This window comes from Sphaeramia orbicularis, chromosome 21 (genome assembly GCF_902148855.1).
Source record: "Sphaeramia orbicularis chromosome 21, fSphaOr1.1, whole genome shotgun sequence".
NCBI classification, from domain to species: Eukaryota; Metazoa; Chordata; class Actinopteri; order Kurtiformes; family Apogonidae; genus Sphaeramia; species Sphaeramia orbicularis.
In genome coordinates this window covers 53,122,797-53,194,885 of record NC_043977.1, presented here as the reverse complement: position 1 = coordinate 53,194,885, position 72,089 = coordinate 53,122,797, and the positions used below count along the sequence as shown (strand labels likewise).

General features: G+C 37.2%; 1 protein-coding gene across 1 annotated transcript; it reads left to right on the top strand.

Annotated features, from left to right (window-relative positions):
* Nucleotides 1-16,538: 16,538 nt before the first annotated feature.
* Nucleotides 16,539-65,793, top strand: LOC115412674 (caveolae-associated protein 2-like). Its single transcript, XM_030125289.1, has 2 exons — nt 16,539-17,173; nt 64,685-65,793. Exons 1-2 carry the CDS (start codon nt 16,625-16,627, stop codon nt 65,624-65,626), a joined length of 1,491 nt encoding a protein of 496 aa, XP_029981149.1. The 5' UTR covers nt 16,539-16,624; the 3' UTR covers nt 65,627-65,793.
* The last annotated feature ends 6,296 nt before the right edge of the window (nt 65,794-72,089 follow it).

Below are 72,089 nucleotides of genomic sequence, written 5' to 3'. Positions count from 1 at the left end.
GGGGGAGCAACTGGAAGAAAGACAGGATGGAAGACATGGCTCCCTCCCAGCTCAGTCCCAGGGGCCAAAGTGGGAAAAGTCAGAGTTCAAGTGCTAGGAACAGAAGGTCAGGCTTTAATGTTAACAGAAGGATGTCTCTGAGGACGAGCCGTCAGAGGCCGAGGCTGAGAAACAGAGGCTTTAACATGACAACACGAGGATGGAAATGTGTTTGTGTTTAACATGTACACTCTACCTGAGGTCTTTGAAGCCCAGGGCCACAGTAACCTGAAGGAGAGGTGTTAGTTTTAGATGCAACTGTGGGACAAAAGTCTGGGCTTCACAGCTGCTGAGAGAACGGAGCTGTTTACAGGGAAGTAGCAAACACTCACAGCGGACGATGAACTAATGCTGCGTTCTACGACATGGAACCGGCTCGACTCAACTCGGGTACCAGGTACTTTTCCCAAAGACTGTTTCCATTACAGGATACTACCCACTTTATAGTGTCTGGTCGTCATAGTGATGCAGTGCGTTACTTCCGTGTCGTCTGCTCAGAGAGTTGCTGATAAACTCACTCATTGCGTGTTGTCTCATCAAGCTAACGCTGAATTTTTACATCGGCCACCTAATCTCCTTGACCGACCAAGATGTAGTTTTGTGGGCTGTCATCAGGTGGACTACGTGGTACCGGCTCAACTCGACTCGACCTTTTTGCGTTTCCATTATGAAAAAGGACCTGGAATCTGGTACCCGGTACTAGTTTTTTGGTATCACCTCCACTGAAGTCCCAAGACTGGGGACCAGATACTAAAACGTGACATGTAAACACTGCAGACCACTGATTGGTCAGAGAGTTTTCTCTGTGACCCGCTGTTTTACAAAAAACAGATGTGGAGGTTGACAGTAAATATAGTGGTAGGTTAATCCACATGACGACAGCCCGAAAACTACACCATGGTTGGTCAAGGAGGTTCAGTCTTTGGTGGCCGATGTAAAAATTCAGCGTGAGCTTGACGAGACAACACACAACGAGGGAGTTTATCAGGGACTCTCTGAGCAAACGACACGGAAGTAACGCGCCGCATTACTATGACGTCCAGGTACTGTAAAGTCGGTAGTACCCTGTACTGGAAACAGTCTACAGCACAGGTGTCAAACATGCGGCCCGGGGCCAAATCCGGCCCACGCGATGAATTTGTGAAATGCAAAAATTACACTGAAGATATTAACAATCACTGGTGTCAAAATCCTTTTAATTAGGTTCCACATACAGACACATACAGTCTAATTAGATTTCAAGTGGGTCAGACCAGTAAAATATTTGTAATGGTCTGAGTACGAAAACTGAACCCAAATGCAAGACCCAGAGACAGACGTAAAAGTTTACAGTGTTTATTAAACACAATATTTACTGACAAATCACTGGTAGTGTCACTCAGCAGAATCTTGAAGACACCGAGTCCTGGATTCTTTACAGGATCCGGGAACTGGACCGGAGACAGAACAGCACTGCCTGGACCGGTAATACACGCTGGGAACCCGACTAGGGGAGAGCAGAGGGCAGTCAGTAAACGAACCAGGTCATGCACGGGCAGGCAAACTGAAAGGCAACAGGACATAGGGAACAGGCAAGCTCACGTACCAGTAAAACAGGCGAGTAGGTCGAACACACGTTGAATCGTTGGAGGCAGAGGCACAGACAAGGGTCAGGCAAAAGGCAGGAGTCAGAGAAGGCAATCCAGGTCAAAAACAGGCAAACAGGATCCAAAAACACTGGTAGGTATCACACAGAGGTAAATATGAACTGGCATAGGACAAGGGGAAACACAGGGCTTAAATACACAAGAGGAAGGGAAGACAATGAGACACAGGTGTAACAAATCAGGGCGGGGAAAGGTAATCACATAGGTGGGACAAATTAGAAACAGGAAGCAAAGACACCAGAGGATTTAACAAAATAAAACAGGAAATGATAGACAAGACAGACAAAACAGACAAGACCAGACTAACGTTTGGGAGCAGATGTGACAATATTATCATTATAACCTATAAATTATGACAACCCTGAATTCTTTCTTTGTTTTTAGGTGTAAAAAAAGTAAAATTACGTGAAAATGTTTACATTGCCAAACTATACTTTTATAAAAAACGTGAATAACCTGAACAAAAATGAACAAACGGAAATGTCTTAAGAAAAGTAAATGCAATTTTACCAATATTCTGCCTGTTACTAAATGTTTTGTGCGATTATAACGCACATGTGTAAATGATAAACTGATAAACTGAGGCAGAATATTGTTAAAATTGCACTTGTTTTTCTTACGACAATTCAAGTTGTTCATGTTATTCAGATTTTTAAGGAAACTTTGTAGATGTAAACCTGATCATAATATAATTTTACTTTTTTCAGTTATTATTTTACTGGTCCGGCCCACTGGAGATCAAACTGGGGTGAATGCGGAACTGAACTTAAATGAGTTTGACACCCCTGGTCTACAGGAATAGGACCTGGTACCCGAGTTGAGTCGAGTCAAGCTGGTTCCATGTAGTGGAAAAGTGGCATAGCCTTGGGCCCAAACAGGAACCACTCAACTGTTCACTAAACCACCCAAAACATGTCTGAACTTTACCTGAATGCAGATTCTACTGGATCATGTAGAGCTCATTTATTTAATTATTCATGCATTTTATGTGATTCTTATCATCATCTTCTTTATGTGAGACAGGTGGGCAGCACCCTAGCGCCCTCTATTGATGAGACGCCACTGCAATTGACGTCAGATCTCTGTCTTCCAGAACTTTTCTCTTGGCGGCAAATCATGGTAGGATGTAGTCGCAGAATATCACTACAACAAAACAACATTCTAGTGTTAATGTAACTGTAAGGACTCACCTTTCTCAGTGGAAGTTGAGTTTGTGTCTGTTGAATGGCAGGATGGTAGATCTTCCAGCTCCTCAACAAATGTCCAAGTAATTCTCCATCAGCTACTTTTCTTATTATTATCTTTCTGCTTATGATAAGATGCCTGTAGATGTTTTGGACAGTGTAAGGAATGACTGATAAGCCTCTTTTTAAAAAAATCATCCATTTGTTCTGACCTTCATCTAATCTTTGTTAACTAAGCTCAGTTTTATGTGCAGGTCACAGGACAGAGGGGAGGACGATGCAGGTACTAATGTGATGACCTTGTACAGAGTGGGTTTACACTCATCTACAGTATGATCTATATGTGATGAGAGGTTGATCAACACTTTGGAATAGTTTCAATGTTAACCCTTTCATGCATAGGTCACTCCAGTGGACAGTTCTTCTCCAGCGTTTCTCTTGTATATTAACCCTTTCATGCATGAATTATGAGAACCTAAGTCAATATTTTTTTCTTGAGTGATTTTATACCTCTTTAAGCATGTGAGAAAAAAATGCAATCGAGATTTTTTTAATGAACCTATTTTTCATAGAGTTACAAAAATGTCCACTCATACATTTCATTTCTGAAGCAAAGAAACATGTATTTAAAACACATAATCAGAAAGTGATAAACTGTGTGAAAACTATGCAATAAAAACATTTTAATGCTGCTAATCTGATGTTTTCTCACATTTTAACATGCTCTAATACTAGTTATTACTCACTTCATAGAGATAATATACAAAAAAACAACTTTTTGTTGAAGAAAACAGTTAATTACTGTCTAATAACAATTAGTAATTGATTTACACTAAAACACGTTGCAGATCAGGATTATCAACAACAGAAAAGTTACAGTAATGGTATGGATTGCAGTGTATGGTATGGTGCATAAGTGTCCACTGTGTTAGATGATATGGAACTAAAACAACAAAACCCGTGAATATACAACAGAACAGCTGGAGAAGAACTGTCCACTGTAGTGACAGCTATGCATGAAAGGGTTAATGGGTTTTGATGTTTTAGTTCCATATCAGCCATCACAGTGGACACTTATGCACCATCCCATACACTGACATTCAGACCATTACTGTAACTTTGCTGTTCTTGATAAACCTGATCTGCAGTGACATGTTTAAGTGTAAATTAATTATTTGTTAGACAAGAAGGTTTTTTTTTTGCATATTATCTCAATGAAGTGAGGAATTACTAGCGTTAGAATATGTTAAAATGTGAGAAGACATCAGATTGGCAGCATTAAAAATGTTTTTATTTCATTGTTTTCATATCACTTTCTGATATTGGGTTTGAAACACATTTCTTTACTTCAAAAATTAAATGCATGGATATTTTTGGAACTCCATAGAAAAAAAAAAATCGATCGCATTGTTTTTTTCATGCCTAAGGAGGAATAAAAACACTGAAGAAAAAAATCTTGACTAAGGTTCTCAGAATTCATGCATGAAAGGGTTAAAAACAGTCTGAATAGTGTACTTTTAGAGACAGGGTTACTTTTACATAAAAACAAGCATGCACATGGATTCCAGAGTTGTCATGTGTTATTCTTTTAGGTGGTATTTGATTCCAGTTGAGTTTCAGCAAGTTTTACCAGTGCATCAAGTGTTTTTGTTTTGTTTAGATCAGGGGTCTCAAACATAAGATAAGATAAGATAAGATAAGATAAGATAAGATAAGATAAGATAAGATAAGATAAGATACTTTATTGTCATTATACAGAATGTACAATGAAATTCAGGTGCACTATCAGGATACAGACTCATAAAATAGCAATAGTAATAAATAGTATTAATAACTATAAAATATAAATATATAATAAAAACAAAATATGAAAACAAAATATGCATCACTCACATATCAACGTCCATACATTCATTCCCTCACACATCCACCTCCTTCTTTATCACACAGCAATACGTCACACACACATCCCATCAGTGCCAGTGTATACAGTGCAATGTACAAAATAGTGCAATTAAAAAATGTCTGTACTTTAGTGGTTGAGTTCATTGTTCAGTGTAGTTATGGCTGTGAGGTAAAAACTGTTCTGGAATCGTGTGGTGCGTGTTTTTATAGATCTGTATCTCTTTCCAGATGGCAAGAGTAAACATGCGGCCCGGGGGCCAAATGCAGCTCGCCAAAGGTTCCAATCCGGCCTGTGGGATGAATTTGCAAAGTGCAAAAATTCCACAGATTCATTTTAGTTCAGGTTCCACATACAGACCAATATGATCTGAAGTAAAACATCCTACATAAAAATAATGACTCCATATTTTCTTCTCAGTTTGATGTGAAGAAAATATTACATTATGCCTATAAATAATGACAACTTCAAATTTTTGTCTTCTTTGTTTTAGTACAAAAAAATAACATTAAATTCTGAAAATATTTACATTTACAAACTATCCTGTACCAATAAAATGTGAATAACCTGAACAAATATGAACCTGAAATGTCTCAAGAAAATTAAGTGTAATTTAAAACCCCTTGAGCCCTATTGCCCCGCCCGTGGGCCGAAAAAATTATATTAATATTCATCTACTATATCTTGGTATGGAGCAGAAGAATATTGAAAATACGTGACCCTGACTAAATTTTTCAGTGTCAAATGTCGAAATGTCCTTTCAATGAGATATTAGCACCAAGTTTACACAAAGACAGTCTAATGTAAATTATAGGGCAGTAACTTTCAACAGAATCTTGCACTATATTTGACTGAGGAGGATTAAAAGTGTGCACCACGTCATGTTTTTTTAACGCCCCAATTCCATCTGTTGTTCTTTCTTCAGGCTTGGGGACCCGCTAAAGCAGTGGTTCTAGCCTTTTTTGACTCGTGACCCCATTTTAACGTCACAAATTTCTTGTGACCGCAGACACTCAAAACAGAGACATTTTTTTGGCTAAAATTAATTTGTTTTTGATCATGTAATAGTTTGCTATACTATGTTGCAAATAAACATTCATTTTATTAAACATTTAGTCTATATAATGTATATTATTATGGACGGAGGCAGAAAAGCCAGGTGTAGATTACTGCACGAAGGGAGAATTTGATTTTCCTTGGTCAGGATATGTACAGTCAGTCCAGCTTGGATTTACAAGGCTGACAATTAATACTGAACAAACAACTGAAACTATGAATTATGAAAGAGCTGCAGCATCTGAAACTGACCACAATGAACATTTGACAGATAAACAGAACCACAGTGCTGCAGTTTCAGACTCACAGTTTCTCTTGTCTTTTATGTATCGTGATTGTCTCTCTCAACTCACCATATATTTTTTATTAGTAAGTTTTTAAAATTTTTTATCAAAAACTAGAAACTTCAGGTGACCCCATTTGAATTTCAGGTGACCCCACGTGGGGTCCTGACCCCAAGTTTGAAAAACACTGCACTTAAGGGACCCAAAAGAGACACTCTGGAGGAGTTACTTAGGTTATGTATTTATTTATTTATTGGTTTCTTTTTTAGTTCAGTTTGGTTTGGTGTTTAACCATACAGTCCACTTAGTCACAGTAAAACAGGAACATTTACAACCAGAACATTTGTCATTTACAGTCTATGTTAACAATCTGAATGGACCAAAAAGAGACAACAGAGAAAACTGTCAGTGTCAATGGGACTGATTCATATTCAGTGACTTGTTTTAGACAAACATCAGAGTCTCCAGAAGTCTCCAATAACACCTGAAAAAGGGGATGGGTTTGTCACCAGTGGCTTTTTTCATACAGAGTTTCTACAGGGGTCTGAAAAACCACTAAATATACCAACAAAGGGTCTAAGTGTGAAACACTGACTTTATGGGTTTATAGGACACAGGAAATCATTTAGTGTCATTTAGAGAAAAATGTGTGTGTTTTAGCATTTAAGTCACTTCTCAAAAGTTGCTAAAAGTAAAAAAAAAAACAAAAAAAACCCCAAAAAAAACTAATTTTAAAAGCTAGATGCTTTTAAAAACGAACGTTACTAGGGTCGTCTGAGAAGTTGCTAAATCTAGCAACAAAAGTGCTAAGTTGGCATCATTGTTAAAAACATACCAATTTTAAGAGTTAAAATCCCAAATGTAAAATAATGACTGTAACCATACACAGCCAGTGCAGTTCAATCAATACTAACATGTTTGTTGTTGTTTCTATTCTAATGCTTCTGTTCCCCAACTCAACAATTAAACCATAATGCAGCGTAGAAGGCCAGTTTTCCGTGTGTTATAGAGCCTTATTAGCATAGTTCTTCCCTGGAACCAAGGTTATAATAGTTTTGGATTTTTCATTATAGTTTAGTTTTATTTAGTTTTGACTTTTTTTTTTTCTCTTTTTCACTTAGTTTTAATTTGTTTTTAGAGCAGGTTTGCTAGTTTTTATTAGTTTTCATTTTTTTCTAAATGCTTAGTTGTAGTTTAGTTTTAGTATTAATTTTAGTTTTGGCATTTATTTTATCTTCTTCGCTGTCATATTCAAACTAATCCCAGACAGGACTCTGCTGCTTTCTTCCAACTTTAGTCTCCATGTTTCCAGGTAGAGTGGGGACCAGAAGACGACTCTAAATGACAAGTGACGAGAAGTGACAGACTGTGAAGTACCGTACAGTGCTGTTAGCTAAAATTGCTAGAGCGAAATAAATCGCTTTCATATCAATCCAACATTGACAAAGACGAAAACAAAGGGAATTTTATACATAATTTTTAGACGTTTTAGTTAGTTTTGTAAGCACATAATACAGCACAGGTGTCAAACATACGGCCTGGGGTCCAAAACCGGCCCACCAAAGGGTCCAATCCGGCCCATAGGATAAATTTGTGAAATGTAAAAATCACACTCAAGATATTAACGTCAATCCTTGCCATATGAAGCCCTAATTTAGTCACAAGTGGGTCAGATCACTAAAATACTATCATAAAGACCTGCAAATAATGACAATTCCAATTTTTTCCCTCTGTTTTAGTGTAAAAAAGTGAAATTACATGAAAATGTGTAAATTTCCAAACTAGCCTTTCACAAAAAATATGAAAAACTAGAAATGTCCAAAGAGAAGTAAGTGCAATTTTACTAATATTCTACCAGTTTCTAAAATGTTTTGTGTATTTTCAGATCCATTGTGATCTGTAAGTTGTAATGCACATTTACAAATGATAAGCAGAGGCAGAATAGAGTTAAAATTGCACTTATTTTTCTTGATAAATTTCATTTTTTTCATGGTTGTTCATGTTGTTCACATTTTTAAAAGGACAGTTTATAGATGTAAATGTTCCCATAATGTAATTTTTACTTTTTTCACTATAAAACATCTCGAAATGTTTGGAGTTGGCATTATTTATATATTATTATGTTATTAATTTACTGGTCCGGCCCACTTCAGATCATATTAGGAGGATATGGCCCCTTAAGTAAAATGAGTTTGACACCCCTGCAATACAGTTTCAGTTAGTTATCGTTTTTTTTTTCTTTTTCTTTTAATTACAGTTTTTATTTATTTCAGTTAACGAAAATGTTTTTTTTCAATTCTAGTTTTTGTCATTTCGTCAGTTTTCATTAACGATAATAACCTTGCCTGGAACACAAATGATGGTCAGTGTTTTCCCATACGTGGTGGGCTGCTGTGTGTGTTCTGTACATGTTAGCACATAGGCGGCTCTGCATGCCCTGTCCCCTGGCCCTTTCCTTTCCCCGTCTTGTTTTTGAGCTCTGCGTCGTGGCATGGGGCACAGTGACATGGAAATGTGGAAATCCCTGTTTCAACAATGAGCTCATCTGTGCCCTGGCATGGTGCCACTGCCTCACTCTCAATCTTTCTCTGTGTAGCCACTGTAAATCTTTCATTGCAGTTGGACAAGCCCTCTTTTTATTCTGTTTTAAAATTTAAAAAAAATCTTAAAATGTGGTATTTAGTGGGAGTATGTCTGTGTGCTGCATGTGTGACCTTTCCATGGATGGAAAGTATTTCTGGATTTCTGTGAATTTTTTCCTAAATTAAGAGGTGTATGTTTATCTGTATAATTAATTCTCTTCTAGAAAGCGCTCCAGATAATAGCTATGACAAGAATGTATGTTATCAGTGTTATCAGCCTCGAGGAACCACACAAGCCCACGCCTGACTTCGACTGGATTCGACCTGATACGCTTAAGGCTTGGTCAGATAAAATTTCACGAAAGATTGATATAAAGTATTCACACACCTGAACTGAGATTAGGTTGCCTACAAATGCATGTACAAGCAAAATAGACACACCTTAGAAATTAAGTAAGTATGTGGGCAGTCCACAGTCCTATTCGGGTACTAAGCACATGTATACAAGCATCTGGTTTTAAAATGTGCTGTGGTTTCAGGAAGTTGACTCTAGTGATTCTAGGCTCTTGTTGTGCATTTGAAGTTGCATTCACAATCCACAGCTGGTTGATTTTTGGACCGAATTTTTTTACCATCATCTCTAATGTAATTGGTATTAAAATTAATCCAAACCCCTTAAGTGCCCCATTTGGGATTTTTGTCAGGACACCTTCCCTCTCCACTTCCCAAAGTAATTCTCTTGCATTTATGACCATTCTTGTGAGAAGTTTAATTGTCCTGAAATGGAAATCACCACAGCCCCTTTCCTTCATTCACTGGCTCAGAGACGTCCTGTACTTACTCAAGATGGAAAAAAAAAATTGAATGACACTTTATGCCTCTGCTGATAAATTTTCACAAATCTGGAATCTTTTGTTTCAACTAGTCAGAAAAACAAATTTCCCTTTTGACCTTTATGGTAATTGTTCCGCCTGGTCCTCTTTGTTTATTCTACTAGCGCATTGTACCCGTGGTGCCATTGTACAATAGCGCCCTCCCATGGTGCAACAGCAGTATTGCACACATACGCCCTCCCGTGCAGCAACATCGGGACATCGATCGGACACACACCCGTCGGACACAGAAACGTCCATTATAGTAGGATTCGGTAATGTACCTTGTGTAACACATAACGCATCGATATTCTAAATGTGAACCTTTTTAACCCCTTTTTTGTTTGTTTGTTTTATTTAGTTTTTGTTGGCTTTTTCTGTTTTTTTTTTAGCTTACTGGCCGACAGGCCTTAAGCTACTGTCGTCATGCGGCGTCCGTCGTCTGTCGTCGTCTGTCGTCGTCTGTCGTCGTCTGTCGTCGTCTGTCGTCCGTTACAAAACTTTCAATCATCTTCTTCTCCGAAACTACAATTCCGATTGACTTCAAACTTGGTATACAGCTTCTTTATGATGATGTCAACAAAAGTTAGTGAAATTATTTGGATCCAGATCTGATTCCGGATTTGGTGTGACTTTGAAAAATTTCCCCATTATAAGAGATAGGAAGTGGATGGATGCAATAACTCAGTAAATATAAATGATATCCAGTGAAAATTTCTATAGTCCAGCCCTGATGGGGAGATGACCAAAACATAATGCCCACATGCTGATCAGGATCTTCTTCTGGATCTGGGAACTTACGAAAAATTTAACATGGGCTCTTATGGGGAAAACATTTCAATCGTCTTTTTCTCCCAAACTCCAGTTCTGATTGACTTCAAACTAGGGAAACAGAAAATGAGTTACACAACGACGGGAGACATAGAGGAATTAGTAAAGCATCTTAAGTTTCCCTTTCACTGTACGCCGATACCCCAGTGTTGGTCGAAGGATAAAAAACATGTTGAATAAATGCCTCATATATGTTAAAAAGTCTAAGGAAGAAAAACCCAAATGAACTGATAATTAAAGTTCAACTGTGTTCTGATGAGTCACTCTTTATTTAATAATCATATTTATTTTGGTGCAAACTATACCAATGCCATTATGATCATATTTGTACAGATTTGATCTTGCTTCCAAACTTTTGGGCTGTAGTGTATTGTGTAAGAAAATATTGGTTCTACAATATATCACGATATTTCATTTCACAATACTGGATCGATATTAAAAAGTACTGTATCGATATTTTTAGGTATTTATTCAAATGCAGATATTGTGGAGGTTCATTTTTGTTTTTTTGTTTTTCTTTTTTGTTTATATTTTATGTCTTATTATTTAACACTCTTTTATTAAATAATGTTAGTTCCTTTGTTGGGATTGCACAAAAATAATGTTATGATGTTAGTTATGAACTAATAGAATATGAACATTTGAACAGGATCTGAAACTGTAATGTCTGTAAAATAGGGCTGTGCAATTAATCGAAATTCAATTACGATTTCGGTTATTACACGCAACGATTACAAAAATTATGTAATCGAGAAAAAACGATTATTAATTTTGAGTTGTTTAATTCACGCGCATGCAAGCTACCATGAGCTGCTCAGCCCCGCCCCCCTCTAAGCTACTGCTGCCTGCTAGCCGGCAGGTCCACCCCAAGAGGAAAGTTGTACCTAGCGGTGTGGAAAAATGGCAGGAGAATCGCAGCAGAAGTGCTTGGTAAACAAAAAAGGCAAGTCAAATTCAATTGTATGGAATCACTTTGGGTTTGATGAAGAGCAAAAACCCATTACGTGCAAAAAGTGTTTCGTAGTTGTGTCCGCACCGACCGGTAACACAGCAAACCTTTTTAACCATCTAAAGTTTAACCACCGCGACCTTTATCATAATCTTATGAAAAACTAAAACACATAAAAAAAAAACTCCGTCTACAACTTCGTCCGCAATGCAATCTTCAGTCTCCGAATCTCTTTACGCTGCAACTCCCGTATTAACCTAACTGAAACCTCACGGCACGCCACTGAATTTACTATGTTTCATACTACACTGAACATATTTGAATTTATAATTTGCACTTTACGTGAGTTTTGTTTTTTTTATTCCTCCAGTTCTATGGCAAGTCTAGAGCAGTTTAATTCCAGTGCACTATTTGTTTACAAAAGGAAACATACTTGAATTTACAGTATACTTAATTGCATTCAAAGATTTTTTTGTTTTGTACAAAAGTGAACATACTTTGTTTTAATGGTTAAAAGCTTTATTTATATTTAAAGAGTATATCTTACATTGTTTTGCAAGAAAAAAATAAACAACTTTAAGGTTAACAAATAATCGTTTTTAATAATCGTGATTTCAGTTATTGCTAAAATAATCATGATTATTTTTTTTTTCTATAATCGAGCAGCCCTACTGTAAAACATAATTAAAGTTTTAACACAGGAAAAGTTTGTGATATAGTATTAGAGTCTGTTGTGATCAAATAAAAATGTGTTTAGTATTTGTGCAGATTTCTGGTGTAATTCAATTCTTCAAGGAAATAATCGTTTAAAAAAAAAAGAAACAAACAAATAATTGCCTTTTTTACAGTTTCATGATATATCGTAATATATCGTATCGTGATCCTAGTATTGTGATTTGTATCGTATTGTCAGATTCTTGTCAATACACAACCCTGCAAATAAGGTCACAAATGAAAACCCTGCCTTCGCCCCTGTGTAGCTGGGATAGGCTCCAAGCGACCCCCATGACCCTAGTGAGGATAAAGCGGGTTTAGAAAATGAATGAATGAATGAATAAATGAAAAACGCTGAACTGAAAACATGTCACATGCTGCGTTTTTATATTTCATATACTCTCATACTCTCCATGCTCTTAGCTGTCACCGGTGTTTGGATGAGTTAATGTACTGTATTTGGGTGTTTTTTCTCAGTAACGGTAGATCACAGGTGTCAAACATGCGGCCCGGGGGCCAAATCCGGCCCGCCAAAGGGTCCATATGTGGTCTGACCGCCAGGCTGTACAACGCTTCCCCACCAGATGTTTGATATTGTCCTGTTGGATGTTCTGCCTCTCCTGCTGTAAGGCCAGCACCAAGTCCTGGATATTTGTTGGATAATCACCTTATCCATTTTTCAGCCAATCATGCAGCAGCATACCGAGGAGGTCAAAAATGGTCACAATTCAGTGGTTATCCACATGCCTTGAGCTGTTACAATTAACTCAGCCAGAAATCATCAAATAAGTATTTATAAAAAACACAGCAACAAATAAATAAGTGTAAAGTTTTCATTGATGCCCAGTATATTTCATCAACAGGGTACCTGAAATACACAAATGTAATGTGATTAAAAAATGTAACCACTGAGTACATACATACATTTGTGTTATTGTATTATGTGTTTATGTAAATTATATTATATTTGTTATAAAATAAAGCCAGAAACATAATTATTTAACAGTAAGTATCAGGTATTACAGTTTAGATATGTTAAGACTAGGAAGCTTATTATTGTTATTACCTCCGCCAAGGAGGTTATGTTTTTGCCAGGGTTTGTTTGTCTTGTTTGTCTGTCCATTAGTGTGCAACATAACTCAAAAAGTTATGGACAGATTTGGATGAAATTTTCAGGGTTTGTTGGAAATGGGATAAGGAAGAAATGATTAAATTTTGGTGGTGATCAGGGGTGGGGGGGCCCACGGGGGGCGCCACTGATCAGCCTTGGCGGAGGTCTGCGCTCTCCGAGTGCTTCTAGTTAATTATGTAAGGAGAAGGGGTGGAGTTTACAACTTATACTTCTTCTCACTCCTTTTCGAATATGTATTATATGTCTTATGTTTAAATGTTTTGTTTATTTATTTTTCTTCCTTTTTGACGTTCATATTTGAAATAAATACATCAAACAATCAATCTGATTATCAGATCTCATCAATTGCTGTTGTAATAATTTTTTTAAATTGTAAAGAGACTTTGTGGACAGTCTGTCCTTCTGTCTGTCTATCTATCTATCTATCTATCTATCTATCTATCTATCTATCTATCTATCTATCTATCTATCTATCTATCTATCTATCTATCTATCTATCTATCTATCTATCTATCCATCTATCTATCTATCTATCTATCTATCTATCTACTTTATAGACTTTATTTACTTTATATTAGGGGGGGTGTTAATATCAAATATCACATTAGCCCTGATTTTCTGATGTAACAACATGTTCTAAGCACTCCTGCGTAATTTTTTTGAAATTTTCGTCCAACCCCCCACCCTGAAAGTTACTTTTTTAAACTCTGAAAATCCATGTTTTTCACAACTTTCCCAGCTTCTCCACTCTTTTGTCCAGTGCAATGTATAAATATGTTCATGATGGTCCATTTAAAGATCTTGTCAGTGCCATATTGTATTGTAAGAGTACTTTGTACTATGAACAGTCTAATGTCAAGGTCATGTTGGAGGTTAAAGGTCACCAAAATGCCTAGTTTTTTCAAAAATTCATAAATTCTAACATTTTATCAAATATGTCCTAAGTTCTCTTCCCTCTGGTTTCCTGGTGGGATCCCCCAAGGCCTTTGGCCCTTTAAAGACACATTACAGACTAAATATTACAACATGTACATTCCATTTGAATTTGCCGCCATTAGTGTGGTGGGAAACACTAGCACTCATTTTGGCGGGAATCACTAACCATTCATTCATTCATTTTCTGAACCTGCTTTATCCTCACTAGGTCGCTTGGAGCCTATCCCAGCTGCTTATGGGCGAAGGCGGGGTTCACCCTGGACATTTCGCACACACGTAGGGACAAACAACCACTTTCACATTCACACCTATGGGTGATTTAGATAACCCATTAACCTATCAGCGCATGTGTTTGGATGGTGGGAGGAGCCAGAGTACCCAGGGAGAACCCACACAGAACAAGGGGAGAACATGCAAACTCCACACAGAAAGGACCCACCCCCATGGACTGGCATTGGAATCAAACCCAGGACCTTCTGTCTGTGAGGTACCAGGTCTATCCACTGCACCACTGTGTTGCCCCGGAACATACACATGTAAATGTCAAAGTCATGTGAAACTACCGTTTGTTCTTTTTGACATGTCTATATGGAGAATACATTGTGTAAAGAGTTCTGTAAAATGTGTCTTACTGAATGGAAGTTGTTTGTGGTCAATAGATGTGTTCTGAGGACAGAACCTGAGACCAATATTTGGAAGAACCCACATTAACAGCTTCATTCCATGAAATATGCATTTTGGACCATTTAGGTGACCTTTGACCTATATTTTGACCTTGACACTACACCTTTTGCAGTGTAAAGCACTCTGAAGACATGACATGCCTCACAAAAAAAACATTTAGGGGCCCAGCATGAGCATATTGACACATTGTACTTTATCAAAAGTGAAGAAGGTTTGAAAAATGCCAAAACCCCCATGTTTTCAGAGTTGAAAAAGTAATTTTCGGGGTGGGGGGTGGGAGTTTGGGCTTGATTTGAATTTTTTTTTTTTTTCACATTTTTGTATTCCTAAGACATGGGAGCATTAGAAAACCTGGGCTAAAGTTCAATCTGAAAATTTTCCTGAAATAACCCCCCCCCCCCCCCTTATGGAGAGAAATTTGTTTCTTTATTCATCAGTCAAAAAGAATAATTGCTAACCTGACTGCCTCTTAGTTGTGTTTGTGGGTATCCTATGGGCTCCTATGTCACTCTGTCGTTATTTCTCTTTCTGCTCCGTGGCACCTGGTACCAGCTGTGGTCCAGGTGTCCTGTCGAACCACCCTACACCCGCTGTCTCTCAGCTCCTCCCTGTAACTCACTCACTCATTCTGCCCTCTGCTCAGGCTGTGAATGTACAGGCTGTAGCCGACACTATTTAGTGTAATCCATTACTTATGGGACACATTTAAATTTCACGGAGCAGCAGACTATCATCTGACCTCCCAGTACCAGAACACAACAGAGAAGTGGGTTTAAGGTGGAAGCTGGAGCCGGCGCTGGAGCCAGGACAAACCCACAAATAGAAACTCTTCTCTCATCCATCGGCAAAGGCCCCGCCCATTAAGTGCAGCTAAATTTGCAAGCAAAACTTTTGAAGTTGCAAACAAAGAGGAGTGATTTTCAAATCAAAACTTATGAAGTCTCAAGCAAAAGTTTTTAACTCACAAGCAAAGAGGACTGATTTATAAACAAAATGATCTTTGTTTTGATTGCCACTGACTGTCTTTTGCTCTCAAATCTCATTTTTGGTTGCAAATCTGTTCTTTTTAATTGCAAATCCATCCTTTTTGATTGATGAATAAAGAAACAAATTTCTCTCCACCCCCCCAATTATTTACTTTTATACTTGCCTGGAGCAATTGTTAACACACAGTTTCCTCTGGGAATAATAAAGTATTCAGAATCTGAATGTTTTCATGCACTCATTCAACACACACACACACACACACACACACACACACCCTCACACACACACGCACACACACACACACACACACACACACACCCTCACACACACACACACACACACACACACACACACACACACACAGCAGTAAAGGCAGTAAACACATCCTTTCCAAACGCACCCAGGCATGTACACAGTGGAATGGGGCTGGCAGTCACGTGCAAACACAGCGCGAGCTTTACAAGGAAGCGCACGCACACAAAACAGCAGCTTTACTTCTATTCTGTGAGGGGCTAGGCCGGCCTGGTTTCCATAGTAACCAAGCCCCGCCCTCCGGCTGGCTGGGGAGGTGTTTGGAAAGTTCACAGCGCGTGTGTGTGTGTGTGTGTGTGTGTGTGTGTGTGTGTGTGTGTGTGTGTGTGTGTGTGCGTGTGTGTGTGTGTGTGTGTCAGAGAGGGGCGGAGACAAACACACACTCCTGCTAAAACCGCCTGTGGAGCCGCACACACACACACACACACACACAGACTGTAAGCTCAGACCTGTACAGTCCAGGTGAGTCCTCCACCCAGTCCACCGAACCGGGACTTAGCCCACATCTGAACCATGGAAGAAGACGGGTCCCACTCCCACGCGGAGCCCCACAGCGGCGGCAGCACCTCCGGCAGCACACACACCATCCCGCAGCCCGAGAACGCCGACCTGCTGATCCCCAGCTTCAGCCCGGGCTCGGCTCCGTCCTCCCCCACGCCCACCGGGACCCTGTCCAGGCTGGGTCTGAAGAGCCCCACCGGCGCCGCCCCGGGGAGCCCCGTGGACCGGGGCCAGGTGAGCGCCATCACGGTGGTGGCTCTGCTGGACAAGCTGGTGAACATGCTGGAGGCGGTGCAGGACAACCAGCAGCGGATGGAGCAGCGGCAGGCCGACCTGGAGGGGGCCGTGCGGCTGGTGCAGGGGGACGTGAGCCGCCTGTCCAAGACCCACATCAGCACGTCCAACAGCGTCAGTAAACTGCTGGAGCGGTCCCGCAAAGTGAGCGGACACCTGAAGGAGGTGAAGGAGCGCATGGACAAACAGGCGGTCCAGGTGAAGAAGCTGGAGGCCAACCACAACCACCTGCTCAAGAGGAACCACTTCAAAGTGCTCATCTTCCAGGTCAGCAAACAGGGGGAATACAGGGGAGGCGTTTCCTAATGATTAATCGAACGGTTCGACTCTGATTCGATTAAGGGACTATTTGAATAGGCAGAAAAAAGGTAAAAAAAAAATGTAGAGCTGAAACGATTAATCGATTAGGTGCTTGAAGCAAATACAAAAATTCCCGATTCGATTAACCCTTTCATGCATAGTGGTCACTACAGTGGACAGTTATTCTACAGCTGTTCTCTTATCGTATTTTCAAGGATTTTATTGTTTCAGTTCCATATCAGCCGACACCGTGCATTCATGCATCATCCCAAACACTGCAATTCATTCCATTACTGTAACTCTGCTGTTGGTAAACCTGATCTGCACTAACATGTTTGAGTGTAAATCAGGTGCTTGTTATTGTTGTTAGACTGTCATTAACATTAACTTTTTTTTTTTTTTTTTTTTTTTTACATATAATCCCCATAAAGTGAGTTTGTTAAAATGTTACAAAACATCAGATTAACATTTTTAAAATTATTTCATAGTTTTCACACAGTGTATCAGTAAAAACATGTTTCTTTGCCTCAAAAATTAAACACATGGTGTCCAGCTGAGTGGACATTTTTGCAACTCCATGAAAAATAGGTTCATAAAAAAACTATTTCAATTGCATTATTTTTTTTCACACCTCAAGAGGAATAAAAATAGTCAACATTCACACAATTGAGGTTCTCACAATTCATGCATGAAAGGGTTAATAGACTCAAAATGATAGAAGGGAAATATTCTATTGCAGTTTTCCTGAATTGACTCTTCTTTGTGCGTCACAATAAGCGTCCGTTAGTGATGTGACGATCACGAACGAATCGAATCTTTTGAACGGCTCTTTGAAATGAATGATGGGAACTGAGTCTTTGTAAGGGGCCGTTCTTTTTTTTTTTTTTTTTATTAATAACAGTGATTAAACACTCTTGTGTTTTGTGCAATTTTTTCGAATGTTGACACACATTTATTGTTCTTGTTCTGAGGGAAAATGCACTACAGCTGTTAAGGTATTTAAGTTATTGCAATGATAAATCGCTTTTGTGTTTTGTGCATTTTTTCTGTATGTTTACCAACATACTGTTCTTGTTCTGAGAATTGCACTTACAGTTCAGGTATTTAAGTAGCTGCAGTGATTAATCACTGTTGTGTTTTGTGCAATTTTTTCCGTATGTTTACACACATTTATTGTTCCTGTTTTGAGGAGAATAAAATGTTATTTCAGAGGAAAATATTTTATTTTCTTCTTCATTTTTAGGCTACAGACTAGTCCACATAATGAATCGTGATGTTTTTTGTCAAATTCCGTCATTTGCCTAATGTCACCTCTCATGTCATGGATTTAGCCCACACATTTGAACTAACTATTCTTTTTTACGGTAAGATAATATTTACTGCCACGCCAATTAAACACCATTAAAATGTAATGTCAATCATCACATGTAGCCTATTTAGTCATTAAGACATTGGTGTTTCAAAATAATGCAAACAACATAAAAGAGCCAGTCTATTGAACGGCTCTTTTCAGTGAACGGCTCCTGATTGAACGACTCCCTTCAAAAGAGCCAAAAGTCCCATCACCAGTGTCCATGTGAAACACAACAGTGGAACCAATGTTTAACAGCAGAGAAATGAAGGAAACAAAGCTTTGATTCAGGAGAATTGTGGTTGAATGATTTTTTATTTTATTTTTTTATCACTTTGAGTCGATTAATTGTTTCATCTCTAAAAAAATGTGAAACAGACAAGTTTGAAAATGACAGAGAACGTGTCCCTTATTCCAGAACCAGCTGGAGTATAAAAGTAAAGGACATATAATAAATATTTGTATAGAAAAAAACTACAGTATAAAAGTATATATAAATAGATAATTATATATGTAAACAACATACCAGTTCAATGACATCTACAAACAATGTCACTGCAGTCTTTGGTACATTTGGATCTAACTTATACCAACTGAACATGGAACTAACATACAGCTGTGTGTGGTGTGCATCATAATAATTGTCCGTGTGAAACACAAAAGTGGAACCAATGTTTAGTGGCACACAGCAAAAATTACTGAGCATTTTTTCCAGAGTCAAAATTATTTTCCTCAAAAAGAATAAATTTAACTCTACATTGAGTAAATTTGGCTCTATATTGAGTTTTGAGAGCTCTACCCAACGAGTAACTTTAATTCTTTTTAGAGAGGGACCAGATATTATCTAAGCAGAGTATAATTTTCTTCAGTTTGAGTCAATTTTACTCAGGCAAATTTCCTGTGCAGCAAAATTAAGGAAATGAAGCTTTGTTTGAAGAAAATTGTAATTGAATAGTTTTTAAACAAGATCAATTTGAGTCAATTCATGGATTAATCCTTTCAGGTTTACTTTATTTATTCGAACCTGAAGGTGCATTTTCCTTTGTATGCAAAGTGTGGATGTGTGTGTGTCATATTTGCATTGACATTTGGCTGCAGTGGAGGGTGTGTTCGGATGTGCCTGGCTGGTTGGCACTGGTACGGACACGTGATCGACTGTTGGACAGCACTTTATTATATTTTCAACAGTGAAGAACTTGTTCAACAGGACTTCACAAACTCCAGAGCTCACTTTAAAACAATGCACAGAGCTGTTTCCTGTGTGGTCTTAAAGTTGAACCGATTACAAAGTACAAACAGGTTGCATTTTCAATTGTTGTTGTTGAGTGTGAAATGTCTGCAGATGAAACAGACATACTGATCTGGATTTGAAAGGTCTGGCCTCGTTCATAAAAGACTTGAATAACTGATCTGATTGTATATATTACACAGCCCCACTTCATAAGTTGATAATAAATATAGGGGTGTAAGAAAATATTGGTTCTGCACTATATTGCGATATTTCATTTCACAATACTGTATCGATATTAAAAAGTACTGTATCGATATTTTTAGGTATTTATTCAAATGCAGATATTGTACAGGTTCATTTTTGTTTTTGTTTTTGTTATGTTTTATTTATTATTATTTAACACTCTTTTATTAAATAATATTAGTTCCTTTGTCGGGATCGCACAAAAATAATGTTATGATGTTAGTTCTGAACTAATAGAATATGAACATTTGAACAGGATCTTAAATTGTATTGTCTGTAAAACATCATTAAAGTTTTAACGCAGAAACATTTAGTGATTTAGCATTAGATCCTGTTCTGATCAAATAAAAATAGGTTTAGTATTTGTGCATACTTCTGGTGTAATTCAATTCTTCAAGGAAATAATCATTAAAAAAAAAAAAAGAAACAAACAGAAAATTGCCTTTTTAACAGTATCATGATATATCGTGATATATCGAATCGTGATCCTAGTATTGTGATTTGTATTGTATTGTCAGATTCTTGGCAATACACACCCCTAGTTACTTATTGTGAACATAATATATATATTTAAATATAATAGGTCCCACATTACCAATTACAATTTTAAAGTAATAAATTCCTATTTTATTGAGGACATTTGATTACTTTTTCATTATTTTGCATTTAATATTTTGCTATCAAATGTTTTAAACTGGGCAGAGAAACTGAGAATTCCAAAACCATCAACGCAGTCAAGGAAAATGATGACTTCAAATTCTGAATTCCAACAAGAACTGAGACTGGAACGTCGAGCTGAACCATAAAATAATGATGATATTGTAATAAATCCATTATTTTTTTGACGATTCAGCCAAAATCTCATTATGATAAAAATGTTCGTGTCAGTTCATGTAAATCATTATATAACCATGTTTTCTTTCCATTTTAAAGATTGATTTTTGTTAACCAGAAACACAATGGTTATTTGTAGCTTTATATAATGTGTAAAAGATGCAACAAGATGTAACAACTAAGTAAGAATGTAAACAAAATAAAACCTGGAGATGAGAAAAAAATATGTCATAATAGAAGAGCATATCACTAAAATTATAATTGTATCACACAGGTCGTACTGAAATGTTTAGATTTTACCAGGTCCAGGTCTCCTTCCTAGTCCAACAGTACCAGGTCCAGGTCTCCTTCTTAGTCCAACAGTATCAGGTCCAGGTCTCCTTCCTAGTCCACCAGTACCAGGTCCAAGTCTCCTTCTTAGTCCAACAATACCAGGTCCAGGTCTCCTTCCTAGTCCAACAGTACCAGGTCCAGATGTCCTTCCTAGTCCAACAATACCAGTTCCGGGTCTCCTTCCTAGTCCAACAGTACCAGGTCCAGATCTCCTTCCTAGTCCAACAGACATTACAGTTTAAGATCCTGTTCAAATATTCGTATTCTATTAGTTCAGAACTAACATCAGAACAGTATTTTTGTGCAATCCAAACAAAGGACCTAACATTATTTAATAAAAGAGTGTTAAATAATAAGACATAAAATATAAACAATAAAGTAAAACAAAAAAACAAAAATGAACCTCCACAATATCTGCATTTGAATAAATACCTAAAAATATCCATACAGTACTTAGATACAGTATTGTGAAATGAAATATCCAGATATATTGCAGAACCGATATTTTCTTACAACCATATTAATAAATATTTTGTGTGTTTGCAAGTGAATGTTAGTTGTAGCGTGCATATGTAAATGATAAACTGCTGCAGAATATTATTAAAATTGCACTTGTTTTTCTTAAGACATTTCAAGTTGTTGATGTTATTCAGATTTTTAAGGAAACGTTGTAGATGTAAACATGATCATAATGTAATTTTACGTTTTTCCACTGTTATTATTTTACTGGTCCAGCCCACTTGAGATCATATTGGGCTGAATGTGGCCCCTGAACTAAAGTGAGTTTGACACCCCTGCTGTAGGGGGTCCAGTTCTATTTGGGACTGTTTTGAACCTCAGTGAAGGTGTGTGTGAGTCTGTTGTTGTGGTGTGTGTGTGTGTGAGCGAGTAGAAGGGTGTGTCTGGGAATAGAGCCGTACAGGATAATAGAGCTGGGCTCAGACGCTGACTTGGACTGGATCTGTTTACACCCCACAGTTATAAGTCAGACACACAGATGCATTCAGCGTCTCCACTGCTATGTCACACCTGTAAGGCGAACAGTCAACGCTCAGCGACACTCAACAGGGTCAGCCCGCCAGTTTCCTGAGGAAATGATGAGTGGAAAGTTTTATGGAATATTGTTTCCCGATCCATCTGTCAGTTATTTAAAGACTCTAAAGCTAGTTTTATTTACACAGCAGGTCCAAGATAACCCTCACCTGGGTCGATCATGTGCAGATCAAAGCATGAAGTTAAACTAGTCTACCTGATTAATTAAAGCGAAGTAAAAACATAAATCAGTTTGAAGGAATATATAAAATACAGTTTTTAAATAAATATAAGTATGAGGAACAGCATTCTTCTCCACGACAGTAATTTTTAAAGAAAGGAATCTATCTGTATTGTTTTTTTGCTGTTCTCCTCTTTAAATAAACATTGAATTTATTCGCGGCATTGTATCCATGGTGCCGTTGTACGATAGCATGAGAGGCTAAAATGGCCCATCATACCTCACAACATTTGAATACGGACATAAAATTGTGCCTAGTAGACAGTCAGGTAGTGTTTCTATTCATTTGGTGAGTTTGGCAGCGATCGGACCTGTGAAGGTATGCGGTGAGGTCGGACTTGGTCCGAGGTGAGCTGGGACCCGGTCCGAGGTGAGCTGGGACCTGGTCTGTGGTGAGCAGGGACCCGGTCCGAGGTGAGCTCGGACCCAGTCTGTGGTGAGCTGGGACCCGGTCTGTGGTGAGCTGGGACCTTGTTAAAATCTCCCAGCATACCTCACAACATTTGAATATGGACATAAAAGTGTACCTAGCAGACAGTCAGGTAGTGTTTCTATTCATTTGGTGAGGTTGGTGGTGATCGGGCCTGGGAAGGCTGATGAAAACCCGTACAAACGCCCTCCTGTGCTGCAACATCGATCGGACAGACATCGATGGGAGGGACGCCGGGCGGAGAACATGCATTATATAGTAGGAAGGATAGGATTCACTTTTTTTCATTCAGCTGTGTTGATATGTGAAACCTTGATAAGTTCATGTGAATAGTTGCATGCGGTTTATTATTCAGATGTTTTATGCTCATTTAAGCTTGTTTTTTAATTGTTTTTCTTCCTAAAGTGCTTGGTTGAAAATGAGATATTTTTTTCCATTTTATCTGAAAATGATGAATTGCAGCAGTGAAAGGTCATGATTCTGCTTGGCTTTGCTACTGTAGACGCATAAGTATTTTATTAAAGAAGCAGAAAATACATGATTCTGCTCCTATTCATTCAGGATGTGGTCAGTTTGCTGACATGTAGAAGTCGATTTTCTTTTATCTTATGAGTGAAATAAATGCCCAAATTAAACTAAACTAAGTTAAATTTCTCTGTTTGAGATAAAACAGGTTCTTTTCAACACACGCACTCAACCAAAAACATGATTTAAGTGTGATCTCTGCTTTGTGCATGACTAGGCACAAAGGTTTGCATGTGTTTGTAGGTGCGTCTAATCTGAATGTGTGCTTATGTGTGTGTGTGTGTGTGCGTGTGTGTGTGTGTGTGTGTGTGTGTGTGTGTGTGTGTGTAGGCAGTGAAATGGGGGTTTGTAATGTTGACACAGTCAGAGCCACTGAGAGCTTTTAACTGCTGTTGTTATCTGGTTTCCCAGGTACTGAGGATCTGTTGTGCAAATGTAACAGGTGCCAAGACCTTCCTGTGGACAGGGTGGCTCTGTGTGACTGTGGGCAGGGCTCTGGCGATCGATTTGATTGAATTGAAAATGCTGAGAAGGGAGTGGCGTGTTTCTTCAGAGGTAGTGAGAGTGGTTGATACCGCCTGCTTTCATCGCACCGTCAAATTCCACGCCTTCTTTACAGTTGTCTTTTCATTTTGCTCGCTGCATTTATACATTATAGAAGTCTATGGACCGGATTTTCCAAGGTTTTCATATTAACAAGAGTCTGGAGCAAGGTTATAATAGTTTTGGATTTTTCATTATAGTTTAGTTTTATTTAGCTTAGACTTTTTTTTTTCTCTAATTCAGTTAGTTTTGATTTGTCTTTAGAGCAGGTTTGCTAGTTTTTATTAGTTTTCATTTTGTTCTAAATGCTTCATTTTAGTTTTTTCATATCTTTTATCTTCTTCTCTGTTGGATTCACATAAATCCCAGACAGGACTCTGCTGCTTTCTCCCAACTTCAGTCTCCATGTTTCTAGGTAGAAAGGGGACCAGAAGACGACTGGAAACAAGAAGTGACGAGAAGTGACGGACCGTGAAGTACCGTATGGTGCCGCTAGCTAAAATTGCTAGAGCGAAATAAATTGATTTCAAATCAATCCGACATTGACAAAGATGAAAATGAAGGGAATTTTTTCCATAATTTTTATCCGTTTTAGTTAGTTTTGTAAGCACACAATAGTTTCAGTTATCTGTTTTTCTTTTGATTATAGTTTTAATTTATTTCAGTTAATGAAAACGTTTTTTCAATTCTAGTTTTCATCATTTCATTAGTTTTCGTTAACGATAATAACCTTGGTCTGGAGCACAAAAGAGGGAAGGATAGTGACTTATAATTACCTCTGTCAGGAGGTATTGTGATCACTTTGCTTTGTGTGTTTGTTTGTGTTTTTGTTTGTTTGTTTGTTTGTTTGTTAGCAACTTTGCGGGAAGACTATTCCAACCATCTTTACCAAATTGTCCCCACAGATAGGCCTAGGCCCTGGGACCAACCCATTAAATTTTGGGCCAAGTAGGCCAAAGTTCAAGGTCACAACAAGGTCACAAAATCTCAAATTTTTCTATCTCTCATCATTGAGCAGTTTTCGAAAATTCGACTCCGAATCCGATTAGCCTCCAATTTGACACTCGTAGCTTATAACAATATCTTGTATCTGGCACAAAATTGTCCACATCCACTGTGGAATGTGGACTCTGTGGACATTTACATTTAACATTGAAAATCCCATTTACCACACATTTTTCATTATAACTCAACAAATATTGATTGGAATTGAATCTAATTTGAAATACACATGACTGGTACCAAGCTGCAACTTCTTCTGCTGTATGGAACAACCTGGAAACTGTTGAATTTAAAAAGAAATAGTCGATCCACACATGCACACCGTTCAGGGTGCTTGCCGGAGGTTTGCGTTCTCTGAACACTTGTTTTCATTGTAATGAGTTTGTTGTGGCTGTGTTCCATTCTGTCCAAGAGGATTTGTGTTAAGGATCCTAAAACAGAAGAGTGGATATACCGTTTTAATATACACACACACATATACATGTGAACATACAATATGTACACTGCAGTCTGCAACACATTTGGATCCAACTGAACATGAAACTAACATACAACTGAAAAATACTGACAAATATTTATAATGTTTGTGTGAAAGCTTCAAAGTTTATACATATACACAACCCGGCCAAAAAATATACAGCTGCAGTTATTGATTATTTTTGTAATCGATTATTTAATTTGATTTGATTAAATGATTATTGAATAGGTGGGGAGAAAAAAAGTAAAACTGTGAAACAGACATGTCTGAAAATGACAAAAAACAACTATAGAAAGTATAAAAGTAATAGGATAGATATTTAAAAAAAAAAAAATTATATAGAAATAACAGTATAAAAGTATATATAAAAATATCTATAGATATAAACAACAACAAACCAGTCCAATGACATCTACAAACAATCTGTTAGGTCAGTCTGAAACACATTTGGAGCCAACTTATTAACTTTTACCAAATGAACATGGAACTAACGTCCAACTGGAAAAAATAAAAATGAATATTTGAAATATTTTTGTTAAAACTTCAAAGTTTAAAGGCAGGGCAAGGCAGGTTTATTTATACAGCACATCTCATGTACAAGACAATTCAAAGTGCTTTACATAAAACATTAAAAGCATTAAGCAATAAAAAGTATAGGCATGAGAAAAAAAGGAGAAGAAAAAAACAGATAAAACAGATAAAAACTTTAAAGCTGTGGGAGACTTTCGTGACTAATTTTTCATCAAATCTGTCAAACCTCAGTCATATCCTCAGTATCACAAATCTGTCAGTCTGTCTGTGATTACTCACCTGAATCTCTTGCATCACGGTGAACAGTTTCTTCGTGCCATCCACCAGAAACCAACCATGTGTTTACAAACAGAGTATGGAGGTAACTCGGGCATCTTCGGAATTTTGTTGCGACGTGCATTGTGGGAAATGGAGGCTTGCGCAGCTGCTACAGACATGATGCGGAAACGGCAGGAGCTCCCTTCCATCTATGCATATTCCTCCAGCCGTTTCTGCGTTTCAGACGTTTCCGCGTGTTTGTTTCATCCATATAATATCATACGGTCACGCTGCCGCTGCCAGGTGGCTGCGTGAACCTCCTTTTCCCACAGTGCATGTCGCGACAAAATTCCGAAGATGCCCGAGTTCCCTCCCGGCTCTGTTTGTAAACACACATTTTGTCTCTGGTGGATGGCACTAAGAAACTGTTCACCGTAATGCAAGAGATTCAGGTGAGTAATGACAGAAGGACTTAAAGATTCGTGATACTGAGAATATGACTGAGGTTTGACACATTCGGTGAAAAATTGATCACGAAAGTCTCCCGCACCTTTAAGCTTAAAAGAAAAAAAGGACCAAGTGATGTTTCCAATGGAGAAGAGTCAACACATAGACATTTTCTGCCTTTTTGTCTTCGTCACATACGTCACAATACGCGTCTGTGTGAAACACAACAGTTGAACCAGTGTTTAGCAGCAGAGAAATTAAGGGAACGAAGCTTTGATTCAGAAAAATTGTAAGCAACTCATTTTTTTCATTGATTTGAGTCTATTTGCTGCAATTTCTGAGATTGAGATCAATAATGTCTATCTATATCTATCTATCTATCTATCTTGTTTCAGCTCTAGTGGGCGGGGCTTACATATGCTCTGTGTCTCTGTCTGTAGTTGAACATGTCATCAGCTCTGATTTAGTCGTATATTTTCTCTGGTGTTGTTCCGTTTCCAGGCCAAAGTGTTGCTTTCAGTTTTTTGCTGATCTGTTTTGGTTTTCTGACAGCGGAGTCGCCCACAGAGTCCAACCTCTGTGGAGTATGGGTGTAGTCAGGAATGACCTCGGGGGTGTGTGTGTGTGAACAGCGTGTGTGTGCGTGTTCAGAGCTCATTGGATGTAGCGCTGATGTGTTGGGTCAGGTGTATGTGGTTACAGAGCGGCTCAGTGAGACTTGGCGTGCCCGAGGGGAGGCGGGAAGAAAAGATCTAAGTGCAGCCCTTGTTCCGTCATCTCCCTGAGCTTGTGCCGACTCTTTTCCTCACTGTGGACACTGTGGATGGTTCTTACTTCTCAGTTAGTTTGTCTTATTTTTGTCCATCTATTCGTCTGATTTTATCTCATGTGATTTTTGTTTGAATGGTCTTCTTTCACATCCCTTCTTGCTCTTTTAATCTCTTTTTTTTTTTCTCTTTTTGCATGACTTTGTATGGTTTATTTTGTTAACCTATAAAGACCCAGCGCTACTTTTATGGTAGTTCCCAAATTAATTTATCTCTATTTAAACTTTCCTAAGTGATGTATCACCATGTATATAATATTATCCTCTGTATTTTGCATTTTAAGTGAAAATCATGTATTTCCCAGTGTATAAGTTAGAGATCGTGTAGATGTTCATGAAAACTAAAACTCATGTAAATTCGAAGGTTATTATATCAAAACAGAAAACTGAAGAAAACGTCCCCTTTTTTTTTTTTTTTTTTTTGTCAAAATCTCTCATTCACGAAGTGGTTTCCAACCTTTTTAGGCTTGTGACCCTATTTTAACATTACAAATTTCTGGCGACCCCAGACATTCCAAAAAGAGACTCTTTTTTTTTTTAGTCAAAAATTTATTTATTTTTTGATCATGTAATAGTTTGCTATACTGTGTTGTAAATAAACATTCATTTTAGAGGACATTTATTCTATATAATGTATATTATTAGGGACGGAGGCAGAAAATCCAGGTGTAGATTACTGCACAAAGGGAGAATTGAATTGTCCTTGGTCAGAATATGTACAGTCAGTCCAGCTTGGATCAAGGTTATTATCATTAACGAAAACTAATGAAATGACGAAAACTAGAATTGAAGAAACATTTTCGTTAACTGAAATAAATAAAAACTATAATTAAAAGAAAAAAACGATAACTAACTGAAACTGTATTGTGTGTTTACAAAACTAACTAAAACATATAAAAATTATGGATAAAATTCCCTTCATTTTGATTTTTATCAGTGTCGGATTGATACAAAATCAATCTATTTCCCTCAAGCAATCTTAGCTGCTGGCACCATATGATATTTAATAGTTCGTCACTTCTCGTTACTTATGGTTTCCAGTCGTCTTCTCGTCCCCACTCTACCTGGAAACATGGAGACTAAAGTTGGGAGAAAGCAGCAGAGTCCTGTCTGGGATTTATTTGAATACGACGGAGAAGAAGAGAAAAGATATGAAAAAACTAAAACTAAAACGAAACTATTAGAAAATAACGAAAACTAATAAAAACTAGCAAACCTGCTCTAAAACCAAATTAAAACTAACTGAATTAGAGGAAAAAAGTCAAAACTAAATAAAACTAAACTATAATGAAAAATCCAAAACTATTATAACCTTGGCTTGGATTTACAAGGCTGACAATTAATACTGAACAAACAAGAACTCAAACTATGAATTTTGAAAGAGCTGCAGCGTCTGAAACCGACCACAATGAGCATTTGAAAGACAAACAGTACCACAGTGTTTCAGTTTCACACTCCGTTTGTCTTTTATGTATTGGGATTGTCTCTCTCAACTCACCATATATTTTTTTAGTAGTAAGTTTTTTTTTTTTGTTTTTTTTTTTAATCAATTACTTGAAATTTCAGCTGACCCTTTGTGGGGTCCCAACCCCAAGGTTGAAAAACGATGGGTTAATATGTGATAAATAACAACAATGGAAAGCATTCACATTTAAGCTAAAATAATTGCTAAAACAGGATTTACATTGTACGCATCTCAAATGGCTGGGAATATGTGAGTGGCAGAGAAAGGCTGGAGAGGGCGGGGCGATACACAGACAGGAAAAGCACCGATGCACAAACACAAACAAACAAGACCCGAGCTGCGCTAATTAAGTCCTCATTAGTCCTCGTTATGCACAGGAACGCAGCGGAGCAGCAGACAGCTCGGTCGTTTCAAGCCAACCGGAGTCAAAGTGCCGGTAGACCCCATCTCCGTGCAGCGGCGGCCGTTTACCCAGAAGGCCTCAGTGTTTCCACCTCAGCTGGCAAATACAGTACACAGTGATGAGTGTTAGGGATCCAATTTTTTGTTGAGCGTGAAGGCAGAGGAGGCACCGTTGGCTGGTATGGGTGTTAGCAGACAGTAGCGTGGAGTTTCAGGGAGCCGGGACAGGTGATTTTAACCCTTAAAGAACCAAACAGCCGCCGCTAACCAACAGCATCTACGGATTTAGAATGTTTAATACCTGCTGAGCCACTAATCCTATTGACACATGTAAATAATTGAAGTAAAATGCAGTTACTATTGGGGCTGTGTATCGGCAAGAATCTGGCAATACGATACAAATCACAATACTAGGATCACGATACAATATATCACAATATATCGTGATACTGTTAAAAGGGCAATTTTTTTTTTTTTTTTAATGATTTTTTCCTTGAAGAATTAAATTACACCAGAAATATGCATAAATACTAAACACATTTTTATTTGATCTGAACAGGATCTAATGTTATATCACAAAACTTTTCTAATTCTCCTAGTTTCCAAAGGAACTACCATCTGCCTCTCAGACAGTAAAAAGTGCTTTTAGGATGCTTCAAATAACTATTATTTAATAAAACAATGTTAAATAATGATAAATAAGATAGAAACAAAAAAGAAAACCAAAAAACAACAATGAACTTCCACCATATCTGCATTTGAAAAAATACCTAAAAATAATTGATACAGTACTTTTGAATATCGATACAGTATTGTGAAATGAAATATTGCGATATATTGCAGAACTGATATTTTCTAAACACCCCTAGTTAATATTGGTTTTTGACATAATAACAAATATTGCATAATGTTAAGGCCCACTAATTAGCACATTAATGTGGAATTTTGTCTTTTTTAACAGGAATTCACAGAGTCAGAGATACAAGTGCATTTTTGTCTTGATACTTCTCAGTGTCCATTATGTCATTTTTGTCCTGTGGTGTCTTTTAAAACCACAAATAACTGCCCCAGTGTCTTTAACTCATGGGCAGGGCCACAATCCTTTAACCCTTGAAGACGCTGTCGACCAAAAGCATCTACTCATTTAGAACGTTTAACATGGTGGTTCCCAACCTTTTTTGGCTCATGACCCCATTTTAACATCACAAATTTCTGGCGACCCCAGACATTCAAAACGGAGCCTTTTTTTTTGCTAAAATTAATTTGTTTTTGATCATATAATAGTTTGCTACAATATGTTGCAAATAAACATTAATTGTACACAACATTTAGAATATGTAATGTAAATTTTTATTTGTAAGTTTTAATTTTTCGAAAATTTTTTATCGATTACTAGAAATTTCAGGTGATCCCATTTGAATTCCAGGCGACCCTACATGGGGTCCTGACCCTAAGGTTAAAAAACACTGCATTAACTGCTCCCAATCCCCTTTTTAAGTTGTGTGGTCCAGTCTGTTCTTTCTCAAACTGATAAAATCTGGCACCACAAACATCTGAAACCAGTGTTCAAGGGGTTAAACTGAAATGAGGAGGAAAGAGGGTCTTATTTAGAGGCTCACCTGGGGTCTACATCCACCAGCAGCACCAAAGTTTGCAATGTAATAACGTCGATCCTTTTACAGTGAAACCTTGCCACTTTAGTAAGTTTTTCTTTTTTTTTTGTATTTTTTTTTTATCAATTACTAGAAATTTCAGGCGACCCCATTTGAATTCCAGGCGACCCCATGTGGGGTCCCAACCCCAAGGTTGAAAAACACTGGTTTAACACCTGTTGGTCCATTAATCCTATCAATCCATGTCAGTAATTGGTGTAAAATACAGTTCTTCATCTTTTCATGGTCATGAGATATGATCCATGTGGACATGTGGAAACACAGTCATCTTCTACAACACTGATTCACCAGTAAAACCCATGTAGTTGGATCAATGACAGTGGATGGGCACACCTGTTTTTACATTCAGTTAATGATATCTTTGGTGAAAAAAGTAATTTGTTCTTCAGTTTTCTCTCTTTCTGATATAATAACCCTCAACTTTAATCTGAGCTTTTGTAAGCATCTACGTGATCAGTGAATTAAATATAGGAAAAATATATAATTTTCACTGAAAAAACACAAAATACAGAGGATAATATGATAATAAATGGTAGTCAATCACTTGAGAAAGGTGAAATCTACAGAAAAATTCATTTGGGAACTGAAACAAAAGTAGCACTGGCTCTTTATGGGTTAAAAGGCTCATTACCTGAAGTATCACCGACCGCCCTGGAATTTCACAGCGTAGTAAATTTGCATATCCGTGACCTGTGACGTTGAAGGCAACACGTTTGGAATTCAATTTCCTGCAACTGAAGTTATTTATTTCTCCGAAGATCTAAATCTCCCCGTCTCTGTTTATTTCACAGTGGATTTCCATCAAAACAAACAAGACAACCACAACGGCAAATTGAATCTGAACGCTGGGAGAGTTTAATTTGTCCTCTGGCTTCACATACGGGGCCTTACGTCACAGGTTTTGCAGTCAGATGGGAGTTGTTGGGCTCTTGGAAGTGATGGGGGTGGAAGGAGGAAGTTTGGGTATTGTCTGTAATTTTTGGGATCCTTAATCGCAGAGTTGCAGAGAGTGACTGCTCCGAGCTCTCATACACTATCAAAGAACACTCATATCATATAGTGAGGGAAGAGAAACATGCTTCCCAGCCAAACTAAACACAATGTTGTTGGTGATAGTTGTGCTGTGAGGGCTGTTCTTCCTCAGACAGAAGAATGTCATTCTTTTTTAAACCCTTGAAAAGACCCAAAATACTGCCATCGACCAAAAGCATCTACTGAGCTAAACCGTTTATTACCTGTTGATCCACTAATCCTATCAATACATGCAAATAATTGGTGTAAAATACAGTTCTTCATCTTTTCACGGTCATCAGATATGACCCATTTGGATGTTCAGAGGCTCCTTAGTGAACGAGGAAACACCGTCATCGTCTTTAGTTTTCTCCGTTTTGACATAATAGCCTTTGAATTTACTCAAAGTTTTCATAAATATCTACATGATCTGTGAATTAAATACAGCAAAGTTCATGATTCACACTGAAAAATGCAAAATACAAAGGATGATATTATAATAAATGGTAATAAATCACTTAAAGCTGTGGGAGACTTTCGTGACCAATTTTTCATCAAATGTGTCAAACCTCAGTCATATCCTCAGTATCACAAATTCGTAAGTCTTTCTGTGATTGCTCACCTGAATCTCTTGCATCATGGTGAACAGTTTCTTAGTGTCATCTACCATAAACAAACCATGTGTTTACAAACAGAGCCAGTAGGTCACTCGGGCATCTTTGGAATTTTGTCGCGACGTGCATTGTGGGAAATGAAGGCAGCGGCGGCTGCTACAGACAGGACGCAGAAACAGTGGGAGCTCCCTTCCCTCTATGCATATTCCTCCAACCGTTTCCGCATTTCAGCCGTTTCTGCATCATGTTTGTTGCTTTTTCATCCTGCCACCAGGTGGCTGCGTGAACCTCCGTTTCCCACAATGCAAGATGTGACAGAATTTCAAAGATGCCCGAGTTACCTCCCAGCTCTGTTTGTAAACACATGGTTTATTTCTGGTGGATGACACTTTATCTTTTTTTTTTTTTTTTTCTGTGCAGGGGTTCAGCGGGGTTGTGGTGTTTGTGTTAATTTGGAGTTAATGTGTGTATGGCAGTGTTTATTGGCCTTTTTGTGTTTGTTTTTGATTTTTTGTAGCGCTGCACCATGAGTCAGAGCCAGAGGAAGAACTATGGATTTACTGTTCATCTAGGATAATTCTTGTTTAATGAAAATCTTTATGCATGGTCAAATTAAAGCACTTCCGATATTGGCAAATTACAGTGAACAAACTTCCTGCCTAACTTCCATCCACACTACAATATATTAAGTTTAATAATTATACAAAGCAATTTAAATTGTGAAAAAATTTAATTTAAATCAACTTGGAATTGAGTCCAATGAACTGATGATATATAGTCTAATGATTATATAAAGCAATAGACATTGCAATGAATTTTAAGTTAAATTAACTTGGCATTTAGTGTGTTGTACTTAAAACAGCAATTCCATTCAAATCAAGCATTTAAGTTTAATACACTCAAGTTTTCATCACTCATTACTTAATTTTTTTTACGGCAACCTGTTTCCTCCAATTTTTTAAGTAAACTCAACTTATCCGGTCTTAAACATATTTAGGGTGTTTTTATATTCACTTTTTGTCTTTAACACAGTGTTCTTCCTGTCTCCTACATCGTTCATTACAATTACATGAACATTTACAGTGTTTTTCTAACTGAGGAGTTGGAAACACTGGCCTTGTTTTTCTGTTTGACCAAATCTGTTTGTGTTGACCTGTGCTTTTGACCTTTAGCTTCAGCAGTAGAAACGTCCATTGTCCTCCCACATATTCATACAGATTCACTGGTGGATCTGTTCTCAGCCTTGCCCTGAACCCGTACCTTTAGATGAAGGGATGAGTCAGAGGGTTTTTAGATAAAGCTGATAAATAACACAGAGAAGCTGAGCCCTTCATATCTAACCAGGCAGAGACGAGCGTCAGTGAGAGAACCCCCTGGTTTTGGGTGGAATTATTGTGCATTGTGCTCGTGTTCAGATCCTTCTGTTATGAAGTTGTATCCATTCCCATTTGCACAGGTTGGTGCAGGCCACAGGCTGGAGGCTACAGCGCACAGATGTGTGTGTGTGTGTGTGTGTGTCCTTCTGAACAGGTGATATATAGCAGCAGCTTTCAGCCCAAACTAATGGTGTTTTAGTGCTTTCAGACATGCTGGTCCTCCGTTTTACCAGGCTTTAACCCTTAAAGACCCAAACATCCACCGTCGCCCAAAACCATCTACTGATCTAAATGTTTAAGAACTTCTGCTGCTTCACTAATCCCATTAAAAGTTGCAAATGTATGCTAGATGAACTCTCTCACCAATTACCTTGACCAATAATTCAAATCTGCAGTGTTCTAATGTAGCTCAAATGCAGAAAGTGAATTTCCCGATGGCAGGGGTCGTCAACCTGCGGCTCCGGAGCCTCATGCGTCTCTTCGTCCTCCTTGTAGTGGCTCCTCCCTTTACCGCGTCTCTTCATCCTTCTTGTAGTAGCTCCTCCCTTTACCGCGTCTCTTTGTCCTCCTTGTAGTGGCTCCTCCCTTTACTGCGTCTCTTCGTCCTTCTTGTAGTAGCTCCTCCCTTTACTGCGTCTCTTCATCCTCCTTGTAGTGGCTCCTCCCTTTACTGCGTCTCTTCATCCTCCTTGTAGTGGCTCCTCCCTTTACTGCGTCTCTTCATCCTCCTTGTAGTCGCTCCTCCCTTTACTGCATTCAAGCCAGCCGCCATTCTCCTCTGCATGGTCAAGCCAGTCGCTAGCGTTTTTCTTGTGCGCCACTCATTCGACAATTACAGTAGATAAGCTACATGGAGCGAATGTGCCTTCAACAACAAAAGTAAGGGTTCATTTATGCTCTACGTTAAAGACGCAGACGGACGCAGGGTTCTGTCCGTCCTTTGTATAATACTCACCTAATTCTGTCCATTTTCTGGGAGCTTGCGGATGTGAACCCAGACGGAGAATATGGAGCAGTACAACTGGGAACTGTGGAGGCAGTGTTGAGTTTTGAAGAGAATCACTTCCATAAATAGTGATACTTTTCATAGAGCGACTGTATGAGTATGAGTATTGTGTACTTTTGGGGTAATCCTACAACAGATTCCTTTCCAAGCTACAAAAGTGTGTTTTTTCACCTGAAATGGGCTTTAAGACTAAATTCAGTGATGAATAAAATTGTTTTTTTCCAATAAGTACCTCATTAATTTGGTATATTTGGTATTAGTACTTCATATACTATTAGCACAAATACTATGAACTACTTTTACTGTGTACTTTTACAGTAATCATACTCCAGAATCCATTTCACACTGCACTTCTGTTTGTTGTATTCAGTGGTTGTAACAGATAAAATGTAAAAAAAGATTAAAACTTTTAAAAGTTTGTAAACTCTGTTATTTTTTGCGGCTCCAGACTATGTTTTTTTGGCGGAAGAGGAGGCAAAATGGCTCTGACTGATAATAAAGGTTGCAGACCCCTGACCTATGGGGACAACGGAGTGTATTTTAAAATTTTCCCATCCCTTTTTGATTTTGGTAATTCTATATATATATATATATATATATACATATATATATATATATATATATATATATATATATATATATATATATATATATATATATATATATATATGTATATATATATATATATGTGTGTGTGTGTGTGTGTGTATATATATATATATATATATATATATATATATATATATATATATATATATATATATATACATATATATATATATATATATATACATATATATATGTATATATGTATATGTATATATATGTGTGTATATATATATGTATATGTATGTGTGTGTATATATATATGTATATATATATATATATATATATATATATATATATTCCAAACAAAATAATCACAAATGCATGTATTAATAGCTGTGAATGTTGGATAGAAGTAAACAGCACAATGAATAATATAGATTGAATTAATTGATGTAAATTAATGTTAGCACACAGTTGTTAGAGTATATAGTATTATTATTATTATTATTATTATTATTATTATTATTATTATTATTATTATTATTATTATTAAGAGGAGTAGTAGTAGTATGTAATTGTATTTATTTAGCCTCAAGTTGTATACACCTGCCTCACTTAACCTATAAAGACCTAAACATCCATCACCGACCGGAACCATCTACTGATCTAAACTGTTTAATACCTGTTGATCCATTAATCCTATCAATCCATGTCAATAATTGGTGTAAAATATAGTTCTTCATCTTTTCATGATTATCAGATATGACCCATTGGGATGCTCAGAGACTCCGTAGTTACCGTGGCAACACCGTCATCTTCTACAACATTGATTCACTAGTAAAACCCATGGAGTTGGATCAATGACAGGGGATGGAAAATGCTTGTGTTTACATTCAGTTATTGATAGATTTGCTGAAAAAAAAATCAGTTTTTCTTCAGTTTTCTCTGTTTCTGATATAATAACCTTTGAATTTACTCTGAGCTTTTATGAACATCTATACAATCAGTGAATTAAATATAGGAAAATACAGGATTTTCACTGAAAAAAAAGCAAAATACAGAGGATAATATTCTAATAAATGGTGATAAATCACTTAAGAATGGTTAAATAGGGAGAAAAATTCATTTGGGAACTGACACAAAAGTAATGCTGGGTCTTTATGGATTAAAATTACACAGAATAAGTTCATGTAATATTGATGGTAAAAAACACAAAATTAAAACTGGAAATTCCGGAAGCATGAATACCATTATAAATTATTGCAGTGTTATACATTTTCTCTTCACTCATGATCACCTTACTGCTGAGAACGTGTGCTTGTTTTCTTTCAGTCCTCAGTTGATATTTTTGTCATATTCACAGTCGCTCAGGAGTCGCTGTACTGAGCTCTGGAAGTTGGCTAAACCACAAAACAAAACCCTCATTTTCTCTGTCTATCACCATCTGTAATTATCATCTTTTCTTGTCTAAATGATAGCCTGACTTTTTTTTTTTTTTTTTTTTTATACTAGCTCAACATGAACAAGCATTTCGTAACGCTACAGTTCGCTAATAGGTGACTTTTCACACAGTTTTCAGGGTTTGTATGGGTGCTTGAAACATTGAAAATACTTGAATTTCAATGTTGTTTTCTAGGTCTGAAAAGTGCTTGAATTTTAGTTTCAGTGCTTGAAATTATAACTCTGTGATGTGATTTATTTATTTATTTTTCATATTAAGTCAAGCCGAAGCTACTTACAGAGGTGATACATTTTGAGTAAAAATATTTTGCATAAAACTTTATGTCAAAAAAGAAAATTAGTGGGTGTTCTGAGGTCGACTCCAGATACATTTTTATCTTCATCTTTGTCTCAGTGAAAAACTCCAAGTGGCTTCCCTTTTTTTTGGATAAAACTTTGTGTTCTCCTTTAATTTCTAAACTTTTTGCCTTTATGAAACATAATTTTAAATGTTTATAGCATAATACATTGTACATCATTGTGATAAAAACTGAAATAAATAATCCTGAGTATATGTATTCCTGTAGGTATGGATTTGACCCCAGTGATGAGGTGAAAATGACCCTTAAAAGTGCTTGAAAACTGCTTGAATTATAGTTTTAATACTTGAAAGTTCTTGAAATTCTAATTGTCTGAAGAATGCCAAGTGGCTTTCTTTTTTTTTTTTTTTTGGATAAAGCTTTGTATTCTCCTTTAATTTCTAAACTTTTTGCCTTTATGAAACGTAATTTTAGATGGTTATAGCATAATACAATGCACGTCATTGTGATAAAAAGTGAAAATAAATAATCCTGAGTATATATGTTCCTGTACATGTAGATTTGACCCCAGTAAGAAGGTGCTGTGCTGGAAACAGCTAAAAATGACCCTTAAAAGTGCTTGAAAAGTGCTTGAATTTTAGTTTTAATGCTTGAAAGTGCTTGAAATTCTAACTCTGTTATTTATTTATTTACATATTAACTCAAGCTAAAGCTGCTTACAGAGGTGATACATTTTGAAAAATAAAACTTTATGTCAATAAAGAAAATTAGTGGGTGTTCTGAGGTCGACTCCAGATACATGTTTATCTTCATCTTTGTCTCAGTGAAAAACGCCAAGTGGCTTCCCTTTTTTTTGGATAAAACTTTGTGTTCTCCTTTAATTTCTAAACTTTTTGCTTTTATGAAACATACTTTTAAATGTTTATAGCATAATACAATGCACATCATTGTGATAAAAAGTGAAAATAAATAATCCTGAGTGTACATATTCCTGTAGATATGGATTTGACCCCAGTTATAAGGTGCTGTGCTGGAAACATTTGAAAATGATCATTAAAAGTGCTTGAAAAGTGCTTAAATTTTAGTTTTAGAACTTGAAAGTGCTCGTAATTCTAAGTCTGTGATGTGATTTATTTATTTATTTATTTTTCATAGTAACTTAAGCCAAAGCTACTTACAAAATGACCCTTAAAAGAGCTTGAATTTGACCTTGAAAAATGTGTACGAACCCTAGTTTTCCAGTAGCTAATCTTTTCGACAGGTTAATACCGAATTTGTCGAACCTTAGTGGCTGACAGATGGGAAATGACGACTTTCATTCTGAATCTGCAGGTTTAGGTTCAGACTTGGCTGAGGATTGTACGTACCTGTTCACTGTGGGAAACTAACCCAGCCACATTTCATACACTTGACTAACACCTGTTCCTTTCCTGCAATGACAGGTCCAAATATTTGACCTGGGTTAGCTTCACACGACTGTTCTTTACTTTCACTAAATCTGCTGCTTTTAAAATTTATAACCCTCCTCCGAAAAATCACTTTTACCTGGTTGCTGGAGGGATTTCGTATATTTCTATTTGAGTTCAACAGTGTCTTTTCAGTTTTGTTAATTTTTTTTCATGATTTTTCTCGATTTTCATTCGGTTTTGTTCATTTTTTTCATTAGTTTGTCGATTTCTTTTAGGTTTTGCTCATGTTTTTTCATAATTTTTCTCGATTTTTCGTTCAGTTTTGTTCATTTTTTTCATAATTTTTCTCGATTTTCTTTTCGGTTTTGTTCATTTTGTTCATTATTTTTCTTGATTTTCGTTCAGTTTTGTTAATTTTTAAATTTTTTTTTTCGATTTTTGTTCGGTTTTGTTAATTTTTTTCATTATTTTGTCGATTTCTTTTCGGTTTTGTTCATTTTTTTCATTATTTTTCTTGATTTTCTTTTGGTTTTGTTCATTAAAAAAATTTTTTTTTTTTTCAATTTTTGTTTGGTTTTGTTCATTTCTTTCATTATTTTGTCGATTTCTTTTCATTTTTGTTCATTTTCTTCATAATTTTTCTCGGATTTCGTTCAGTTTTGTTCATTTTTTTCATTATTTTGCTCGATTTTCATTCGGTTTTGTTCATGCAAGTGAAACTGGTGTTGTTAATCAAAAATGGCCGTGCATCCTCTAAGGCAGGGGTCTCAGACATGCGGCCCGGGGGCCAAATACGGCCCGCCAAAGGTTCCAATCCGGCCCGCGGGATGAATTTGCAAAGTGCAAAAATTCCACAGTCAAGGCTATTGAACTCATTTTAGTTCAGGTTCCACATACAGACCATTATGAGCTACAGTCAAATAATAACAGCATAATAACCTACAAAAAATAATGACTCCATATTTTCTTCTTGGTTTGATATGGGAAAAAAAAAATTACATTATGCCTATAAATAATGACGGCTTCAAATTTTTGTCTATGTTTTAGTACAAAAAATGACATTAAATTATGAAAACATGTACAAGTTATCCTGAAATAATAAAATGTGGATAACCTGAACAAATATGAACCTGACATGTCTCAAGAAAATCAAGTGTAATTTAACAATATTCTGCCTGTTACTAAGTGTTTAGTGTCTTTGTAGATCCGATCCATAATGTACATGTAGAAATGATAAGTTGAGGCATAATATTGTTGAAATTGTACTTATTTTTCTTAAGAAATTTCAGTTTTTTTCAGGTCAGTCACATTTTTTTTTGTTTGGATAGTTTCTAAAAGTAAGTATTTTTATAATTTAACCTCCTAAGACCCAGGAAATGTCAACAAAGTACAAGCTTTTTTTGTTTTTTTATTAAATAAGTGCCTATATTTGAAACATCATGATGCAACAATTTTTTCAGATGCAGTTTTTAAAATTTTTATGGAATGTCCTTTGTGGTGGACAGTTTTCTTTTCTTTTTTTGTATAAAGTTGTGAAACTCTTGTCCACAAATGTGGACAGTGGGTCTTAGGAGGTTAACGGGGTATTTGCACTAAAAAAAAAAAACAAAAATTTGGAGTTGTGATTATTTATAGGTTATTATGTTATTATTTTACTGGTCTGACCCACTGGAGATCAAATTGGGCTGAATGTGGCCCCCGAAAGAAACTGAGTTTGAGACCCCTGCTCTAAGGCATGTGTTAATGAACAGTATGGTTTGTTTACAGTGCGACTCTGTGCTTTTGTTATTGTTATTTTCCCTTTGGGGTTCATTCCACAGATAATCCTCAACCCTTACACAACATAGAATACAGCAGGAGAGACAGACTAAAGGAAAGGGATACAGTTAATGTTTATTTTCTGTTTTTTTAAACTAATTGCAGTATAATAAGGCTGAGTTTGGATAAGAGATTAAGTATTCCAGTTCCTTTAACTACATAAAAGATGCTATACTTGAGTCATGTTCAGTTTCCTAACGCTGCACAGTACTGGTAGTTTTCTCCTTTAACTGCTGAGTCCTCATTTAAAAAATAGCTTTGGTACATTTAAGAAAATCGTAATTAAATAATAAAAGTACTTCTTAACAAGCTTCCGTGGCAGGTTAATAAGACGTCTGCAAGTAGGAGCTAGCTGTTCAAGCTGTGCTCTAATGGTGTTTGAATGCATTATTTATTTATTTATTTATTTATGTCAAACCTGCTTGGTAGCGGTTTTTACGAATGAATAGGAATGAAAGCTGTTGACAGTCTTCCTCCTACTTTACTTAATGATGCAACTCCTGTTTTTTCTTTTCTACTGCCAACAACACATACTTAACATGCTTTTCATTTTGAAAATTTTTTTTCATTTCATTTTTTTTAATTGACAGGTATCTTAGACACATCACTTCATGCTGGTTTTTACCATTTTTACTCCACTCCCCAAAGGGGAGGCAAGGGGTACTGTTTTTGGTTCGGTTTGTTTGTTTGTTTGTTAGCAGCAAAACTATTGGTTGAATTCAGACCAGATTGATTTTATAGATTGCCAGTGACCCAGAATTAATGTGGTTACATTTTGGGAAAAGTTGATCAAAGTTAAAAATTTTTATGAACTTTTACCACTGCCAAGGAGGTTATGTTTTCATCTGGGTTTATCTGTTTGTCTGTTTGTTTGTTTGTTTGTTTGTTTGTTTGTTTGTCTGTGAGCAAGATAACTCAAAAAGTTATGGATGGATTTTGATGAAATTTTCAGGAAAAATAGATACTGGCACAAGGAACAAATGATTAAATTTTGGTCATGATTGGGGGGAGGGTGAGGGACTGATCTGCCTTGGCGGAGGTCTGTGCTCTCAGAGTACTTTTCTAGTTTAAATCATTTTTTTCTCCCATTAACTTATAATGAGTGAAATTTCAAATGTCTATAAAAATATCAATTTTGTTTCAATTTACTTCAAACTTGGCACATATATAGAGGCAATTGATATGACATCAGCACACACATAAACATGATGACATCAGCTGGATTGATGCCAAAATAAGGAGGGGCGAGGTTTGTTGTGCCCCCCCCCACCATCACCACCAAAATTTAATCATTTGTTCCTTATGCCAGTATCAACATTTCCTGAAAATTTCATCAAAATTCATCCTTAACTTTTTGAGTTATCTTGCTGACAGACAAACAAACAGACATACCCTGATTAAAACAGAGGTAATAAGCTACAATATGTGCGAGGGGAGGGGTTTGTTGTCCCTGGAACCACTTGTTTGTTTGTTTGTTTGTTAACACTTGAGCAGCAAAACTATTGGTTGAATTCATACCAAATTGGGTTTCTAGATTGCCAGTGACCCTGAATAAATGTCATTACATTTTGGGAAAAGTAGGTCGAAGTTCAAATTTTTATGATTTCCTTATAATGGGTGAAATACGTGCGAGGGGCGGGGCTTGTTGTGCCTGGCACCACTTGTTTCTGTTGAAATTTCCTACTCATACAGCACGACAAGCTTGACCTGTCAGTTATCTGAAAGGCTGAAGAATCAGCGCTGGGAGTTTTGCAGTCGGCGTCCCACAACAGTAGCTCAGAGACCTTTTGTCCAGTCGACTGCAGGTCTGTATTTGTACATTTGGACTCCTCGCTAACACCCTAACCTCCATGGCAGGAAAAAGGAAAAAAAAAAAAAAAAACAATACACATTTTGGGTTTTACTGTTCTCATGTCTTGATTCTTCAATGAACTGTGTAAATACAGCATTTCTCGAGATAACAAGATCACTTCCCGTCTTGTTAGTGGACATGCATGTCCTTGTGTGGTTGTGACAATTGACGGTTGCCTTATCAAAAATGCTCCTGGACTCTGGGCTGGGTGCTTATCAAACAATGCCTCTGATAGGAACAGTTTGGGATTGTGTTGAAGCAACGACTAAAGGAAGATGGAAAAGTTTAAACACAAGCACAACAGGAGAGGGAAATAGCAACCACGCAGAATCACCACAATTATATTTGTATTTGTGAGTACAGAATGAGTTGTGCTCAAAACAAATGTAACAAGTGGTGCCAGCCACAACAAGCCCCGCCCCTCACACATATTTCACCCATTATAAGTAAAGGGGAAGATTTTAAAAATTCATAAAAAATTTGAACTTTGACCTACTGTTCCCAAAATGTATTGAGACATCTATTCTGCATCACTGGCAGTTTAAAAAGTTAATTTAGTATGAATTCAACCAATAGTTTTGCTCTCTGAGAGGCAGATGGTAGTTCCTTTGTTGGGATTGCACAAAAATAATGTTATGATCTTAGTTATGAACTGACAGAATATGAACATTTGAACAGGATCTTAAACTGTAACGTCTGTAAAACATAATTTCAGTTTGAACACAGGAGCATTTTGTGAAATAGAATTAGATCCTGTTGTGATCAAATAAAAATGTGTTTAGTATTTGTGCATATTTCTGGTGTAATTCAGTTCTTCCAGGAAATAATCATTTAAAAAAAAGAAACAAACAAAAAAATTGCCTTTTTAACAGTATCGTGATATATCGTGATACAGTATATCATATCATGATCCTAGTATTGTGATTTGTATCGTATTGCCAGATTCTTGCTAATACACAGCCCTACTGTTATCTAGGGGTGTAAGAAAATATCAATTCTGCAATATATCGCGATATTTCATTTCACAATACTGTATCGATATTAAAAAGTACTGTATCAATATTTTTAGTTATTTATTCAAATGCAGATATTGTAGAGAGTCATTTTTAGATTTTTAGTTTTTCTTTTTTGTTTACATATTATTTATTATTATTTAACACTCTTTTATTAAATAATGTTAGTTCCTTTGTTCGGATTGAACTAAAATATTGTTCGGATGTTAGTTCTGAACTAATAGAATATGACCATTTGAACAGGATCTTAAACTGTAATGTCTGTAAAACATAATTTAAGTTTGAACACAGGAACATTTTGTGATATAGCATTAGATCCTGTTCTGATCAAATAAAAATGTGTTTAGTATTTGTGCATATTTCTGGTGTAATTCAATTCTTCCAGGAAATAATCTTTTAAAAAAGAAACAAAACCAATAAAAAATTGCTTCTTTTTTTTTTTTTACAGTGATATATCGTGATATATCATATCGCAATCTCAGTATTGTGATTTGTATCGTATCGCCAGATTCTTGCCAATACATACCCCTACTGTTACCTAACTCAACTTGTAGTATTGTTTATCAAGTAGTTCAAATTAACTGGTGTTTATTTGGTAATTAGTTAGTTGTGTGATGTGTTGTCAAGATGCTAGCCATCATTAGCATTAGCTAAATAGATACAAAATAGCCTAAAATACCTTCAAACAGCACACTGATGAGCATCCGCTGTTGTCCTGTACTGTAATGGTTGAGTGAACATGATTTAGATGTCCAAAGTCGTCATCATCATCATTTTTGTCAACAGGCATAATCATTGTTTCTCTAGATTACCGTGTCATTCAGCCGTCACGTCAGCATGGCATCACACCTCAATCGCTTATTGTGTTGTGTGATTACACAAGCTCGCAAGGCAAGTAAACATGCAGTGTTTTCTTTTGGTGAGGCAGATATGGGAGGGGTGGGGATGGGAAAGAATGCACTAACTTGTCATGCAAAGATGTATGGACATCTATGCAATTTAGGCAGAGTTGCAATGCGTTTCACCGTAGATATTCAGGAGATATGATGAGTGTGGAATGGTATTATTTGGATCTAAACACGCATCAGTTGTGTTTAGGTTTCTTTGAATGTTCCCTCTTGCAGATGCAGACTGAATGTGCAGAATGTGAAAAGTACATGGACTGTGTTTTGTGTTTTATCGTGACCCGGTCCCACGACAAATGGCAGAATTCCATTTGTTTTCCTTCCTTTCCATCTTCCTTCCTCTGTCCACAGATGGCTCTTCATGCATATTGGGGTGGGGAGTGTGGGGGGTGTGGGGTTACGCAGCAGGCTGGGTGGGGGTGACCTGACCTGGAAAAACAAGTCAGTGCACAATAAGGGGTACGTGACGGATGTAATCAAATCAGATGCAGATGAAGGCAAATTTTGCACCAGAGATTGAGGCAAGTACAATAGTGTGTTTGTTAAGTCTCCACTGAAATGATAACAGAGTACAAGGACTGTGTTTTTTTTTGTTTTTTTTTTGTTTTTTAAATTTGGGACTAGGGATGTAACAATATGAAAATTTCATATCGTGGTTATTGTGACCAAAATTATCACGGTTATCATTATTATTGTGGTATTGTTGAAATTGTGCTCAGAATGTTCAAAAAGTACTTATACACACACTGAAATAATTTAACTAAGTTGTATTTTGAAAAAAAAAATAAATAAAAAAAATAAATAAATAATAGGCACAGTGTACCTTCTGTTGCAGAAACATTCAAATATTAACCCTTAGTGGTCTGAGCCTATTTTCCCCTTTTTTAGTATTTTTGATTTTGCCTTTATATACTATATAAACAAATGTTTACTATACCCATGTTTGGTATCTTTTTTTTCAACACAATTTCATCTATCTTATCTGTCTATTATTTTTTCACTTTAACCTACTATAAAAACGTACAAGGCTAGAAAACACAAAAGAATATAAAATCCGATTTGAAAAATGTACATACTTTATTGCATAAATAACACACAGATGCTTAACGAACCTTTTCAAAGACTTTAAAAGTGAATATTGGTTCCAAATATTAGGTATATAAAATCAAAATTGTAATAAATTAAAACTATACTCAAATATTTGACATAAAAGTAGATCTTTACACAGGGTTTTCTCCCTAAAAGTGCGGTAATCAAACACGGTTATCGTGATAATTACAATTTAAACAGTAATACTAACCGTCTGCAATTTTACCGTTATACCTGTAATTGTTACATCCCTATTTGGGACATCCTGAATGTGAAATGCAGAGAAAAGGAGTAATTGATCTTCAAACCTTTAAATCTTTCCTGAAGCATCTGAAAGGTCGTTCTGTGTGGAGTTGAATTCAGCCACCATCGCTCTTCCCTCCAGTTCACAAAACTTCGGGTCTTTTTTACTTTTATTGAAAAATAGAATTGCAGGCATGATTACTGGAAAAGTGCGCACGTGTGGCTTTCTCTGTGCTTCTGACGTGTGTTCGCTCTGGTCGGTACAGTCACCCAGAGGCACCTGACTCACTGTACCAACACACCTGGACCAGTCTCACCTGCTGGGATTAAGACAACCTCCAATTATTGTCTGGAGGGACGGCAGCACACACCTGCTCCAACCACCAACACACTGATCTATCTGTGTCTCACATTCAGAAGGCGATTGAAAATAGAGTTGCACAAAATATCGTTTGAGCATCGTCATCGCGATGTACGTGTGCGCTATAGTTACATCGCAGGTCCTGTGATGTAGGAGGTAAATGACCTCAACATGTTCTCATCTAATTTCAAGGGTACCTGACACACACACGGCACGCAGCGATCCACCAATCACAATCATTCTTAATCAGTTTGCCAAAGCAGACCATGCCCCCTGCACATGGAGTGAGTCCCTGGTAACCAAGGTTATTATCGTTTACGAAAACTAGAACAGAGTAAATAATTGTATATAATAGTGCTGTGTGGAGTGTTCTACTGGTGTGCTTTGTCGTGGTTTTCATTGAGTTTGAGTTTTGGGTTCACCTTTTTTTCAGTTACATTTTGGGTTTTTTTTGGTTTGTATAGTTCATTGATAGTTCTATTTATATATATATATATATATATATATATATATATATATATATATATATATATATATATATATATACTGTTTTTATAAGACTTGTATATATAAAATATAGCTAAAACTGAATGAACCTATTAAAGTTTATTGGTCATGGATGGATGGATATGTGAAGATAGTAGATGGTTTGTTTTAGTAGAAAATTATTACTTACAGTCAGAGCATGAACAATATTTAAAAAATTTAGAGGTAGAACATTTAAATCAGAGTCATGGACAAAAAAAAAAAAATAAACTAAACTAATGCTGACAGAAATTTGTCCAAACCATATCTGAGTCATTTTGTAAACAAACCCAAGCTAACCAATGCAATGATATTTATCCAATAATAAAAAACTATATTCTTATATTAGTCATTATTGTTTTGGATCCCAGACCCCTGTTAGAAAAGAAACACCTGGATTCAAAGGGTCCACAGACTTTGGTCCATTTGTGTCTGAGTTAGACAGTTATGAATATGAGGATAATGATGTGTAAAAATGATTCCTATTCATCCTTCATTGTATTTTCTTGGAATGAACACAGATTCAGACATGCCTGTCAGTGTGTGACATGGTTGAATCTCCCACAGTGGGTTCAGACGCTGCAGGAGGACAGAGCTGCTGTAAACATGGACCAAGCTCAGATCTGTTTCAGGTGTTTTCCAGCACAGATCCCACAGTAAACCCAGAATGGAGGAGCATCAGTGGAACTTCATGTACAATAACACACACACACGCACCACTCTGAACTGTAGTGTTATGTAGGGGTGTAAGAAAATATTGGTTCTGCAATATATCATGATATTTCATTTCACAATACTGTATCGATATTAAAAAGTACTGTATCAATATTTTTAGGTATTTATTCAATGCAGATATGGCAGAGGTTCATTTTTGTTTTTCTTTATTGTTCATATTTTACTTATTATTATTTAACACAGTTTTATTAAATAATGATTGTTAAATAATGTTGTTGGGATCACACAAAAATAATGTTCTGATGTTAGTTCTGAACTAATAGAACATGAACATTTGAACAGGATCTTAATCTGTAATGTCCATAAAATATAAATATATATCAAATATAATATATATCAAAATATCAATACAGTACTTTTTAATGTTGATACAGTATCATGAAATGAAATATCGCGATATATTGCAGAACCGATATTTTCTTACACCCCTATTTCTATATGGATATTTTTTTTATATCCTATTACTTTTATACTTTTTATGGTTGTTTTTTCAGACTTCTCTGTTTCACATTTTTGGTATTTCTTTTTTCACCTATTCAAATAATCATTTAATCACATCAAAGAAAATAACTGATTTCAAAAAGCTCCACATTTTTTGGCCGTGTTATGTATAATAGAGTAGATCCAGGTTAACTGATACCTGTATACATACAGCAAAATGTATAGCTAGGCTTGTGCTAGCCTATCAGCACATCGCCATTGGCGATGCATTTTCCTGGTTGGCGAAGTTGTTTTCAGCCCGTGTAGCCACAGTGGCGAAGGTATTTTTTAGGAAAATCAACCAACTTACATCTCTGATTGAAAATGTCCGAGCGATAGCCAAGGAAAATAACAAACGCAGTCTCCACTACTGAAGAGCGCTGCCGAGAGCGATCGAACTCACCCGAATGTTTCTGATTTTTTACGAATTCACACTGCACACGTCACTTGTGGGAAGTTACCGCTCGTTCATTTCATCATGTACAACATCTATTGAAAGCATGGAGCAGTGCAGACCACCACCAGCGGAAGTGAAAACGAAACTTCTGGCTCATTTCTCTTTTCTCTTCCTGCTGAAGCTTCGCTTTTAAACCTTACCACGAAACCGCTGCAACATTAGTATCACATTAGTGTTACCTCCATGTCTCCATGTTTGTTATTACTGACTTTCTTCTTCTCAAAAGGCTTTACTCTTCTTTGTGGTATTTGTCCAGTATGGTTAATTCAGATCAGCGCCCCTGGTGGATGAATTGAGAAACGTTCATTCCAACTCATTAAATGTCAGTAGCAGCACTTTGTTCCAGTCAGACTAATGACAACGACAATAAATCACATTTACAAAAGGAACTAACAACTGGAATGGGATTATTAAGTACTAGTATCGGTACTCGGTATTGGCAAGTACTCAATAAATAGTCAAATAGTTGAAAAGAAGTCAATTATCTGAGATATCTAAGTTTAAATTAGTAATCAGTCCATGTACATTCTAGTCTGGGCAGGAATACTTTCTAGTCTAAATAAAATAATTTCAAGAGTCCATATCTGTCCATATTAAGTTATCAAATGACTTTATGATAAATCATGTCTCACTGGTAAATTTATTTTATATTAAATCTCATGAACATCAGTGGTCAGAATAATTCTATTTATAAGTCTATCATTTATTGTTTTGTTATACATTAGATTAGAAATAAAAATAGTTAAGATGAAAATGTTGACTTAAGTTAATTTTTTATATTTTTTGTATGAAACTGAAGCCAGATTGAATATATTTTTAAGCTTAAAATGCACCAGAATGCAGGAAAAAGACTTCATTTTTCCCAAAATTTCCCGGGGGAGCTATGCTACACACCCCGCGGCAGGGACCCAGACTGGATCCAGACTGGACCCAGACTGGCTGTGGCTTTTTGTGGCTACACTCATTTCTACTAATGTAGCCACAGTGGCTGTATCTTTCATTTTCCTAGCGCAAGCGCAGTATAGGCTCACACAAATGTAGTAGAACTATCATTACTGGTAGAATAAACAGCAGCACACACACACACACACACACACACACACACACACACACACACACACACACACTCTGTAACCAGAGCCCATTGAAGCTGTGTGTGAATGAGCGGCCCCACCCTGATCTGTGCGCTTCAATTCCAGTCTGCACAGAACACACTCGCATAAGTTCTGCTTCACTAACACCTCACAGGACGTGCAATTAGGAGCTGTTTCTACTGTTTCTACCGCTGAATGAACTGCATTACATAAGAACACAGTATCTTTTGAAGTACGTGCCCCTTTTTAGACGCTGTAAACATGTTGTCGCACTAAATTATCTTTGTTTTTCTGCTTCACTCCAAATGTATTTTAATGTTCCGTCAGCTTTTCGCTCTTATTTTAAACAATGGCCTGGTGTCTTACATGGCTGCACATAAATACACACTGACATACACACTGACGCACACACACACACAAACACACGCACACATTCTTACACGTATTCCAGTCTGAGTATCTAATGAGTGCTTGCTTAGAGGATACATTAATTATCGGGGCTCCCAAGAGAAAAGTGCCAAATTGTGAGTTTTATGCACACACACACACACACACACACACACACACACACACAGAGCACAAACCTGGGTCAAATGGTGTTTAGCCAAACATTATATATTAAGCTTGCTTGCCAAGATTTGTTGGGGTTAAACTGAGGACACACTAAATTTGCCTATTTGGGAAACAGTGCACATAAAGCCTATTTTCACCGGCTGTGTTACATACCAATTAAGTGGTAGTTGTTTAATATGTTGACCGATGTGTTTCTTTACAGGTATCCTGATAAATGTCAGTCATTTCTTAACAGTTTAACCCGTAAAGACCCACAGCTATTTTTGTCAAAACTTCACAATGATTTTTTTTTGTTTGTTTTTCTCAAGTCATTTATCATCATTTGTTATTATATTATCCTCAGAATGTTATATTTGTCAGTGAAAATGAATTTTTTTTTTACCTCCGCCAGGAGGTATTGTGATCACTTTGCTTTGTGTGTTTGTCTGTTTGTTTGTTAGCAACTTTACAGGAAAACTCTTCCAACCATCTTTACCAAATCTTCCCCACAGATAGGCCTAGGCCCTGGGACCAAGCCATTAAATTTTGGGCCAAGTAGGCCAAAGTTCAAGGTCACAGCAAGGTCACAAAATCTACAATTTTCCTATCTCTCATCATTGAGCAAATTTCGAAAATTCATTAAAAAAATTCAAAACGACTCCAATTAGCCTCCAATTTGATCCACCTGTAGCTTTTAACAATATCTTGTATCTGGCACAAAATTGTCCACATCCACTGCGGAATGTGGACTCTGTGGACAATTCAATTTAACATTGAAAATCCCATTTATGACACATTTTTCATTATAAATAAATAAATACATAAAAACAAACTACAGACCTCCTGTACTGAAGACCTATAGTTCAAATCTTTTAATTCAATCAAACTATAACTATAAAAATTTAAAACCTATAAAAATATATTACCATGTTTGACTGCAGTTTTTCTGCTGTATGGAACAACCTTGAAACTGTTTAATTTAAAAAGAAATAGTCGATCCACACATGCACACCGTTCGGGGTGCTTGGCAGAGGTTTGTGTTCTCTGAACACTTGTTTGTATATTTAATTACTGATCATGTAAATGTTCATAAAGCTCAGAGTAAATTCAAAGGTTATTAGATCAAATCACAAAAAAATGAGGAAATAGGGAGTATTTCAACAAGACCTGTCATTAACTGAATGTAAAAATAAGTTTTCATCCACTGTCATTGATCCAACTCCATGGGTGTTAATGGTGAATCAATGTTGTAGAACACAGGTGTCAAACTCCAGTCCTCGAGGGCCGGTATCCTGCATGTTTTAGGCTACGTTTACACGGCAACACTAAGATCCAATTCCGCAAAGATTTCTCCTTTGCGTTATAAAATCATTCCGCGTTAAGACGAAGCCGCTATGATAACGATCTGCGTTCACATGAGTCCGCGAGGACGGCTGAATACGCTGTAGTGGCCATGCCAGACCAGTAGCTGGCGATGTAGAGCTGTAGTGAAACAGTGGCGGTAAAACACGCGCCTGCGCACAAACGATTTCCGGTTTAGACAGCCTTTAAATGAGAAGAAGAAGAATAGGCGGACAACACTATTTACAAACAACAATGGCGAGTGGTCGTACAAAGACGCAGGACTTCTTTGTCTGGACAGACGAGCTGAGCACAGTTAGCAGCACGTATGTTGTTCTGAAACCGGCCATTGTTGTTGTGGTTGTTCCTTCTTTTTCTGCAGCTTTATTGTGTCATAGAGGCTGGCAAACCAGCTTGGAGGCGCATTACCGCCACCAACTGGCCTGGAGTGGGTTAACTGGCGGTTCTTGGCTGCGCGCGCATGCGGTGACATCATATTTTACCCCGGAACGCTCCGACTCGCGTTAACACGGAGCTGGAATGCGGAGCGTATCGATAACGTTCCACCCTGGACCCTGGTATCAAAAGTTTCTGGATTCAGGCACTCTAGGCACCGTTTCCATGTTAACAGAAGGCTAATCCGCGATGAAATCTTCCCGGAGTCGACTGAATCCGACGCCGTGTAAACGGCCCCTTAGATGTTTCCCTCTTCCAGCACACCTGACGGTCGTTATCAGGCTTCTGCAGAGTTGGATGATAGGCTTATCATTTGAATCAGGTGTGTTGGAAGAGGGAAACATCTAAAATATGCAGGATACCGGCCCTTGAGGATCTGAGTTTGACACCCCTGTTGTAGAAGATGACTGTGTTTCCACGGCAACTGCAGAGTCTCTGAACGTTCAAATATGGTCATATCTGATGACTATGAAAAGATAAAGAACTGTATTTTACACCAATTATTGACATGGATTGATAGGATTAGTGGATCAACAGGAATTAAACAGTTTAGATCAGTAGATGGTTCCAGTCAGAGTTTTCTCAGTTTGTGCCCATCATTTACTCAACAGCGATGGCCACGCCCACCGAAAACGATGGTTTCTGAAAACTCCAGACAAAGTGGAGATTTCGGTAAATCTCTGTTTTCATGTTTGCGTGTAAACAGAGGGAAACGGAAATCTCAGATGGACGTCAGTTTTCGATGGAAATACATTTATGTCACACGAGCGACTGTTGGTTCATAACGGAAGTAATGTTTTGTTGCGATTCTTTTCAGGATTCTGATTGGTTAATGGTACTCAGTGGTCTCAATACACTGCCATCTAGAGGCCTGGTGTGCTGTTGACGGTGTATTTTTACAAGGCCATTGAAACACAGATTTTTCGGAAAACAGTCACATGTGCACAAAGTTTTTTTAGTCCAACATCCCAAAGGGTCCGATGGAATATTGGTATCAGTTGTCATCCCTCCATCGTCCGTCCATTGTTCACCTGTCGTTCATCTGTAAACAATTTTTTCAAGAATCTTCTTCTCTGAAACCGTCACTTAGAATGACTTGATATTTGTTGTGGAACATCTTTGGGGTAAGGTCTACCAAGTTTGTTCAAAGAATTGGGAAATATAGATTTTTGAAATTTTTCAAATCCCCATTGGTTTATAATGGGACACATTTCAAAGTGCTATAACTTGAAAACAGTTGAAGATATTGATATAATTACTATTGGTAATAGATAGGAAGTCACATATGGGCTTTCATTTGGTGCTATGACCTTTGACCTTGGGTGACCTTGAAAGGTCAAACCCAAGGTCATCTGTGTCCAGATTTCTAGAAATTTCTTCTCCAAAACTGTAAACCAGAATCAATTAAAATTCACAGCAGAAGTTCCTTGGGGTAAGGTCTACCAAGATCATTCAAAGAATTGGGAAATACTGATTTTTGAATTTTCATGAATTTTTGAAATTTTTCAAATCCCTATTGGTTTATAATAGGACACATTTCAAAGTGCTTCAACTTCACAACAGTTGACGATATCCTACTATAATGGATGTTCTGTGTCTAACGCGTGTCCTACGTGTCTCCCGATGTTGCAACACGGGAGGGTGTATGGGTGCAATGCTGCTGTTGCACCATGGGAGGGCACTATCGTACAATGGTATCACGGGTACAAAGCCGCTAGTTGATATAATTACTATTGGCAATAGATAGGAAGTCACATATGGGCTTCATTTGGTGCCATGACCTTGAGTGACCTTGAAAGGTCAAATGAATGTCAATTGATATCGTTAAATATGCTGTTGGACTACAAGACCCTTAGTCCTTTTTTTTTTTTTTTTAAACAGAGAGGGGGAAATATTAGTTTTCCAAAATACCTGGCTATGTGTAAACGTAGCTTGTGAATTTTTATTAAAAAGGCAAAATCGATGCATATCAAAATTCCACAGAAATGTGCTTATTATTGGGCTTAAACATTATACAAGATTTTGTATCAAGTCAAAAGCCATAGTATGAGACCAACAGCATGTGGATTTACGTACTATTTATGGCTACAAGTGCAGTCGTCGTGACAACGGACCGTAGCTTCCAAAATTCTGTAAAACAACAAACCCCTCAGACATTTGGAATCCTTTTATTGTCCAGTGCTTTGGAGGATGGGAGCTCTATGACCCTGTTCGCTGCCGTCGGTGTTTTACAGAAGGCTGAGTTTTGGTCCCAGCGCTGCCTCCCACATACTCCAAACCCACAGCGGTTTATCATCCAACATGTTCAAACCAAATCCTTAAATCTGCAGCGTGTCTGGACTGGAGTAGAGACAGCAAGTTTGAATCCTGACAAACTTTTATACGACTGAACAATCAACGAGTGTTTTGTGTTAAAGAGTGAGAAGAGGCTGTTTGGGTGGACTTGGCTCGGACTGGGTTTAGGTGAACAGATCGAAACAAGCAAACCTGTTTGACGTCGGATCATTTTAGCGCTATCTGACATGTTTATGAGTTGTTTTGCTTGTTTCATGGATACGTTTGGATCCAGTGGTTCTCTGCCGGGTGTGGCGGTGGTGATTGTGACACTGTTGCTTTGGGAATTAGAAGCAGGAGGTGAAGGGAACAAAAGTGAATGTCTGGGATTACAGTTAAACCAGTGACAGGTAACTGTAACCAGAGCTGCTCCCAAAGGCACTTCCTTTATCTTCAGATTTCACATCACATCCCCCCAGCTTTTCACGAATGATGAATATCTCCTAGTGTTTCTTGGTTGTAAATAAAATGCTTGTTGACTAATGCGCTAGTTTGACAGCACAAGTGTGAACTTCTGTCAAATCTAAAGGTGACATGTCTGACCAGGAGAAACAATCTGAGAGCCTTTTTTTTTTTTTTCTTCTTGAACTTTTGTTTTTGTTTAGTGCAAGTTTCAGCTTGAGCGGTTAGATCGGGTGAGCTCATCAGAGGATTTACTCAGAGCTCGTTGCAGATTCATTCATTCATTTAACTCCACAAATGGAAAGTGAAAAATACTGGAGACACAACAAGGTGTTTGAATGAGTGAACCATCCTGCCCCGACTAAGATCAGCAGAAACAAAGCAGAGTCTGCAGACACAACAAACCAAACTGGATTAAGAGGTTGTGTTTCTGCTTCAGGGATTGAATTAATTAAGTTTCCTGCTGGAGGAAGCACATCTATCGGTGGTTTAATGCACTCATGCGATTGAACAACTTGATTTGCATGAAGCAAGTAGGGGTGTAAGAAAATATCGGTTCTGCAATATATCGCGATATTTCATTTCACAATACTGTATTGATATTAAAAAGTACTGTATCGATATTTTTAGGTATTTATTCAAATGCAGATATTGTGGAGGTTCATGTTTGTTGTTTTGTTTTTCTTTTTTGTTAATATTTTATTTACTAATATTTAACACTCTTTTATTAAATAATGGTATTTCCTTTGTTGGGATTGAACTAAAATAATGTTGTAATGTTTGTTCTGAACTAATAGAATATGAACATTTGAACAGGATCTTAAACTGTAATGTCTGTAAAACAGAATTTAAGTTTGAACACAGGAACATTTTGTGATACAGCATTAAATCCTGTTGTGATCAAATAAAAATGTGTTTAGTATTTGTGCATATTTCTATAATTTAATTCTACAAGGAAAAAATCATTTAAGAAAAGAAACAAAACCAATAAAAAAATTGCCTTTTTAACAGTATCATAATATATCGTGATATATCGTATCGTAATCCTAGTGTTGTGATTTGTATCGTATCGCCAAATTCTTGCCAATACACAGCCCTAGAAGCAAGGCTAACGTAACAATAACATTGACAGGTTTGAAAATGTCTTTATTTCATTATTTCTTTTTTGTCAGGAGGGGAAGAGTTCTTAACCCATAAAGACCCAGAACTATTTTTGTGGCCACTTCCAAATAAAATTTCCTCTACATTTAACGATTACCAAAATAAAAGCTCCGTAAATTCAAAGGTTATCCTACTATATAATGCACATTCTGTGTCCCATCGGTGTTGCAGCAATGGAGGGCGTTTGTACGGATTTTCCTCAGCCTTCACAGGCCTGATTGCTGCCAAACTCGCCAAATGAGTAGAGACATTACCAGACTATCTACTAGGCACAATTTTATGTCCGTATTCAAATGTTGTTAGGTATGCTGGGCGATTTTAGCCTCTGTCTACTTTGAATTCTTCATCCCTGCCGCCATAGTCCATTTTCGGAAGTGGTTATGCTGCCGTTCATGAAATTTCTACTGCTAGCAGACGATGCTACAATGTGAAGGCTGAAGTTCACTACCGATGTATGAATTTAATCATGCTTGACAGTTCAGAACTATAAATTGATGGTATTGAAATAAGCAAACTGCCTAAGTGCATAATTGTGTCTTGAAAATATTCCTTAAATATCCACTCCCAAATAATGTGAACAAATAACATCACAACAATTTTTTACAAACTTGCTGCTGCTCTTGTTGTGTCCATTTATAATCATGTATAGGCACTTTTCACACACTGTGGCACCACGGGTACAATGCCGCTCGTTATATCAAAAACATACAACAAAACATGACATTTTCAGCAAAATATATCAGTAATTCTACATAAAACAAAGCCCCTCCAACCACACTACATGGGTTGTCGTTGAACCAGTGTTGCAGAGGATAATGGATGTGTTTGAAGAAGACAGAAAAGCAGAAGAATGGCATTTTACCTGAATTCTTTACATGCATTGATAGGATTAGTGCAGTGGTTTCCAACCTTTTTTGTCTCGTGACCCCATTTTAACATCACAAATATCTGGCGACCCCAGACATTCAAAACAGAGACTTTTTTTTTGCTAAAACTAATTTGTTTTTGATCATTTAATAGTTTGCTATACTATGTTGCAAATATACATAAATTTTAGAGGACATTTAGTCTATATAATGTATATTATTATGGACGGAGGCAGTAAATCCAGGTGTAGATTACTGCACAAAGGGAGAATTGGATTTTCCTAGGTCAGGATATGTACAGTCAGTCCAGCTTGGATTTACAAGGCTGACAATTAATACTGAACAAACAAGAACTCAAACTATGAATTATGAAAGAGCTGCAGCATCTGAAACTGACCACAATGAACATTTGACAGATAAACAGAACCACAGTGCTGCAGTTTCAGCTTCACAGTTTGTCATGTCTTTTATGGATTGGGATTGTCTCTGTCAAGTCACCATATATTTTTTATTTGTAAATTTTTTATTTTATTTTTACCAATTACTAGAAATTTCCAGCAACCCCATTTGAATTCCAGGCGACCCCATGTGGGTTCTCAACCCCAAGGTTGAAAAACACTGGATTATTGATTTCAAAGTTAATAAACATTTTAGGACTCTGCTTTTGGGTTTTTGAGGGATATTTAGAGCAAAAGATCCCCTTCTATCAGTCAGTCCAGATGTTGGGTTAGCCTCAAACTCAGAACTGGATCACACTGGAAGTTTGTGTGTGTGTGAAACTGAAATATCTGACATTACACACTTAGGTATCATCAGGCAACTTTATCCAAATCAAGCGAAACCATACTGAACATTCTGCAGTAAAAAGGTTTCTCAACTTACCCCACCTTTCTGTATCATGAGAGCAGACACAGCCCTGTTTCAGAAAGCTGATGGAGCTCCTTGAAGAACACGCTGACAGATTTACTAGCATTAGCAGCAGATACCACACATGCTTGGCACGGACCTGAAGTGTGAATTATGCCTGCACGTTGGATCTGAGGAACAGAGGTTTCAGGTGTCTGAAAGCTGGTAAAAGCAGGGTTTGTACTGCGCTTCTCTTCGTCAAAGCTCAAGGAAAGCTGTGAACGACTGTCATTACATTTGGTCTATTGAATATTTGCATTTATTACTTAAAGTATACAACGCCTGAGTGTGTGCATTGTGCAACCTATGATTGAAATACACTTTCTATCTGTACCTTAAGACTAGGGGTGTGTATTGGCAAGAAACTGGTGATACGATACAAATCACAATACTAGGAACACGATACGATATAACACGATATATCATGATGCTGTTAAAAAGGCTATTTTTTGTTTGTTTCTTTTTAAAAAAAGGATTATTTCCTGGAAGAACTGACTGACACCAGAAATCTGCACAAATACTAAACACATTTTTTTGTGATCCCAACAGGATCTGATGCTATATCACCAAATGTTCCTGTGTTCAAACTTAAATTATGTTTTACAGACATTACAGTTTAAGATCCTGTTCAAATGTTCATATTCTGTTAGTTCAGAACTAAGATCAGAACATTATTTTAGTTCAATCCTAAACAAAGGAACTAACATCTGCCTCTCAGACAGTAAGAAGTGCTTTTAGGATGTTTCAAATAATCATTATGTCAGTGATAACAGTGTTAAATAATAATAAATAAGATATGAAAAATAAAGAAAAGCGAAAAAACAAAAATGAATCTCCGCCATATCTGCATTTGAATAAATACCTAAAAATTTTGATACAGTACTTTTTAATATTGATACAGTATTGTGAAATGAAATATCGTGATATATTGCAGAACCGATATTTTCTAACACCCCTACTTAAGACTGGAAAAAAATTATTTCAGGGAGGTCAAGAAGTCTTGTCTCTGGGAAGACAAAGAATCTTAACACATTTTTCATCAGTAAATGAATCTTATTAGACTTCCAACTTTGCTTTAATAAGATATTCCAGTTAATAGTGAGTTAATTAGCAGCGGTTTGTTTAATATCCCTGCAGAGAAACACTTTTTCCACTTGCAAACTTCAAGTCTGTCTAAAAGCTGTTTCACACCAAGCAGTAATTTTCATTTGGAAACTTTTGAATTATTTAATGGGTCCTTCAAAACATTTCTTGTAGGTGAAAAAGAATCAGACACATTTACATTTCTGTGCAATTCCATATGCGGAAACATACATTTGACCACTGGACTCCGTTGTTCCAGATAATGTTTAGTACTGTTGTGGGCCGTCCTACACCAGTGTATTCACCGTCTTCAGTTCACTAGAACAGGTGCAGCTCCTGGATCACCTGGAGCTCATACAGAACTAACCATTACCTGATTTTCATTGATACAAACCTGGTGGTTGTTCAAGGCCGGTGCTACTGAGGGTGTGGACTTGGATCTTCTCACAGGCCTTTTAAGATCTGGTTTGCTTTTTCACAGTTTAGTCATTACATTATTGTACATCATTATCCTCATAACATAATTACCTAAGTCAAACACTATATGGACAAAAGTCTGTGGACACGTTGAATCCAGGTGTTTCTTTTCTAACAGTGGTCTGGGATCCAAAACAATGACTAATGTCAGAATATAGTTTTATATTATGCGATAAATATCATATTGATTATTAATATTAATGTTTCTGTGTCCAATCCTCATGAACAGAACATCTCACAGCTGGAGACATGATGTGTTCACATATTTATGTCCATATAGTTTAGAAACATCAATATTTCACTGTCGTTTAATGGTAGATTTTTCTTCCTCAGTCAGATGTGATGAAAGTACATGGTTAGATGAGGAAGAAAACTGTTGAATTCAGGTGTTTCTTTTCTAACAGGGGTCTAGGATACAAAGCAATAATGACTAATGTCAGAATAGAGTTTTATATTATGGGATAAATATCATATTGATTATTAATATTGATGCTTCTATGTCAAATGATAGACAGACAGACATAGGATACAGAAGCAAACACACTTTACATAATAAATTAGAAGTATAAAAAACAAAAATGGTGACATGATGTGTCCCAATATTGATGTCCATGTAGTTTAGAAACATCAATATTGCACTATAGTTTAATGGTAGATTTTTCTTCCTCAGTCAGATTTGATGACATTAAATGGTTAGATGTGGAAGAAAATTATTATTTACAGTCAGAGCAGGAAAAATATTAGAGACATTTAGAGGAAGAACATTTAAAATCAGAGTCATGGATAAAATAAATAAATAAATGTTGAGAGAAATGAAGTCCAAACCATCTCTGAATCAAAGATAATAACTGAACCCACAGTAACCAATGCAATGATATTTATCCCATAATATAAAACTATATTCTGACATTAGTCATTATTGTTTTGGATCCCAGACCCCTGATAGAAAAGAAACACCTGAATTCAATGGGTCCACAGACTTTGGTCCATTTGTGAACGAGTTACAGTTATGATCTGAGGATAATAACTCGTCTATGCTTGTAGGTTATAGAAGGAAATTACTGTTACCAAGCTGTTACCTGGCAGTTAACATTTTAAATATTACTGTTGTCGAATCCTGAAATGTAGTTGAAATCTGAGGTTAATTTATAAGGATAAAGTCTACTTTCACAACCTCTGAAACATACAAAGTTTCGTTTTAAGGAATGTAGCCAAACAGTTATCTTTACCCTGTTCACAGGCCTTTCAAAGTTTTAATTAATTGATTTATTTTTTGCTTAATATAAGACACATTGGTGCTATCTCTCTAGCAGGGCTGTTGCTGGTGTGTGACACCGCAGGTATAATCCCACTGTCTTTACTCGAACACATTACCGGTGCTGAGTGAGTAACAGACAGAACTGAAGACATTTGTAAACCATCTGGTTGGCCCAGTCCTTAAGTATGTGTTAATGACAGGTCAGGAAAGATGCATTGCACAGTTCCTCAACAACTTATGGCATCCATTCACCTGAAACTTGAAAGCAAATGTCTTCAGAGCTGCTCTGCATTCTTTGAAATGTAGTCATAGTTTAATGGATTACACAGTTACTCTTACATGTGCTGTTACGTACAAGTATGTCTGTCTTTTCCTCATGTGCACTGAGCATGAAAACACTACAACATGTGGAATATAGTAGATTTCTCCTGTTTTTCAGTCCTCTTTTTCTCTTTGACACCCAATAGTCAGTGAAATGTTTACATGGTTTAATATAGTGAAACATAAACTCCATCTCACTTCATGCCAGGGTGAATTAAATCTTCACTGAGGAGCCTTTTTTAAATATATAATAGACAATATTAGAAAAACTGTTGGTGCTGATGCAATTAGTGTAAGCAGTAACGCTTCTTAATGAGAAGACCGTTCTTAAAGTTGCCTCCAGGATATGGTTCACATATCATATCATCATGTCATTTATTCAGACATGAATTTAGGTTTTTAGTTTTTATTTAAAACTGAGAAGAGCGTTAGGCTACTGCTCAAATGTCTTGTTAAGGAACACGAAGTTATCTCAAGTAGCTGATTTGATAATTATCATCAAAACACTGCAATATTTATCATTATTTCAGTTTTTTTCAGTCAGTGCTGCCCAGGCTAATATGGTTCAACAGGAGTGTTAAAGGTGTGGGAGACTTTCGTGACCAATTTTTCATCACATCTGTCCAACCTCAGTCATATCCTCAGTATCATGAATCTGTAAGTCTCTGTGTGATTACTCACCTGAATCTCTTGCATCAATGGGAACAGTTTCTTAGTGCCATCCACCATAAACAAACCATTTGTTTGCAAACAGAGCCGGGAAGTAACTCAGGTATCTTCGGAATTTTGTCACAATGTGTATTGTGGGAAGCAAAGGTTCGCACAGCCGCCTGGCAGCGGCAGGATGAAAAAGCAACAAACGCGACGTGGAAAAAGCTGGAGGAATATGCATAGTGGGAAGCGGAGCTCTTGCCGTTTCCGCGTCGTGTCTGTTGCCGCTGCCAGGTGGATGCACGAACCTTTGCTTCCAACAATGTACGTTGTGACAAAATTCCGAAGATGCCCGACTTACCTACTGGCTCTGTTTGTAAACACATGGTTTGTTTCTGGTGGATGGCACTAAGAAACTGTTCACCGTGATGCAAGAGATTCAGGTGAGGAATCACAGAAAGACTCAGGGATTTATGATACTGAGGATATGACTGAGGTTTGACAGATTTGATGAAAAATTGGTCACGAAAGTCTCCCGCAGCTTTAAGGTTTGGATCATCTGACTCACAACAACTCATCTGTTGGAATAACTCATCAGTCAACAGATGACTTAGTAAGTTTTTCCAAAGAGTGGTTCAGGTGATAAAGTAGGCCTGTTTGGTTCTACCAGAGCTTTCTCCATTGCGTGGTTAGTAAAGGTGGGTCTGGACCAAAATGCCAAAGCTGGTTTTTCATCCCAGTCCAGCCCCGGGTTAGCTTGGCTCTCACCTAACACCATGACAAGAGCTTTAACCTTCTACCCAGGATTGTGAAAAAAATTTCTACCAAAATTACCTGGAGGAAAAAACTTTCCCTCTTCCCAAAACTTTCCCTGAAAAAACTCCCTAGTGGAGGGGGGCACAACTTTTCAGAATTCTTGAGTGGTGGAGCTGTGTGTGGAAGAATGCTGATTGGTGGAACACACTGGCAGTGTTCCACACATACGTTCACCCACTTTAAGCCAGTTTGCATCTGCAAATTTGTTTATTTAATTTCTATTTTTTTTCCCAACTTATTTTGTTTTGTTTTTTTTTTTTCAGTCACAGGTTGCATGTGTACAACACATCTTTGTATGTGAAAGGATTTGAAGTCAATAACTTAAGTGACAGCAATGTATAAAAACAAAATAAAACAACCTCAACAAAGAACATGACAGACAACAAACTTTACCTTGACATTAAAGAATACAATTATACGATCCTATGTAAGTCAGTCAGTGTAAACATGGTCTATCTTAGCATTTAAGGTGCCTCATTATGCACAAAATCTCAGGCTCTTTCAGGAGTAAATTAGGTTTAACTCATTTCAGTCCAGCGAGGGAACAGCCACATATGTGAATACAAAAGACACAACTAATCAATCAGGGATAGCAGGGAAATTTAGATCTCTAGCAGATGAAAGCAGAGGGGTCCACATTGTATAAAGTTTGGCCTTGGAGTCCTGAAGCAGGTATCGTATATTCTCTAGATATATGCAGTTCAGGATGGATTTGATCTGCAGAACATGGGATGGAGGAGTTGAAGATTTCTATTTAAGCAAAATCAGACGTCTTGCCCACAGGGTGACTAACACAATTATGCTCTGGTTTGTTTTAGTTAAAAACAGTGTGGAAGAGGAGGTTCCAAAAAGTGCGATCAGAGGGTCTGGCTCCACCTGTGGGCCAGTTTATTTAATTTCTATAATCCTCCCTTCATTTGTGTTTTGATGATTTGGAAAATGGAGCAAAAGAAAAGAAACTATGGACGGACAATGAATCTCTGTCCAAATCCAAATACCCTAAAGACAATATTTGGCAAATTCACTCAAAAGAAATTCAGCAGGTGTTTGAGTCGGTGACTTGAATTAGCAGTGCCTGATTTTAATACATTTTCTAGAACTTTGAGGTCTGGTGGAAACACAAATCCAACAGATTACCAGGAATTATTTTAGCCAGGCAACTAAGTTTCTGGAAGTGTTGGTAGAAAAAGGACAATATAAACACTGCCTAACACTACCACAAGGAATCAAAATCACTGTCAGCATTCTGTTTTGTATAAAGTATTTTCATAATTACATTTATCTATCCATCAATCGATAGTCTTACAGCATATTTTGATAACTTTTCTTAACCCTCCAAGACCATTATTAAACTTACAAACTATATACAGTAACATACATTTCTGCTCCTGCACATCCATGTCCATCCTGAGAACTAACCATAGAAATGTTCTCCATTTGTATGAAGTCAACACTTAGAGCTGAAACCACTGGGGAAAGGTTATTTAGGGGCATTACAGATGTGTAGCGGAGTATGGCAACCACTGAAGCTTTACCTCGACTCCTGGGTGTGAAAGCATGGGGGCAATTCGGCTAAGAAGTCCACCCCACGAGTCCCCAGTGGAGTGGAACATTGTGTGTGTGCCCACATGGAGCCATCATGACTGTGCACAGATGGATTTAGACAGAAAAATAAGGGAAAGTCCAGTAAATAGAAGGTATATAAACATACTGGTGTGATGATGAATGGTGACAAAAGCTAAGACAGATAAGCTCTAAGGACAGAAGTCGGATAGAACTGCAGATAAACAGGTTGAATTCCGCAGATGTTTTGTGAAACAGACCCATGGGGCATGTGGAAACTGGTTTCCTCCTCAGTGCACAGCATGGAGGCCAACATGTCTGAATATATTAGACATAAATGTGGACAATAACCAAATAAGGTCAAACTCTGTTAAAGTACGTTCCTTGCCTTTTCTGTGTATTTAGCACCACTCTTGGAGTATCTCAACCCAGTTTCTTGGAAAAAAATGTTTAATAACATTATATGTTTCTACAAAACATGGACATGTATATGCACTTCATATGCATTTCTATAGCTGTATAGTGTTTAAAAAACATCATTTTTGTTGTTTTCTTTTTCTTTTTTGTTTATATTTTATTTATTATTATGTAACACTCTTTTATTAAATAATGTTAGTTCCTTTGTTGGGATTGCACAAAAATAGCGTTCTGATGTTAGTTCTGAACTAATAGAATATGAACATTTGAACAGGATCTTAAACTGTAATGTCTGTAAAATATAATTTAAGTTTGAACACAGGAACATTTTGAGATAATAGCATTAGATCCTGTTCTGATCAAATAAAAGTGTGTTTAGTATTTGTGCATATTTCTGGTGTAATTCCATTCTTCCAGAAAATAATCTTTTAAAAAAGAAACAAAACCAATAAAAAATTTGCCTTTTTAACAGTATCGTGATAAATCGTGATATATTGTGATATATCGTATCGTGATCCTAGTATTGTGATTTGTATTGTATCGCCAGATTCTTGCTGATATACACCTTTATTGTACAGTTTCTAATTGTACAATGACAATAAAGGTAGTCTTGATCTTGATCTTTAAAACACATCACAGTTTTTTTTTTATAGTTTTCAGTGTCGACATTAAGGCTTAACAACTATCCTGATTAACTTCTGAATTCTGTTTCTTCTGTGTTTCTGTCTGTAGGAGGACAATGAAATCCCTGCCAGCGTGCTCGTCAAGGACTCCCTCAAAACCCCACAGCCGAGCCACTACGACGCCGAGTCCACCCGACCCACTCCATCTGTCGCAGGCTCAGTGGACGGCCTCCGCTCTGTGGAAGAAGGCCTGCAGACCGTCAGCCTGTCCTCAGATGAGGACGATGACATCACAGCACACAGAGAGGTGCTGGAGGAGCTGGTGGAGGGCGAGGCTGCCATGGGGGGCAGCACCTCACTCACATATGAGCGACGGGCCGACAAGTTTAAGCGCTCGAGTTTGAAGAAGGTCGATAGCCTTAAGAAGGCCTTCTCACGTCAAAGCATTGAGAAAAAAGTGAACCAGATCACCACCAAGATCGTCCCACCGGAGCGGCGTGAGAAAATCATGAAAAGCCTGACCCCCAACCACCCGAAGAGCCCCACCGCCAAGTCATCCTCCTTCAAGGTCTCTCCGATGACGTTCAACGTGAAGAAGGTCAGAGACGGGGAGGTCCCTACTCCAGATGTGACCTCTCCGGTGGAAGAAGCCCACGTGGAGATTCCTCCTCTGGGAAACTTAGACGGAGAGATACCCTTGGCGGAGGTGCACGCCCAGGAAGGTGTTCAGGTGGAGGAGGTGCAGGAGAAGCTGAGCCCCCCCACCCCAGAAAGCTTGAAGGCAGAGCTGGCCGTCAACGGAGAAGTGCCGAGCGTGGAGTGCGAGGTCGAGGTGAATGGTGATCATTCGGTCGGCCTGGCTGTTCCGGAGCATGTCGATGACGTCGGTGAAGATGACGATGAAGAAGAAGAGGAGGAAGAAGAGGAGCAGAAAACCCCCGATGAGAAGGCACCAGATGCTCTGATTTCACCAGCAACAATTGCCGATGCTGCTTCAGCAACACTCGCTGAGATTCCCTCTGCAGCAATTGCTGTCGACCAAGCATCTTAATGTGATTTGATTTTATTAATTGATTTTTCCGATTGCTTTTCTTCCTCCTACTTCCTATTCTAAGCAGCACAAATTATCCATCCATTGTTAAAAATTGTGGTCTTTTCTTACAAACTCATACACTTAAAGGTTCCGTGTGTGGATTTACTTGTATCTAACTGTAGAATAAAAAAAAATAACATTTGTAATTATGTTTTCATTAGTCTATAATCCGAATAGAACGAGAATGCCTTTTGTTACCACAGGGGTTATTCCATCCTGTTGCATCACCATATTTCTGCTGTAGTTAAAAACAGACTCATGACAGTTTGTATTCCGTCACTGACTGAGTACGGACTAGGGCTGTGTATTGGCAAGAATCTGGTGATACGATACAAATCACAAAACTAGGATCACAATACTATATATCACGATATATCATGATACTGTTAAAAAGGTAATTTTCTGTTTGTTTCTTTTTTATTATTTCCTTGAAGAACTGACTGACACCAGAAATATGCACAAATACTAAACACATTTTCATGTGATCCCTACAGGATCTAATGTTATATCACAAAATGTTCCTGTGTTCAAACTTAAATGATGTTTTACAGACATTACAGTTTAAGATCCTGTTCAAATGTTTATGTTCTATTAGTTCAGAACTAAAACCAGAACATTATTTTTGTTCAGTCCCAACAAAGGAACCACCATCTGCCTCTCAGAAAGTAAAAAGTGCTTTTAGGATGCTTCAAATAATCATTATTTAATAAAACAGTGTTTAATAATAAATAAGATATGAAAAATAAAGAAAAACAAAAATGAATCTCCACCATATCTGCATTTGAATAAATACCAAAAAATAGCGATAGAGCACTTTTTAATATCGAAATAGTATCATGAAATGAAATATCGTGATATATTGCAGAACCGATATTTTCTAACACCCCTGGTATGATCCAGAGTTTTTACTCTCTTAACTAAAGGGCTCAAAACAGACAAACAGAACACTGACTCTAATGAAAGTCTTGTGTGTTTTCTGCATCTTTACTATCAGATGCCACTAAACATCACACAGTAAACGTTTAAAACATATTTCAGCGACCAGATAATCACCACCAACGCCTGAAAACCTTAGTGTTGTCTTCCAAACCAACAGGGCTTTCAGCTCACTCCGAGTTTTTATTGAAGCATCTATTGCAAGTGCCTCCTAAACCCTCCAGTGAGGCTGTCCAAAAGAAAGCAACATCGCAGCAAAGCACCATAACTCTGTATTATCAGCTTCAATAGCAGCACATCTCCAAGGCACTGGGCCAGCTATCTCCCTCCTGCTGTGTTTGTCTGCCTCTGGACCTCTCTTCTTCACTGACAAATAGCTTCTTTGTTCTTTGTGTTTTGGTGAAAAATAGTAAATCTTTGGGAGCAGTGGTACTGCCCACAGCTCATTGAGGCGGCGTGTTGCCAGGTTGTGCAAGTGTTGGAATGGGGAGTTTCTTGGTTTTCAGTGAAAAGGACTTAGCTTGTAGACGGGAGGTTATTTACGGAATTCTTTGGACCTGTGCTGAAGTAGACCTGACCTGGACCATCAGGTAACTACATGTGATCAGTTCTAGGAATCCTGACTTTATTGAATTGTATTTTCCCCAAATGCCAAACAGTTACACTGTGATATTTAGTCATTTGTGTTTACCAGTTAATTAGTCAATTAACCCATAAAGACCCAAACATCCACCATCGACCAAAATCATCCACCGATCTAAAATGGTTAATAACTTCCGATCCATTAATTCTATCAATACATGTCAATAATTGGTGTAAAATAGTTTGTCATCTTTTCATGGTCATCAGATATGATCCATTTGGACGTTCAGAGGCTCTGTAGTTACCGTGGAAACACCGTCATCTTCTACAACATTGATTCACTAGTAAAACCCATGGAGTTGGATCAATGACAGTGGATGGAAAATACTTGTGTTTACATTCAGTTATTGATAGATTTGCTGAAAAAAAAAATCAGTTTTTCTTCAGTTTTCTCTGTTTCTGATATAATAACCTTTGAATTTACTCTGAGCTTTTATGAACATCTGCATGATCACTGAATTAAATATAGGAAAATACATGATTTTCACTGAAAAAAAGCAAAATACAGAGGATAATATTCTAATAAATGGTGATAAATCACTTAAGAAAGGTTAAATAGGGAGAAAAAGTTAATTTGGGAACTGACACAAAAGTAACACCGGGTCTTTATGGGTTAAAATTGCACAGAATAAGTTCATGTAACATTAATGGGAGAAAAAACAAAATTAAAAACTGGAAATTCCAGAAGCATGAATACCATTATAAATTATTGCAGTGTTATACATTTTCTCTTCACTCATGATCACCTTACTGAGAGATTGTTTTCCTCAAAAAACTTTTTCTTTCTTCAGTTTTCTTTTTCTGATATAAGAACCCTCAACTTTAATTTGAGCTTTAATGAACACCTACATGATCAGTAAATTAAATATAGGAAAATACCTGATTTTCATTGAAAAAATGCAAAATACAGAGGATAATAGTCTAATAGTGGTAAAAACACAAGAAAAGTTAAATAGAGAAAAAAATTCATTTTTGTAATTGCCATAAAAGTAGCATTGGGTCTTTATGGGTTAAAATTTAACTGATTCCTGCAATTCGCTAACTTGCATTGCATCATCTCAAAAGACAAAAAAAAAAAAGAATATTTAAAAATGTGTTTGGAATATTTTTGATGATCCCAAAAGATCATAGTTCCAAAACAGAAGCAGAATATGTTAAAGAACAAACTTCCCTCTAGCTTTCTTAATTTTTGTATGTTTCAGTACAGAAGTACCTGCACACTAGTTGTTTGTAGCCGAAACACCAGTGTGTGGACTGTGGAGAAAATTATAGTATATGAATGTTTTTCCTGAATCGCTCTGATGCTTGGTTGTTTTTCAGTCCTCTTTTTCTCTTTGACACCCAGTAGTCAGTGAAATGTTTACGTGGTTTAATATATACTTGCATTTTCCAGACCACCGTCACTAATGTGCCTCCACCAAGATATAACATGCACATATTTCTGTAGTGCCTTTAACCTGCACAAGCTGCTATCAGTAATGGCGTTCCCAAAGGAGTGGATTCCTGCTTTTGCAGTTTGGAAAAGAGTATAACTTGCCAAAAGGTTTTTTTCTCTTCAGAGAAATACCTCACAGCTATTACTTTATGAGGCAAAGGGTTTGTTAGCATGTGAAAAAGCTTGAGGTTGAGAGAGTACAGATGCATCATTCACCGTCAACTTAGGCTTCGTTCACACAGCAGGACTTAATGCACAATTGGGAGTTTTTGGTGAAATCCAGTTTTTTTTGTGTGTGTGCTCGTTCATGTTACACATTAAATGCGACTTCTATCCGTTTTGAGTGTGAACTGAAGTGACCCGCATGCGCAAAAGAGGTCCTGGCATAATACGTGACCATGCAGGCATGTACTGGGTTTACAGAAGTAACACTCCTGGGACAGAGAACTGTGACGTTTGTCGCATTTCAATGATGTAAAAGTCGGATAAATGCGACCTGGCTGTTCAGACTGAAGTCGCATTGGAATGTAAAGTGGTGTGCAAAATTTTTTTACATTTCACTCTAATATTTAGTGTGGCCCCCCCTTGGCAACAATCACAACAGCGCATCTTTCTGGCATTGTGTCGATGTATTTTCTGACAGTTTCAACCCCAATATCATTCCACGCTCTCAGAAGCTCATTCCAGAGGGTTTCCTTAGATTGTTGCCAAGGGGGATCCACGCTGAATATTAGAGTAAAATGTTAAAAAAAAAAGGACTGGACTGATAAATTTGTAGGTGAAATATTCTCAGGACCTTTGTCTTTATCTTTTGCAATGGCAAAAAGTGAGATTCAGGCTCTGGGGAAAAAAACCCACCAGTTTCGTAAGATCTGACGTGTGTTCTAACATTTTTGCACACCACTGTATGAGGTACGTATTAAATTTAGGACCAAATATGAAAGTGATCTGGGTCGGATTTGAACAAATTGGATTTGTGCTGCTCAAACTGTCTTTAACAGATATGGGCAAAAAAAATTGGATTTGCTCCACTTTTACCTGCAGTCTGAACGTAGCCTTAGAGAAATGGTGCCATAGAGTTTCTATAGTGTGACCTTCTGTAGTTATGGGTTCTTAGCGTTAGCAGTGTTAGCTACAGCACTGACTTCTAGTGCCATGACTTTCTAAAAATAATTTGGCAAGTGATACCAGATGTCAAGGATCCAGGTTGTGGAGAGGTGACACAAGTGGATAAAGGCAGAGGACGGCGTTCCTGTGTTTGACGGATGACTGGGGCTCGGCCCATTTTTCATGTTCTTGCCCTCCTTGCAGAGGGAGGTGCAAAGTGAGAGAGTTTTCTGGAGCCACAGGTGTGCAGCCTGCACAGAGGCTCCTGGGCATGAGCTCATAGTGGAAGGGGGTCAAATGTGTGTGTGTTGGGAAGAGTGGAAAAAGTGCCTTAAATTGTTCTAGGGTGTTTATAAAGTTGCCATTTCCTTTGACTTATTTGCAGCAGAAGAATGTTACAAATGTGAGAGTCAGCACATAGAAATGAAAGTACAGAGCATACCAAGACTGTGTAACTTCTCTTTCAGTTTGGCTACATTCCATAACATCCACATGTAAAGTATTTAATGATGTATAAAAAAAAAACATCATTTTGTTGAGGTCTGGAGAACAGAAAGAAAGCAATGCATGTTATTTTTCAGTTGTACTTGGAAAAGAGTCAGTGATAGGATTGGGTGTGATAGATTGTGCTTTCTTAAAAATTAATAAATTAGAGCAAAACACATTTAAACATGAAATGAGCTACGAAGCAAAGTCCTGCTCATTAACAGCTAGGGATGGGAATCAAGAACCGGTTCTTTTTGAGAACCGGATCCCAGTAGCTCGATTCCTTGGAATCGTTTGCCTGCCTTCTTAATGATTCTGCTTATCGATTCCACCTTTGTTGCGCATGCGCGATGATATCAGGCGTACGCTGTATTGTTTTGGTCAGAACGTAGCCAACATGGTGTTGAGGCAGAAACGGTCTAAACAGACGACACCAGGTCCACTGGAACACTGTCAAAGCTTCCATTTCTTCAAAAAGGTGGAATCCCTTCACTATGCTCAAACATTTGTCCACAGCATGGGATTCATTCACAGGAATGTCACGTATTTGATTCGGTACTTAGCGGCGTTTGTGAATCTAGTGGCAGAGTGAACACCAGTCCATCATCTGTTCTTATTATTTGTACATACTGTATATGGTATATTTTCTGTGCAGAGATGGAAATATAAAAGACAGTTAATGCAAACACACCGTTTGTACTCTTTTGTTCCTTCACCCAATGAGAATCGATAAGGAATCGGATTGATAAGCAAAATCAATAATGGAATTGGAATCATTAAATTCTTATCGATTCCCATCCCTATTAACAGCTCACTAACACCAGAAATTAATATGTATTCTGTGTATCAACTGATTCCACTGAGGTTTCTTTGTAAAAATCAGAAGATAAACACCCGTCAGATGGTTGTAAAATGGTGATAAGTCTAGTGGTCATGTGACTTTACAGTATCACATATGTCATACTGCGCTGTATAATGCTGTAGATAGTACCACACCATATCCAGTGTATATATATGCAGTACGTAGTATCCAGTGTGTGATTCAGACACTGCCTAAATCTTTCAAGTATTTTATGACTTGATCTTCTTAGTCAATCAGTTTTCACAATTGCATAAAAAAAAAAAAAAAAATGTAACCTAAATTATATATAAACATGCTACGTATTGGATGAGGTTAGTCATAGAGGATTGTCCTTTCTTTTTTTTTTTTTTTTGCATAAATCACAGAATGATTTAACACTGCTTATTTGTACATGGTTAACTGTAGCGGTCAAAATTCACATAGCTTTGAGGTTTTTCCTTTTTCTTCTTCATCAAAATGTTGTACTTTGGTTTTAAAGGTCCTTGTTAGAAGAAAAAACAGTAGTATCTAGTCATGTTTATGTGTACAAGACTTCTAACTTTTATTTTTTCAGATCCTGTACTAGACTCATTTGCTAGTAACAAAATGTTTAATGTAATCCTCGTCGGTGCAGTTTTGTTTTCGCCTGTCGATGTAGTAAACCACTTAAACCAAAGAAGTTTTCCTTCACAGCAGAAGATTCCTCGTCACTCGAGTGTTTACGCAAATGTATTTCTCTTGACACTTAACTCTATTGCATCTTGTAAACATGCGGAAATTATCTCCAAGATTTAGTATTGTATACATCAATAAAGATTTTATAACTTTCAGATTTTGTCAGTGTACTTTATTTGTGAATTGTCTTCACATATAGTGTAAATCAGGGGTCTCAAACATGCGGCCCGGGGGCCAAATGCGGCCCACCAAAGGTTCCAATCTGGCCTGTGGGATGAATTTACAAAGTGCAAAAATTC

Bases quoted from the DNA above. Each gene is read 5' to 3' on its own strand.
- LOC115412674 (XM_030125289.1), top strand. From the start codon at position 16,625: ATGGAAGAAGACGGGTCCCACTCCCACGCGGAGCCCCACAGCGGCGGC. The intron at 17,174-64,684 runs GTCAGCAAACAG...TTCTGTCTGTAG, and splicing joins TCAAAGTGCTCATCTTCCAG to GAGGACAATGAAATCCCTGC.